The sequence below is a fragment of the Pipistrellus kuhlii genome, unplaced genomic scaffold, assembly GCF_014108245.1.
Source record: "Pipistrellus kuhlii isolate mPipKuh1 unplaced genomic scaffold, mPipKuh1.p scaffold_m20_p_14, whole genome shotgun sequence".
Taxonomy (NCBI): Eukaryota; Metazoa; Chordata; class Mammalia; order Chiroptera; family Vespertilionidae; genus Pipistrellus; species Pipistrellus kuhlii.
Window position 1 is genome coordinate 5,206,937 of NW_023425449.1, and position 60,948 is coordinate 5,267,884.

At 39.3% G+C, this 60,948-nt stretch overlaps 3 protein-coding genes and 1 long non-coding RNA gene across 10 annotated transcripts in view; 2 read left to right on the forward strand and 2 right to left on the reverse strand.

The window, feature by feature from the left end:
- Positions 1-5,013, reverse strand: part of LOC118718676 — a 14,746-nt gene extending 9,733 nt beyond the window's left edge. The window contains exons 1-3 of one of the 2 annotated variants that reach the window (XR_006741538.1): positions 4,965-5,013; positions 3,248-3,409; positions 790-1,911 (exon numbers count right to left, since the gene is read on the reverse strand). This is a non-coding gene — a long non-coding RNA (uncharacterized LOC118718676). Of the gene's footprint in view, positions 1-789; positions 1,912-3,208; positions 3,410-4,964 lie in introns of both variants that reach the window. The other variant, XR_006741539.1, reaches the window with a different exon arrangement.
- Positions 5,014-6,585: 1,572 nt separating this feature from the next.
- PPDPFL (pancreatic progenitor cell differentiation and proliferation factor like) lies at positions 6,586-9,788 on the forward strand. Its single transcript, XM_036437572.2, has 5 exons — positions 6,586-6,746; positions 6,939-7,035; positions 8,401-8,466; positions 8,784-8,883; positions 9,622-9,788. Exons 2-5 carry the CDS (start codon positions 6,981-6,983, stop codon positions 9,632-9,634), a joined length of 234 nt encoding a protein of 77 aa, XP_036293465.1. The 5' UTR covers positions 6,586-6,746; positions 6,939-6,980; the 3' UTR covers positions 9,635-9,788.
- Positions 9,789-14,446: 4,658 nt separating this feature from the next.
- On the reverse strand, positions 14,447-29,303 carry LOC123652332 (neural Wiskott-Aldrich syndrome protein-like). Its single transcript, XM_045581591.1, has 5 exons — positions 29,204-29,303; positions 28,599-28,660; positions 17,124-18,103; positions 16,204-16,380; positions 14,447-14,633 (listed from the first exon to the last, which is right to left on the reverse strand). The coding sequence occupies exons 1-4, from the start codon at positions 29,301-29,303 to the stop codon at positions 16,338-16,340; spliced, it is 1,185 nt and encodes a 394-aa protein (XP_045437547.1). The 3' UTR covers positions 14,447-14,633; positions 16,204-16,337.
- PCMTD1 (protein-L-isoaspartate (D-aspartate) O-methyltransferase domain containing 1) lies at positions 17,500-60,508 on the forward strand. Of its 6 annotated transcripts, none has more exons than XM_036437565.2 (6): positions 17,500-17,631; positions 33,564-33,998; positions 41,797-41,899; positions 53,224-53,395; positions 56,125-56,248; positions 57,449-60,508. In XM_036437565.2, exons 2-6 carry the CDS (start codon positions 33,692-33,694, stop codon positions 57,811-57,813), a joined length of 1,071 nt encoding a protein of 356 aa, XP_036293458.1. In that variant the 5' UTR covers positions 17,500-17,631; positions 33,564-33,691; the 3' UTR covers positions 57,814-60,508. The 6 variants fall into 6 exon arrangements, with proteins under 6 accessions (XP_036293458.1, XP_036293459.1, XP_036293460.1 ...); XM_036437566.2 differs by lacking the exon at positions 17,500-17,631 and adding an exon at positions 27,710-27,881; XM_036437567.1 differs by lacking the exon at positions 17,500-17,631 and adding an exon at positions 28,383-28,479.
- Positions 60,509-60,948: the final 440 nt, after the last annotated feature.

A 60,948-nucleotide genomic window follows, 5' to 3' on the forward strand; every position in this document is an offset into this window, starting at 1 on the left:
CAAAATAAACAACCATTTCATGTTTAGACTGAGGATTTATGGGGGAATGGATCTGATTAAAGAAAAGAAAAACGTTTCGAGGTTTGACCTGACATTTAAAAGCAATCTGAAAAATAAATAAATGAATGAATGAATAAATAAATAAATGCAATCTAAAATTTTTTCAATGAAAATAATTCCACGAATTTTCCTTTGCTTTTACAGGTACTATGGAAGACGTGAAAGACAAAATGCATCCATGTCTCCAAACTTTTTCACAGGTCTCGAAATGGTCATTATATTGATCAATGTCAAAAGTAAGTATCTAACTCAGCAGGCATAAGACTAACAGGCCAGAAACACTCTCATTGATAATGATGAATGCTTAGCTATGTTTAAAATCATAAAACCAAGAGAAATCTGTAGTGAAATCATTTTGGCTCTAGCATATTTATTACTTTCAATGCATTTTTTACCTATCCATCTCAGCATTTAAGAAAGAAAATTTATTTGGTGAAATAATTGTTGGGGATTCCTCATAAGCTCTCCACACTCTGCCCCGCTGGACCTAGAAAATGTAGTATGTCAACTTCATGAGGCGTTTGGCCAGTTACTATGCTAATTTAGATGCTTTGCCAAAAGCAGGAAAACATGAACAGTATAACTTTAAAAATGGCAACTGAGAGACTCCTGAAAGGAGAATCCACTGAGAAATGGTCTTTTCACAGGGAGGGAAACTGTCTTCTCCCCACACTATAAATTAGCATTGTTACTGTTCTTACAGATTTGGCTACCAAAGTGGTTACTCACCTCCATGATGCCTTTCCAGATGGTGCAGAGGTGACCTGCGGGTAAAATCTCAAGAATCAAGACCATTGCTTGTTACTAGTCATCAAACAATGTTTTATATTGTGATTATTGTTTGGAAACTGTTTGAGGGAGGATGTAGGTCAGAGGAGAGAAGATAAAAACTGGAGCTGATTTTTATAGTGTTTGACTCTTTGCAGAGTGGGCAACTGACTCATTTTCTTCATTCAAGAGTAATACAGAAATGAGGAAGGCACTGGGCTTAATTCTTTGCTTCAAAGGGACCAAGAAAGAGAGCAGAAGAGAAAGATGTGTAGGTCAGGTAAACAATGTTAGTAACGGCACATGGTGGTAGTGACAAAGGTCACAAGTTGATGTCTAGACTGTTCAATAAAGCAAAAGGTACATGTCAGAAATGAGGACACTGGAATAGGATGGTGATATAAGCTTTTGCTCCTAGCAATTCATCATCTGGAGATCCATTTTCTTTGGTGGATCCCACAATTTGCACCTCTCATAATGGAAGTCAGAGTGATTTTCATGGTCAGAGTGCAGGCTAGGCTGTGTAACAAGACTAGAACACAATGTCTCAAAAGAGAACTTTATTTCATTCTTATGTAAGAACAGCTGTCCCACCCATGAGCTTTGACCACTTACCTCTGGCAGGAAGTTTGGGCAAGTGGATTGGTCTTTAAATACATGACCTTAAAGATGAACCTCATACTTCACATATTTCACTGGCCCTCGCCAATTCCTAGCTGGAAGGGAGGCTGAGATATGTAGTCTCTGGTTAAATGGACTGTGCTGACTGAATTCAAAAGAAAAGAATAGGTCCCGAAGGACCGTTAGCAACAGTTGCTACAAGGATGTGTCCTCTAACTATGCAGGTACATATAAGATGACCGAGGGTTAGCCAATGAGATCAGTTCCACTGGGTGCTTTGGACTAGGTCATAGCTGACAGCAGCATCTTCCTCGTATTCTACCTGGGTGTGTCCTAAGTAGTAGGTGCCTTCCTGCTTGAGTGTACTTGCTTCCTGCCACATTCTAACAATGGTTCCTCTTGGGTAGCTCCCCAGAAGTGCAACAGCTTTCAGAACAGCATGCATAATATTTCATATATCAGCTGAAATACAGGATTTACTGGGAAAGCTTATGAGCCAGAGTTCAACAAGAGAAGCCACTCTAAACCCCAGACTCCCCTTATTCCCCCAGGAGGCACACAGGGCAGGCTTTCCTGGCGAATGTGCCGTAATACTTCATTCTTAGGATTCTCTCTTCTTATAGGGTGATACGATTTTCTCGGTGGAGAAGTAAACAGACTGCATGTTAGAAGGCAAACGTAGCCCTGGCTGGTGAGCCTCACCCCATGCACTGAGTGGTCCTGGTTCAATTCCTGGTCAGGGCACATGCCTGGGTTATAGGCCTAATCCCTGGTAGGGGGGTGAGCAAGAGGCAGCACAGGTGTTTCTCTCCTTCTCTCTCCAACGTCAATAAAAACTTATTTTTTTAAAAAAGGCAGACTATATTTGGGGTGCCCACTTTTTAGAGGAATTCTCCAGGGAAACCAGTAGCCCAGCTCTTGGAATGTGAGGTTGTAACAATTTTAGCTCCTATGTTACAGGGAAGCTCAGATTGACTGCACTTCCCCCCAGTCACCACTCAATGATTGAGAGATCAGACAACTGCACGTAGGCTCTTGGGATCTCATTGGATGATTCGCTTCTCAGATCTATTGATAGCTCTCTGTGTTTCTGATTGATTTTATGAATCATTTGTCCACTCTTCTCTCTCCTTCCAGAGGAAATTAGTTTCTGTGGTATACAACCACGACAACTGACTAACAGACTATTTGTAACCCAGAGAAATTTAAAACTTAAACAAGCAATTGAATTATATATTTTGGGACTGGATCCCAAGTAAAGTAAGATATTATTGTTCCCATTTTATATATTAGGTGTATAATAGAAGCCCAGAGATAGTCACTATTTATTGGTAATTTTACCTAAAAACAATTATTAAATGGAAGTGGTTTAATGCAGACTGCCATGCCTTTGAAAGCACCTGGTACACATGTTCATTTGCAGTCTTAGTTATTACACGTGACCAATCTGTACTTAACATGATACTTTTACTGGTGTGGATATTACTACATATTTCAAATACCTGACATCTTGTATATATAACTATTAGATCTAGACAGTTTAAGCCTTCCAGGACAGTAAGAAATTGATCTCATACAGCTCAATCGGCGAATCGTCTGACAATACAGGGTCATAATGAATTATCTCAAGCTTAACCATTTTTCTTGCCATGGATTTCCATGCTCTACAAAACAGCAACCTGATGTATATTTACTATTTCCCTCAATGTCAATAAAATTAAGAAGAGTAACCGTATCTTATATGTGGTAAAGAGATCACCTGCCAGAAGGATTGCAGTTGATTTAACTTAGTAATCACTCCTTCAATCTACTGCTCTCTTTGGAAGCTACGGGCATACAGGTAACGAGGTGTCATTTGGGAGCATCTTGCAACTTCTCTGATGAGACACGTGAATGATAGCTCCATCTCCCATGTTGGTTTGAAGCACGACATCACAGCCGAGTATTCACTTTCCTCTTGCTATAATCAAAGAGAAATGTTAGCATAACTCAATTCTAGGACAAAAGACCCTAAAGAGGTGGTTGTAACCGATTCTAACTGTTAGATATTAAAAAAAAAACATGAATCAGAAAAACAATCAGGTAAACATTAGCCTCTTCAACTAATTTGCAAATGTGTAAGCACATTCACTGTTTGTACCAACTGATATGTGTGTGTGATCAATTAGTGGAGGAAGATCTAATTAATACTATGTAAAAGCAATATTTGAAGGAAAAATAACTGAAAATTCTCCAAGTGAAAAAGAAGATGAGCGTGTGGGTGAAATGTACATCCTGAGTTACAGAATTAATAAAGCAAATTTTATACTTAGACAAATCCGGTACAATTGCAGCATAGACTTATTAAAAGACTTAAAGTTGAGTATCTATGGTAATAAAAATGGGTTAAATGCTAATGGATTAAACCCATATATTTAACAAGTGTGTATTTGTATGTAAAATTAGAAAAAATCATACAGATAAGGTACTTGTAAGTACTTTCTAAAATGAAATAGTACAGTGAGTTAAAAATAAAGATATGCAAAAAAGTACCCGTGTTTGTACTTTTAAAAAAAACAAACTTGTGCACCAATATTAATATTAAATCTATTAGTATCTAGGGCAAAAGTGTTAATGCTAATAAAGACCTACAGAGAAGATATTACGATCATTATTTGTATGCATATAGCTTCAAATATAAGATAAAAATTAATAGAATTAGATACTATCACACTAGAAACTGGTGGATTAAGCAGTAACATTATTTAACAAAATTAGGTAACAAGACCTAATGGACCCACTTAATGATTGTATGAAATAAATAAAAGAATATTTATTATTCTCAAATTGGAGGCCTGATGCAGGAAATTCTTGCAAGAGGAGGCCTTCCTTCCCCTGGCTGCCAGCCCCAGCTTGGTTTGGAAGGACATCTGGGAGGATGTCCAGTCTAATGAGCAGATTACGCCTTTATTATAATAGATGTACAGAAAGCCACTGGGGAGGATGTGGCCGTTGTCTGGCCCAGAAGCTGAACCCAGGCCAGAACGGAGGTTGCTTTCTGCAAACCCCTTTAGAGACTGTCTGATCATAACTGGTGATCATCCCGACAGAAATCAACACCACGCTTTTCCTCCTGCTGTGTGCTGGCTCCTGAAATAGGTTATTGTCCTGACCTGGGCAAGCACGTAAAGTACTTTCCGTACCTGATACCATTCACGTACTCATACCCATGACTACCACCCCAATGACCCTTCACACCGTATAATTCTTGGTGCCTGCCACGCGGTGAGGGGATCCATTTCATCTTGTAGCTGCCCAAGACATGCCTCAGATGTAAGCTTTTCTTAAGAAACTCTATTAATTTCCAGGCCAGAGTGACCAGTCTCTTTCTTAAAGAGGTAGATTTTTAGTCTAGGGGCTTTTTAAGAACATCCATTCTTAAAAACTATTTCAGCCGTGATTAGTTTGGCTCAGTGATAGAGTGTCAGCCCGCGGACTCAAGGGTCCCAGGTTCGATTCCGGTCAAGGGCATGTACCTTGGTTGCAGGCACATCCCCAGTGGGAGGTGTGCAGGAGGTGGCTGATCGATGTTTCTTTCTCACTGATGTTTCTGACTCTCTATCCCTCTCCTTTCCTCTGTAAAAAATCAATAAAATATATATTTTTAAAAATACAGAAAACAATGAAATATACAATCAAGAAACAAAAGGACCAAATAGTTCTATAAAAGAATAGGAAAAAAACCCAAAAAAACAAATTAAAAAAACACCTCCTACTAATCAAGTAAAAAAGGGCAGAAGTAAATAATACTGGCAACATAAAGGAGTCATACCAGGTGAAGATGTTGAATGGTATCTTACTTAATAGACAAACATGTAAATGGACCATACCTCCATTACATCCACAGCCAATCATGAGTGAGTATGCAAACTAACAGGACAAAGATGGGGGTTAATTTGCACATGCATTCGTGGAGCGGCCAGGAGAGGTGGAAGCCTGCTATGAGGGGGAGGGGAGTGGTAGAGGGAGCTACAAAAGTGGTGCTCAGGCTGGGAGTGAGGACTTGCAGGCTCCCAGGCAGCCAGGAGCAAAGCCAGGGGCAGGAAGGCCTATTCTTGCATGAATATCGTGCAATGGGCCTCTAGTATTAAATGTTTTAAATAAATTTGAATCTAGCTGACATGGGTAATTTTATAGTAATGCTGCATTATCAGTATTAATTTAAGCTGGTAAAACTGGGCCACCAAATAAACTGAAAGAGCAATTGAGAATCTCCTCAATGTAAAGAGGAGCCATATTTGATCCACAGGTAAACTAAGTCTATAAAATGGCAGAATAGTTTAGATAAGGAATATTTGTAAAATTGGAATAGTACATTAGCTTTTGTATCAACAAGCAATATTGATATAATGTGATAACCATACAATTCCCCCTGAACCCATGATTACCATTTCTTGTATCATCCCCACTAAAATTTTTTAAAAAAATATATTTGATTTTTTACAGAGAGGAAGGGAGAGGAATAGAGAGTTGGAAACATCGATGAGAGAGAAACATCAATCAGATGCCTCCTGCACACCTTCTACTGGGGATGTGCCCACAACCAAGGTACATGCCCTTGACTGGAATCGAACCTGGGACCTCTCAATCCACAGGCTGACGCTCTATCCACTGAGCCAAACCGGTTTCGGCCCCACTAGAATTCCTAACTCATGGTCCGTCAAGTTCTACAGTACATGTCCCTTCCCACGAAGACTTCCGTGTCCCACGTCCTTCACTGTTTTCTGTGATCCTGTGACTCTGCCTTGCATCATGTGTTTGTGGGTATGCCCAATCCCCCAGCTGGCCTGCTGCCTGACTGTTGTGCCCCATTTGGAGGCCAGCAGAGTGCTTCCCCCCAGAATGTGTGATGGTATCTAATGCTGAGAAGATGTGTGACGGTTACCTCCTTCCCTATAGAAGGCAGCAATCATAGCGGTGACCTTCTAGAGGGCAAATGCAAAACAATGTCTGAGCCAAGTCTGTCTGTGCCGCAGGCAGCCCCACTTGGCACATTGGCACGATCGCAGAGCAAACAGGACGAGAGCTTCCCTGCGCTGCCTCTGGCTGGCTGGGTGCCCCTCTGGCCTCTCTTCACCCACAGCTCAGGTTTCATCCTTCTAAATATAAGGGGTCCCCGACACTGCACGGTGTCCCTGGGCCTTGTGGGGCAACGCAGTCTATCATGGATCACTACAAACTGTTTTAAACTATGCATTTTCTGAGAACACTTTAGAATCACACTTATTTTAAAAGAACAACTTGAAGAAAAGAAATAGGTAAGTGACTATAACACGGCTGTGTTCGTATTTTTTCTTTTACCTTTAGGTTAGGTTTATTTCAGACTACAATTATTTATTACGTGGTATTAAATTATGTTGTTTTGCAAAAAAAATATTCATGTGGAAAAAAGAAAAATGAAACTCCATGTTATTGACGTCAACCTCTCTTTCCCTGTCCCTGTTACTCAGACTGCTGTTCACAGACTCTGGTACTTGCTCACGGAAACAACGATGGCGTCGGTACCTTCTGTTGGTTGCCTCCTGGCCAAAAACCAGTATTATCGAAGTAAGTAATATCATCACTAGAGGACCCCTAAAGAGTATGGTACAAAGGGATGTCTGAAGGATATTAGTAACCCTGGTAATTTAAAGTAGAAGGAAGACTGATGTGACAGTGAAGGACATAGGAATAGATTTCATTGGAGACCTCTCCATATCAGTATTACCAAGGAAGGCTCATTTCTTTAACTATGTTATATTGTATTAATAAGGCCTCTAACACATAAATAAATGATCAGTTTACATTTCAAAATAATGTTTAATTTCAATACATTGCCTTTAATAGGATACATTAAAAACCAATAATTTTATAAAAATAAAATATTCATTTTTGTAGAAAAGAAGGGATATCAAAACTATGCTTCATGAATTTTCTAATTTCGACTTTGCTGCTATGGATAATAGGTTAGCATCTATCATGACAGTTTTATCTATCCATCTGTATTTATAGCTCAATAGAAAATTGTAGCTTCTTAAACTCAGAAGTTTCATTAAATAAAATAATGCACTTTAAAACCAACTTATCACCCTGGCTGGTTTGGCTCAGCTGGATAGAGCGTCAGCCTGCTGACTAAGGGGTTCCAGGTTCAATTCCAGTCAAGGACACATGCTTGGGTTGTGGGCTCGATCCCCAGCAGGGGGCGTGCAGGAGGCAACCAATCAATAATTCTATCATCATTGATGTTTCTTTCTCTCTCTTACTCTCTCTTCCTTATTGAAATCAATAAAAATATATTTAAAAAAACAACATCATTTATTGAAAATATGCCAGCAACATGTAAAACCCTCTTATTTCAAGATGCTTCTAACTCTGTGTTGGAAACATCTATTGATTTATCCTTTTCACATCAAGATTAAGTTAGGCTCATTTACTTATTGTTATTATAGTCACAGAAGTTATTTTTATATTCTGGTATTTTAAAAGACTTATGTTTCAAATACAACTATAACACAAGTAAACTTTGTATTTTTTAAAAGTAACTCCTTTATTTTTAAATATGATGGCCTTTGAATGCTATTTAAATATATACACATGTAATATTTTTAATGCAATAAAATAATACTCATTTTTTATTTTATATTTCCTAAAATTTTTAATTTTATAGCACTTAAAACATATTTTAAATTCTATATCTATATCTCTGGAAAGAGAATGTTTACCATTGAAAGAAATATATCATATTAGTAAAAAATGTAATAAGCTTTATTATTCTGGAAGACTTTGCAATTGCTAATTTACTTAATTTTTAAATTCATAAATGTATGAGCTAGAAGTAAATAATTTCAAACCATACTACTTGAAAGTTTAGAAATAAATACGTATTTGTTTGCTTGTTATATATTTGTTCATTCATTATTGTTTCTTTCGTAGAGCCCAGTATTTCTTCAGTTAGCTCTGACTCTGTTAATTTCATAGATGAAGACAAACACCTTCAAGGTATTTAGTTTATTTCTTATCAGCATCACCCTCATTATTTTTGTTTTGAATCTCTCAAAAATGTTGATAAGGTCCTAGCCAGTTTGGCTCAATGGATAGAGTATTGGACTGAGGAGTGAAGGGTCCTGGATTGGATTTCTGTTAAGGGCACACACCCGGGTTGTGGGCTCAATCCCCAGTAGAGGGTGTGCAGGAGGCAGCCATCAATGACTCTTCTTATCACTGATGTTTCTATCTCTCTCCCTCTCCCTTCTTCTCTGTCTGAAAATCAATAAAAATGTTTTTTATAAGGAAGTAATATAAATTTTATTTGACAGGCTTACCTGATATGGCAGAATCCACCTGGTGGCTTAAATCCTTTTTTCATTCTGAACCTGTGCTTTCAACTGAAATAAGAAAAGAACTGTTGGCTAGTGGGTAAGTCTCAGCCTTTTCTTACTAATAGTGAATGAAGCAATGCAGGTAGTAATTCTTAACCAATAAGATAAAATTGTTTCTTGAGGACAATGTAGGCTTTGGTATAAAGCATAATTGTGGGATAGAGAGGGACAATTGCTCCCTATTCTCGTTAATTAACCATAAGTCAGATCATGAGCACTTTCATTCTATCACTAAAGTGTGACTGAAAAGTCATATGTCAATTTTTATTATTATTTAGGAGGGATAGATTGGGAATCAGAGGCAAGGTTCTAAATGATTTTTTATTAATACCATTAGGAAACAAATCACAGTTATTTAGTTGCTGTCTTAAACAACCTAGGTTAGTCCCACTAGGTTTTTATAAGTATTTATTTTGTCTTTTAGACGAAGGCTGATACTAACACTGATGACCAGCCACTAAACTGCATTAAAATAATGACGACATTCATAGATTCTGATATTAAAATTGAAGAGTTTTGATTAATTTTCTAATATAATTTTTAAATAGAATCAATTAAGTATTGATACTTTTTAAAATCAAAGGAAGACAATTTTCAAAAAGATACATTCTTTACTCTATTAAGTGCATTGATTTGAATTATCTAGGTAAGTATTTTACTTACTTTCTACTTTAGTTGGACTATAAAGACAACTTACAGATAAGCATTGCTCAGCTAATCATCTTTGTACTGCAATTTAATGAACATAGTTGTAACAACTGTCTATTTTATACAGCACTACCTGTTGATTCTGACAATCAAAATGCCTACCTGCTGAGCTGCTACAAATGCGAACAACACCCTTCAGCTCTCAAGTTATTCCAGATAACTCTTTTCCATCGTAAAATCCATCTATGTTTCTAAAAATTTAATTATTTTCAATTAAAAAAATTTTAGACTCTTTGTTTGTTGAATTATTTATAATGCCTTAAAACGGAAGCATTGATACCTAATAAAATGGTTTAAAGGTCAATGGATTCGAATGTGTAGAAGAGTTGTAAAAATTTTATTTTTAATCATGAACATTGAAAATAGCAAACTACCCATAAATACATTACCTGTTTGATGCATTGCTATACATCTAACCAACTGTTCATTGTGTGGAATTTAAAATTCATAATTTTAGCAATATTTAACAACACAGAAAATTATGATAGAATGTTAAGTGAAAACTGTAGAATAATCTATATATGGATGATTTTTGTTATGTTAAAAATATATATGCATAAGACTGAAAGGCAATATAACAAAATAGTAATAGTGGCTATTTTGGGAGGTAGGATTATGGGTAGTTTTCATTTCCTTATTCATATATTTCTATAACTCTAATTTTCTAATATTAAAAAAGGTGCACTGGAATAAATTTTCTGAATGTAAATATATCCTATATTAGTTTGAGTATTTCCTACTTTCCTCAATATTGGGTGGATAATACATAAGCAGTTTCAATTTAAAAGTTTCTGTATGCTGCTTACAAATATTTTTCAATGTAAGGTAACAAATGATTAGAAATTAGGGATGATGAACTGACTCTGAGGTAGATAATCATATGGTGTTTCAAGGCAGATGTTGCATTAAACATTCCGTAAAGTATACATGACTGTTTATTATCCAACTGTCTTCTTATCCCATCACATAACCATGATAAACAGCAGACTATTTTCAGCAGTGGGCACTACTGACCACTTACTTCTCCTTCTAAATGGGAAATGCATTCCTTCAATTTGGTGACCATCTATCACTTTGCTGTCAATGAAGGAGACTCATATATCACTTTGGCCCAAGAGCATATCATTGTTTACACATCATTGGTTGTGGGGGGTTTTTCCTGCTTGTTTGCATTTATAAACTTTATACATTTGTAGAGGCCAGTTAAAGTTTTAGACTATATATTTCACTTGGCTTTAGTCTAACATCAAATTACATTAATTGAAGATTGACTAGCACTTATCACAATTATAATCTTACATCTGTTTGTCTAGCCACTTGTTTTCCCCACTGCACCACAAAATACCTGAGGGCAGGGTCTTATCTGTTCTCCACAGTTTATACCCAGATTCAGACACATCAACAAGTATTTGTCAAAGGAAGGACGATGGTTCTTTAGGGAGAACTGGCTCCTCTCTTAAGAAGTGTTACATTTCAGCCAAAACCGGTTTGGCTCAGTGGATAGCATAGGCCTGTTGGACTGAAAGGTCCCATGTTCGATTCCTGTCAAGGGCATGTACCTTGATTGCGAGCACATCCCCAGTGGGGGATGTGCAAGAGGCAGCTGATTGATGATTCTCTCTCATTGATGTTTCTCTCTATTCCTCTTTCTTCCTCTCTCTAAAAAATCAATAATATATATATATATATATATATATATATATATATATATTTTTTTTTTTTTTTAAAGAAGTGTTAACATTTCAGTAAAAAATTAGTAACTACTAAATTAATAAAGAAAATATTTTTCAAATAGTGATAATGCTGTAAAGCAAACAAAAGGTATTCTGCTGAAGAGTGATTGAGATAAGGACAGAGGTTGAGAGAAGGCTGCCTTCCTTGGTGTGGTTAGGAAAGACATCATTGAGAAGGTGACATGGGGACTGAGTCCTAAAAAAAAGGGAAGGAGCCAAATTTGTGAAAAGTACTCGAGGCAGATAAAATAGCCAGTGCCACTGCCATCACGGTTGTCAGGTGACAGCTGCTTTGAAAGAATTTGTCAGTCTGATCCGACTGGAAGGCATTTTAGAGACAAAACAGGCAGGTTTTAGGGAATAAAGAGGGTCCAAGCTCCAAAATGCTTAACATATTTTCACAGAGGATAGAGAAATGTCAACAGATACTGGGAAGAGGGAGACATACAATATTTTCACAGGAGATGGAGGAATGTTGCAAGATAAGGGGGGAGATAAAGAAGAGGGCACCATGTGGATTTTGGACTTCGAAACTGGTATCCTACAAAGGAGTGACCAATTAGGAAAGCACAGGGTCACAAAATGGGGAATGGGTCCAATTAGAAGGAAGCATAGACAAAAAACTTCCAGCCTTTAAAACCTTAGAAAATGGGGCTTAGTTGGTTAACCCCTTGGGAATTCCTCCCTATGTGGGAGTCTGTATTTGCTTCCAATAAATGTCCACCTTTTTACTAACAAGTCCATTTAGTCTGAGAATTTTATTCGTCAAACTTTGTGAGGCAAGAACCTGCAAGGGGGGAGATCTGCTCCCCACACCCCATGTTTCACAATGACTTATGCTTTTTGGACTGCCTTTATCATTTAGCATGACCTTCAAATTAGGCAACAGTGAACACTCTTCCAGAGTGTTTGGCGTGAATCAGGCTCTGTAAATATCTCTTTGAAAAGACACAGAATTTAAATCTCATTTAGCCAGCATTTCTGCTAAGAGGAATCATGTTGATTATTTAGGCTAAGGTTTTTTGTGGTTTTTTTGTGTGTGTTTTTTTGTTTTAGGATTTTTCACTTAACAGTTTCTGCCCTAATAATGGATTGGTTGCCAAGGTTTCTAATATTTTAATATTTTCAGCAAACTATTCATGTTAGTGGGATTTTAAAAAAAATATTCTATTTGAAAACCAGTTGGTTCTAGCCAATTTCTCATAATTACTGTGATCAAGATTATCAACCTATTTAGAGCATGAAGAACCTATAAATACTAGTTGTTACTTCAATGCCTGGTTATATACACAATCATGAATATCATCCTTGAACGAGAACAATGACAGCAAGAAAACATCACTTTATGGATCAAAGGACTGAGAGAGGTTCATTGAGGAATAAATATACAATGAGTATAATTTCCTTAGATGGGACATAATATTATAGAAATTGGAAATACCAAAATGGAGTATTTTCTCCAAAAGAAGCCTATTTTCTATGCAATGTCATATCTACAATTACACATATTTTGGAAAATAAATTATTTTGTCATTTAAACCAAAGCTTAGCATTCATCAGAATTGTCCAGAGGACTTGTTAATTTGGGGTGAAGCCTCACGAGTTTGTACTTCTAGTAAGTTGGATGCCTCTTGTCCCAGAAAAATTTTTTAGAACAATAGGTTTAAACAGAGTCTTTTACACTTTCCTCTGGATAGATATTTTAATGTTATCATAGAGCTCTTGATCCTTAATTTTGACAATACTGTTTAATATGTATAGTAATCATAAGTGGCAACAGAGGAACACAATACAAGGAGATATCTATATATCTCCATATATATAAAAAGCCCATGGCTGTAATGCCCACACAACCAGTCACCAGGAGGCGCACTGCTAGGTCCCACCTCCTGTGGTGGGTCTGGCACAGCGGGTTTGGGGACTCCAATTTCGCGCGCTGGGCTTCTAGTCTTGTAATAAATAAAAAGTGCTAATGGCTTTGGATAAAGGATGTAAGTTAGAAGGTTTCCTTTCACTTCTGTCATCTCTAAGACTGCTTTATATTTTCTCAATTTGTAAATTATATTGATATCACTTTTCTGGAATCTAGGGTCTTAAGCTTTCTCCTTCATTTTCAAATTCCAGTCCTATTCCAGAAAACATTACCTTATTCCTAACAAACTAAGTTTGTTTTTTAAAGTCAATAAGGAAATGCTGGTGTGTTGTTTTTGTTTTTCAAACAGAAAAGTAAGTACAGTGAAACAAATTCTCTTTGAGAAGGAAGTATTTGTTGTTGTTTTTCATGAGGGAGGGCAAGAGGTGATGGTCTTATAACTGTACTGACAATAACATAAGGAAATAAAATTGCTGAACAAAACAGTTCCATATTGATTAGAATTTAGTTCTGAGTTTCCCCTAGACATTGTAGGTCAAATGAAAGATATAAAGAAATTATTTCAGGCCTCACAGACCAGACTTGGTACTATAATCCATAATCAGATAACTAGATAATTTAAAATTAATCTGGGCAATACATGGACACCTCCAATTCTGAGGCTGAAGAAAACGTGCAACAACTCTACCATGCTTCTGGGAAATGTGAACTCCAAGGTTGGTGATAGTTTGTATGCATAATTTGATTTACTTTAATCAGCATGTGTTGAATGTGTTATGTAAATAATAGAACATTTCCACTTTACAAGGCTACTGCCTACACAGTATTCTATATTCCCGAAGCATTCACTTTGGGTATTTTCTGATTAATATTAAAATTAAGGAAATTTGGTAATGAAGAAGTTATTATAGCAAGTTGTATTAGTGCTGCTGCAAGGACTAGACTTGCTGCACCGATGGACCGATAATTACAGGAATAAATTGTCTGTGGGCTATCTAAATGAATCAAAATCTAAAGAAAACTCTAAGCGATTCTAGGTTATGGAATAATTTCCATTCAACAAATGCAAATTAACAACGTGGCAGACACTGTACTACCCTGTTTCCCCGAAAATAAGACAGTGTCTTATATTAATTTTCTCCCAAAGGTGCGCTAGGTCTTATTTTCAGGGGATGTTTTATCTTTCCATGTGCTAGGTCTTATTTTCGGAGGATGTCTTATTTTCGGGGAAACACGGTATGCACTGGAGAGCATCAGTGAACACAAGAAGCATGACCAGACTTTGTGGATTACAAATTAGGAGACACGCACTCACCAGAAGTAAATCATGCATGAAAGATGCTAAATGGAGGCATAATCATAAACGGTCAGAAGGTGGAGATGGGGTGGCCTCATGGGATGTGTCACTGGAAGATACATAGTCGATGGCTTTTTTGCTACTCAACTACTTCCACACAAGAACAGTACTTGGTCCTGTTTATTAACAAAATACTTATTAAAACAGTCTTATTAAAAATGATCTGTGGTCAACTTTAATGCTATAGAGGAAAAAGAGAAAAAAGCCTTAGAACTCTGAAAAATTGCTATAGCAGAATGGAGAAACGAAACACATTAAGAAATGAAGAAAACTGGGGAAAGGCTGCAGCGGTCCAGTTTAGCTGTTTTCCTCGTTTAACCATTTCTACTCATTGTGCTTATGGCAAGATATTTTCAAGGGCTAAAATGTCTGCTTGGAATAGCAGAAAGCTGCTAATTCTTATAATCCTAATAAAATTGTTATATGACCCGGTCACGGTTAGGAATGCCCTGGGACCAAGCAAAGAGACAAAGAATCCACAACCACCAGCTCTAATCCACAAGCTTTTGCAGTGAGCAGCAACTGTCTTGTTTGCAAGTGATTTTGTTATTTCAGCTTTGATGTAGCTTGCATGTGCTTTTAGGAATATATGAATTAAACACTTGCAAATAATCAACTACGGTGAGAATCAGGAACCTGGGCATCAAGAATGTGGTAACCAATTCTAATTTACCTTACACAACCCATGAAGTGCAGCTAGCCTATAATCACTAACACATCTGAAAATCAAAACCCAACAGTATGCAAGTAACGCAACCCTACTAAGCGGCACAAACACATTAGGGAATAGGAGAGCAGAATGCTGACCCCCAAGTTACAGTACTTTACGGGAAGACACCCTGCTTTCTATGCACACTACCACTCACTCTTCAAAGTACGAACAGCCCGTTTACTGACGAGGTTCACTGGCACAGCATTTTCCAGCTCTCCTGACACTGTCTTCATCCCTCTTCTCACCCTTCTGTCCCTCCTCCTCAAAAACTTTTCCTTCTGGTCACTGTCTATGGGATGTTTAAACAAGCTGCGAGAAACTTACTCGGTACACACCACCTTCATGGACCAGAGGTACTCCATTTATTGGGTGAACATACGTTAGCCGGGAGGCCAAAAGGGCCAAGCCAGAACCCGGGCCCAGTGGATACTTAGAAAAGCTGTGAAGCTGAGGCCACGCAGGAAGACGCGCAGCCAATGGGAGACACTTACTCAAGATAAAACTGAGAAAGATCCTTGTCTCTCCTATACAGACAGTCCTTGGGTTACATCAGACTCGACATAACGTTGTTTCGTGATTCCCTCGTCATCTCCCACATATATATATATATAAAAAAGAGTTCCCATCATTTTGAAGTATGTACATGTTTTTTATTATTGATGTTTTGTATTGTTGATGTTTTTTATTATTTACAAGTAAAGGTCAGGAATTATTCTTTCTTTTAAATGTTTTCTACTGTGTCACTTTATTACTGCTGAGTATGGGCTCCATGTGAGTGACGTAGATGCTTTCCCTAACCTGAGGACCTCGTGTATAATGAAAGGGTAATATACAAATTGACCGACCAGCGGAAAGACCGGTCACTATTACGTGCACTGACCACCAGGTGGCAGACGCTCAATGCAAGAGCTGCTCCCTGGTGGTCAGTGCAACTGGGCCTCTAATATTTAGATAAACTGGTAAACATTGCCAACCTGAGAAACATTCCAAGCTGGGAAGAATTTCTGTGAGTTTCTTCGAGCCAAACGGTGGACCACTGCCAGGAAGCACAATCTCAAGGGGTTGAGAGAATGGTCCAAAGGGTATCGCACCTTCCATCATGTACACATCACCATGGAGAGAGATGACCCAGGTGGATTACATCCAAGCCACTGGTGGGAGAGAGCAAAGCGGGAACACCTCTGCGATTGGATAAAAAGCAAAATACCAATAATAGAAACAGCCGAAACAGACTTGGCTCAGTGGACAGAGCTTCGGCCTGCAGACTGAAGGGTCCCGGGTTCGATTCCTGTCAAGGGCATGTACCTTGGTTGTGGGCACATCCCCAGTTGGGGGTGTGCAAGAGGCAGCTGATCAATGATTCTCTCTCATCCATGTTTCTAACTACTCTATCCCTCTCTCTCTTCCTCTCTGTAAAAAGTCAATAAAATATATATATATAAAAGAAACACATCTTTGACACAGGTGAGTACAGGCTAGCTAACAGTCCGCCATGAAGGAGATAAAACGATGAGAGGGTGGATGGTTTCCACGCCGGCGCATCAGTTGTGCCAGAGGACATGGGGAAAAGGGGAGTTATCAGACATCCCAAAGGAAAGTTATTGTGGATGCAAACCTCAGTAAGACGGGCTTAGCTACGGTAACGACGGAGCTTTGTCCGGGAAGAGTCTAGCCCAGGACCTAACTCCCCACAAGAAACAGCTTTTAGTTTAAAAGTTTTCCCTTCGCCATCCTGGGCGGTTCCTTTCGGGCAGCCGGGCCGCCAGGCACGCCTTCCCGGAGCCCGTCAGGCTTGGCCTGTGGCTCCCTCTCCGCTCCAGCCGTCACGGCGCTCACCCGCCCACAGACACCCGGCCGCCCGCCCGCTCCGCACCCGGGCGGCGTGAGGACGGACCTGCCCCACCGCGGGAGGGCGACCTCCTCCGTCCCCGCCGCGCCGCCGCCGCCGCCGCCGCCGCCGCCCCCGCGGACCACTCCGCCGGGAGCTCCGCACTTCCGGAACCCGCGAGGCTGCCCCTGCTCTCGCGAGATCTGTTCCCCGAGACCGCGCTGCCAGCCCCAGACCCCCCTCGCAAGGCCTCGCGTTGTTTGGGGTCTGAGGGGGCGTGGCGAGCGCCGAGGGGGCGTGGCCGGGATGGGGCGTCCCCGGGCCTTGTTGACATCGGCGCCCTCACCGCCGAGTGGCCGTCGGCGGCGCATGCCCAGGTCTCGGGGACGCGGCTCGGGAGTCCCGGGCGGACTGGCTTCCTCCGCGGCAGGTCCGGGCGCCGCCCCTCCGCGCGGCGGCGTTGGCGGCGGGGTTGGCGGCGGCGGCGGCGGGCGGCTGCCGCGGAGCTCGCGGGGTCCTGGTGCCGGAGCCTGCACGCCGCGGCGGCGGGCCGGACCGGCCGCCTCCGCCGCAGGTAACGCCGCTCCTCCCGGGGGCTCGGCCGCGCGGGTCGGCGTGTCCCGGGCGCCCGGTGCCGTGCGCGGCGGCGGCGGCGGAGCCGGGGCGGGGGAGGCGGGGAGGTCGGCGGCCGGGAGGTGCGGGGAGAGTGTCCGGAGGGGATCGGGGTGTCGGAGGGGCTGTGGGGTCCGGGGCGGTGGCCTCTGAGTGACCCGCTTCGGGACACACAGACCCCGGGACTCGGACCCCGCACCCCCGCGGGCCCTCCGCCGGGGCCTTTTCGGATCCGCCCCGTGACTTTCTGTTGTTTTGATTTGGAAGCGAGCGGATCCGGCCCGGGGAGCCGTGGGGGTTGGGGCCGGGACGGGATGTGAGGGCTGGGGCAGGCACTCACCTTTCCTTACTTTCCGTTTTTGTTTTGTCTTTGATTTTTGTTTTTGATTTTGATTGTTGGAGCGTTTGCTGCTGTTTGAAATCTGGTGCCCGTCCTTAGGGTGTTTGAAAGCCGGCGTGGAGAGAAGCCGTAAGGGGAAGAACCGGAGGGGGAGTAGTTATGCGAAATTCAAGATATTTTTAACTTGCAGTAGTATGTTTTTAAAAAATTGAGAAGTCAGATCCATCTTCTTTAAAATGACACAGGAGAATATGTGGGTACAGAGGAGAAAGTAGGGCTTTACCAAGAGTTAGTGTCTATCCTCCCCGCCCCCGATTATTATTGGCATTTTTTTTTTTTAAGTTACAGAAGTACTTCTACGTGCTTTGTAAGAAAAAAGAAAAAGTCAAGCAGCCAGACAATGAAGACATCGCTTCCCTCTCTCCCTGTCTTTACCTCCCTCTTCCCCGGAGTAACCAGACTTCAAGTGCATTGTGGAGCCATTCGGGGGGTTTTCCGTGCATATGATAAATATGTTTTAAAAATAAAACTGGGCACCTATATACTGCGTGGTTCTTAGTAGCCAACAATCCTCGCAGATATTCTGCCATTTTACCACATACTTCATTTTTTTTTACAAGTTGTATAGCTGTGTTTTTCTAATTGCTGCGTTTCCAATTTTTTCCCTAATCTTTAAAGTTTTTATTTTAAAGAAGAAACTGTAAACCAGTAGTTTGAATCGTGACGTGGTACAACTTTCAGAATGTCTAAGGCCAGATGGGGGATATTTACATATTAGGCAAGTTGAGGAGTAGGTTGCCACCGAGCTGAATGGCAGGTGTAGTTTGCATGAGGCTTGAATGACTTACCTTGATTTTGTTTGTTTGGTTTTGTGTGTGTGTGTGTGTGTGTGTGTGTGTGTGTGTGTGTTTTCCAAAGTAAATTTAAGTTTCTCCTACCGTAGTCAGTTGAAAACAAGTTTAATTCCTTCAACATGGACTGGCTCATGGGTGAAGAAGAGGTGAATTGGAAGGCCAGTGGCTCTGAAGTCTTATTTCAGGCAGGTTACAACAAAACAGAAACCTCACAAAAACAGCCGGGGATTAAATATTTTGTTTCTAGGGAGTAAGCCGTAAATGGAAGGATGATAACGACACTGCTTCCCATGACACAGAAAGCTAGGAGCTCCCCTATTACATTTTGTATTTCTCTGTGCAGACGAGCTGGAGATTTTCTTGATGCAATCACTGACTTGGGAGTTGATTAAAAATGTACTGTGTGCATCTTGGTGCTGGCCTTCAGAGAGAACACAGAACTGAGTAGGATGATCACAAAGAACAGGCTGGTTCCAGCCTGAACTCTTAGGCTCCTTGGTGTAGCGTTTTGGTTATTTGGGGAACTGTTTTTAAAAGGAACCAAAAATATCCATGACATTTCAGTTATTGTTGCTGGTAATACGTTCTTATATGTATTTTCCACAAAAGCATAGGCGGTATTTTCCACATTAGATTAAAAAAAAAAACAGGCTCTGAGAGACTAAACTGCTCAAGGTTCCATTGCCTTTTCTTTCTTTTTTTAAAAATATATTTTATTGATTTTTTTACAGAGAGGAAGGGAGAGAGATAGAGAGTTAGAAACATCGATGAGAGCAAGTCATTGATCAGCTGCCTCTTGTACGCCCCCCACCGGGGATGTGCCCACAACCAAGGTACATGCCCTTGACAGGAATCGAACCCGGGACCCTTCAGTCTGCAGGCCGACGCTCTACCCACTGAGCCAAATCGGTTTCGGCTCCATTGCCTGTTCAGTGGTGGTGGCTGCCTTAGACTTAGGCATACTTCAGCCAAGAACCTGTGTTCTCCCTCTGCCAAGCTGCTTCCTGTTCATGAAGATAATGAAGATTACCTTCCAAAGTTTCCTCCTTTTTTTTTTTTTGGTCGTAAATGTTCCTTACAAAACGGACTCATGGATAAGCTAGTAATAATACTCACTGAAAAAAAATAATAATAACCCAAAGGATAGTGTGAAATTCACATGATCTTTTTCGATGAGGTTTCTGGTGGTGTATTTGTAAAATATTAAATTCCTTGAGCTGATGCCATTAACCAAGACGAAGGCAGATTGTGTTACTTTTTTCTTTTTTCTTTTTTAAATATATTTTATTGATTTATTCACAGAGAGGAAGAGAGAGGGATAGAGAGTTAGAAACATCGATGAGAGAAAATCATCGATCAGCTGCCTCTTGCACACCTCCTATTGGAGATGTGCCTGCAACCAAGGTACATGCCCTTGACCGGAATCGAACCCGGGACCTTTCAGTCCGCAGGCCGATGCTCTATCCACTGAGCCAAACCGGTTCCGGCCAGATTGGGTTACTTTTAGTCACTTGGCTTGAGGCCCTGGCAAATTTTGGGTGTGATAGTAATTTGTATCTCGTACAGGTACTTTTGTTCCTTACTAAACATCATCGAGCCGAAACCAGTTTGGCTCAGTGGATAGAGCGTCGGCCTGCGGACTGAAAGGTCCCGGGTTCGATTCCGGTCAAGGGCATGTACCTTGGTTGTGGGCACATTCCCAGTAGGGGATGTGTGGGAGGCAGCTGATCGATGTTTCTCTCTCATGGATGTTTATAACTTTCTATCCCTCTCCCTTGCTCTCTGTAAAAAATCAATGAACTATATTAAAAAATAAAATAAAATAAACATCATGGGGGTTGAGATTGACTACCTTGTGCATACCCCCTACCGAGCCCACAACCTGGGCATGTGCCCTGACCGGGGATTGAATCAGTAACCTCTTGGTTCATGGTTCAAGGGTTAACCACTGGTCCACACTGGCTGAGCTAATCTCAGCCAGTGTGGATAATCTCATTGCATTTAGCCTTTTTTTTTTACGGACCCAATTGCACTCTTGGTAAAGTGTGAACTACTCCGATGAAAAGAAAACAAAGAGGGCCTTACAAATAATGTCTCAAAATGCATCATGACAGACAATAGAGGATGTGTCATAGTATTATGGATTATTGTTCCAGTTTTCCAGCAGGTGTGACAACTGTGTAGTTTAAAGATATATGGCAAATACTGAAGTTTAATAAAGTATGATCGGTGGTAATGTGTACCTGAGAAGAAAAAAATCCACATATAGGAAAATATTTGTTTTGTTATTCTTGGCATTTGCTAAGGATGGTAATTGGATTCACATCTAAATGGCATATCTGCCATCCTTTGTCTCTTGGAAAGCTTACCACTGGGTCTGAGTGGATTTTATATTTGTAGGACACAGAAATGTAAAGAGGTGTCCTTAGAATATTTTAAGATCTATTGACGTGGCTATTGGAGGGCAAGGAAACCAATGCTGTGTAAGTATATTTTCAGAAATTAATGAGAGGTTGTTAAGGCTGATGGGAAGAAATAAAAAGTTTATTTTGGGGACATGTAATCAGGAGTAGCCAAAAGAAGCATCAGGTATGATCTAGAGTGATGTTTTACCAGCTATTGTGATAGTTCATAAAGGACTTGTTTCTTGATGGTTCTCTTTTTAAGGAGAAACTGGTTAAGGTGAAGGAGAAGCTGAAAGACAGGGAGAAAAATCAAAATTGGCTGTCAAAATACACAAAAGGAGAGGATGGTTCTTCAAAAAATGGGTCGTCAATAGAGTCAAATGTGAGGAAGAATGCCAAGGAATATGAGAATTTAAACATCATAGATCTTTGAATTTTGATATACTGAAAAATAAGCTCATTATTACTGTGTTAGCTGAGTCTTGCTGGGGATTGAGTTTAACAATACTCATAAGCTCTGCTCTCACAGTTTCTTCTGTGCTTATGTGGATATGAAAGAATAAAACTGCCTATACTTCAGTGTCATTTTATTCCTTTTAGCAATATCAGGAAGCTCCGACAATATGGTCAGCTAAAATGCTCTCACACAGATTATATGAAAGTCTGCTTCCTAAAGATTCATGTGACTCGGCCAGTGTGCTTAGTGGTTGAGCCTTGACCCATGAACCAAGAGGTTACAGGTTTGATCCCCAGTCAGGGCACATACCCAGGTTGTGGGCCCAGTAGTGGGTATACACCCAGTAGCCAATCAGTGATGTTTATCTGTCATCCATGTTTCTATCCCTCTATCCCACTCCCTTCCTCCCTCTATAAAATCAATAAAACATTTTTTTAAAAGATCCATGTGAAGTTTTGGACTTATTTGAATCTGTCAAAGTTAATAGTTACCACCCAGGGTGGTAATTATGTATTTCTATTATGTCTATTTTTGCATCCTATGTTCTATTATAGTTTAGCCACTTATTAATTCTTGCTTTATTAAATAAAAATAGAATCCTTGCTGTTAGGAATTGGGAATGTTGTATATCTTGGTGATGTGATGGAGGAGACATCTGGGTGGTTTATTTTGGAGTGCTAAATGCAGGATTATACTGGAAGATGCTGGAATCCTAGTTGGCAGTTGAATTGGAAGGGGGTGGGGTGGGTGGGCACTGTGGTTGGTAGTAGCTCATGTGACCTGTTGTCTGCTCTGGGCAGACCTGCACGTGTTTGGAAGTTCTGTGCTGAGAAAGGACCCTGGCTATCTGGAAACTGGTCCCTGGGACTCCGTCCTGTATTAGTGTACTTAACATAGGAAACCTGTGCAGGGGAAAGACTAAGATCCCTTTGTATCTAGAAGGAAACGTCATGGCCTACGAGGTAATACATTTTCTGTGGTTATTTTTGTAATATTGTCTGTTCAAAGACATCATTAAAACTATGAAATAGCTCTGGCTGATGTGGCTCAGCTGGCGGCAGCATCCTCCCATACACCAAAAGGGGGATGGGTTTGCTTCCTCCATAGGGCGAATGTGGGAGGCGACCTGTCAGAGTTTCTCAGCATCAGTGTGTCTGTCTCTCCCCTCCCTCTCCCTCTCTCCCCCTCCCTCTGCCTTTCTGCCTCTCTCCCACCCCTCCCCCTTCCCTTCCTCTCTCTGAAATCAATAAAAAGTAATTTAAAAACAGCAACAAATAAATAAAGCTAAGCAGATTCTTCCTTCAGCAAACTTTCTCCATCTACATCCATTCCTTTTAGTTGCTTGGGTAATGGTTTTTTAACTGTGTGGTGTGACTCCTTTCGTACTTCTATACACGAACAAAAATAATGCACGGTAAGGATGTTAAAAGTCAGAACTCTGTGAGATAAGGAAGAGGTGGTGATGGGATACGGGCAGATAGTGAATGCTCTCGGACTCCTTCAGGCCAGGCGCTGTGAACAAAAGAGTGTTATTGTTTGAAGTGTAACAGCCACTTAGGCTCTATACCTCCTCTAGCAGGTTCTCCTGGCAGAGTCATTTCAGGTTTACCAAGTGGTGCTGTTTTTAGTAGTCTGTATATCTTTGCTTAGTCATTTTTCAGTCAGTCTGTCTATAAGTGGGATTTGAGTGTTTTTTCATAGGCATCAAAAAATAGTTTTTAGATATTTGATAGATATGTCATTTCTTTTTATGCTGGTACCGTATATGTTGCGTGGATCCACATAGTTTAGGTATTTTTTTACACCGGTTTATTTCCACTGACCCATTTCTGAACACCTTTGATTCACCTTTGGTTGCTTATACAGACTAATATTTTTTCTACAAATGATCCTTCTAAGAATAAGTGAGTAAAGTAAAATTATGCTTCTATTGGTATAAATCCTATTGACTTCTGACCAAACTTTTACCTGGGTTGCAGGTTCAGTCCCTAGCCCAGTGGGGCAGATGTGGAAGGCAACCAGTCAATGTCTCTCTCTCACTTGGATGTTTCTCTCTCTCACCCTCCTCCTTCCCTTCCACTCTCTAACAATCAATGGGGAAATAGCCTCCAGTGAGGATTAGCAACATCAACAACAAAAAACACGTACTGTTAGTAAATGCTATTTTACTTTCACAGTTTGACTATAATTTGAAGAGCAATCTAGCTAACGAAATAATTCCTTATATTATTAAAGACCTTTAGTTCTATGAATTCATTTTAGCCAAATTCAATGTAATTTTTAGACATTTGTCTGCAAATACACTAACCATTTAAGAGACTAATTTCCCTCAACAAAGACTATCTATGTGAACTGAAGCTATCCATTGACATTCTCTCCTCAATGTGCCTGTGTCCGATCCTTGCCGGGCCTATGTTGCAGAAGTTCAGTGCAGCCTGGAGGAGGTGCTAAGCTATAATTTAAGAAGCTTTCACAGACATTTTGGTTATTCAATTTGGACTGTTTTCTCCAAATGAGGTTTATTGACTCAAGGAAGCACTAGTGACAAATTAATCCTGTAAACTTAAGGAAAGCCTCCTAGCACTTTAGAGTTTATAGCATTATGATGATAATGATCTGATAACAGTTCACGTTTAAAGACTGTTAAGCTTTCTCTGGCTCATGAGTAAAGATAAGGATAACAATTATTGGTCCTCATAAATGAATGAAACTGTAGTATCATTGTGTACACAGTCATGCATTTCTTAGGTATCGGACTTACAATTCTAGTTCTTATGGTTTCTTTTTTCTGATAATGTGAATATTAGCTATAGTGCATGACATGAGATCTGTGAGTAAGTTTACAATAGCTCTGTGTTATATGAGAAATCTAGAACAAGTGATTTACTCTTTCTTGGTATTTTTTTTTTTCTTCATTTGTATGGGGCAGGAAATATTACCTGACCTGTGTAAATACCAGGGTAATTATGAAATTATATGACTTGATATTAAAACACTTTGAGTAATTAAGACTGATAATATAACTAAATATTTTTAAGATTCAATTATTGATAGATATGTATTTATTGCCATTTTTCTGTTCATATTTTCTTAATATATTTTTATTGATTTCAGAGAGGAAAGGTGAGGGAGAGAGAGAAAGAAACATCAATGATGAGAGAGGATCATTGATTGGCTGCCTCCCTCACAGCCCTCTTGGGAGTCAAGCCCAAAATGTGGACTTGTACCCTGATCAGGAATTGAACCTTGACCTGATTCATAAGTTGACATCCTACCACTGAGCAATACCGGCCAGGCTACTCTTTTTTATCTTTCTTTTTCTTAAGACCCTTTAACATTTCATATAACATGGGATTGGTGGTGATAAACTCCTTCAGCTTTTTCTTGTCCTTTAGTTCTTTATCTGACCTTCAATGCTAAGTGATAGCTTTGCTGGGTAGAGTAATCTTGGTTGTAGGTCCTTACTTTTCAACACTTGGAATAGTTTTTGCCACCCCCTTCTGGCCTGTAAAATTTCTGTTGAGAAATCAGCTGACAATCTTATATGAGCTGGCTTGCATGTAACTAACTGCTTTTCTCTTGCTGCTTTTAAGATTCTCTCTTTGTCTTTACCTTTTTGCATTTTATTTATGATATGTGTCTCTTTGGGTTCATCTTGTTGGGACTCTCACCTTGTTGAAGTTCTCACTACGTTCATTTGACATTTTTTGTAACCAGTATTTTGAACATCTAGTAGATTGCTTGTCTGTATTTTGTTTAGTTCTTTTTTTGGAGTTTTGTTCTGTTCTTTTAGTTGTGACATGTGTCTTTGTCTTCACGTTTTGGCAGCCTCCCTGTGCTTGTTTCTGGGTATTAGGTAGAGCTGCTACATCACCAAGGCTTGGCAGAGTGTCCTAATGTGGTGGCGTCCTCCCCAACCACCCAGCCTGGGCACTTGAGGCAAGGACTCGCTGCACCGGTACTCTGGGCCCCCTGAGTCCGCCCTTTGAGGGTGTCACTTGTGGGGGTGGTTGGCTGGTGGTTTGACACGATTTGAAGTTGTTTACTGGGGATGCTGGTTCTGGGGTCTCCCAGGGGCTGCCGGATAAGACCCATAGAAGGCTTGGTTCTTCCCTGGGCCCCTGGCATAAGCTACAGAGTGGTCTGCAGATAGATGGCTACTACTTGTGCTGGCTGGCGTGGAAGTGCCCAGAGAGGCCACACTGTGAACCAAGGCAGGCTGCCACTATGCCAGGCCTGGGGCCGCTTAGGGAGAGGCCTGGGCACACTGAGGCCAGATGCTCTGTGTTTGAGAGATTTTAGGAAAATCTGAAGTGTGAGCCAAGACACACACTGCACGAAAAAGACACCAAAAACAGCTTGGGTAGGCCTGAGAGTTGGGAGCTGCAGGACAGACGGGATGAGTCAGGTTGATGGAGCCTCAGATACGGCCCCCGCCTGCCAGCTCTGCAGGGGAAAGGCTCATCAAAGGAACAACGGTCTCTGCCAGCACTTCTGTCTTGGAGAAGGCTGCTCTCCAGCTTTCCCCTGATGCTGGACAACTCAGTCCTCCCTGTGTGTCTCTGATGCCCTTTAGGCTGCCGCCTGAACACTGGAGTGAGTCTGCGTGGACCCTTTAGGACAGACTGCCTGGGCCTCCAGCAGCTCCTCTGCCACCTCCTTCCTCAGTCCCCACTCGTTTTTACCACCAGAAGTTATGGGGCTTCTCTTCCTGACCCTGGAACCCTGGTCTGGGGGGGCTAGTGTGAGGCTGGGACCCCGTGCTCCTCAGGGGGGATCTTCACAGCTGAGAAAACCCTTTTGATTTTTTATCCACCACTTGGTGTGTGACCAGCCTGGTCAACATTTCTGTCCCTCCTACCAGTCTCCATGTAGCTTCTTTTCATCCCTAGTGGTAGGACTTCTGTTCAACTGGATTTCAGGCCGCTCTGCAGGATGGGTGTTCTGTGGTTTAGCTGTCATTCTGATGTGGTGTTGGGAGGACTCGGATACTCTTCTTACCCACGCTGCCATTTTGACTGGAGGTCAGTCTTGGCAGCTTTTGGCATGTGAGTAGTGAGCCTTAGTTCAGCCCGTTCTTTCCTTTTCTTTTGTTACTCTATACCCCATGTGTCAAACACAAGGCCCGCGGGCCAAATCCGTCCCGCCAGGCCTTGCAATGTGGCCCGCACCACGCTATCATCACTGCACTCCGCTGCGTTTCCATCACAGTGACAGTTTATGACTGCTCAGTAAACCATTCGGCCCGCGATTTAGGCTGGATTTTAGATTTTGGCCCCTTCTCTGATTGAGTTCGACACCCCTACTCTATACAGATGACATTTAAAAATATATATATATTTTATTGATTTTTTACAGAGAGGAAGAGAGAGGGATAGAGAGTTAGAAACATCGATGAGAGAGAATCCTCGATCAGCTGCCTCTTGCACACCCCCTACTGGGGATGTGCCCGCAACCAACGTACATGCCCTTGACCGGAATCGAACCCGAGACCTTTCAGTCCGCAGGCCGACGCTCTATCCACTGAGCCAAACCGGTTTCGGCTATACAGATGACACTTGAACAAGACAGATTTGAAGTGAATGGTCAACTTACATGTGGTGTGTGTGTGTGTGTTTTTTTTCCTGTAAATACATACAGTATTGTCAATGTACTGTCTCTTCCTTATGATTTTTTAATAACACTTTTCTCAGGCTTAACTTATAAGAATACTGTATAAAATACATATAGCATACAATGTATGTGTTGATGGTTATTGGTAAGGCGTCTGGTCAACTGTAAACTATCGGTAGTTAATCTGGGGGAAGTGAAAAGTTACATGTGGATTTTTGACTGTGGGAGCCAGTAGGGTGGGGGCCAGCCCCCTCTCCTCTGGGTGGTTCAGATGTCACCTGTATTCATGTTTCACCATATCTGTTTGTCATCATCCAGGAAACATGTCCCCCTCTTAGTTGCCTGGTTCTCCCCGGCTCCCATGCCAGGGCTGATGGAGGATGAGGAAGAAAGACCCTGTGGCCGTGCCCTCACACAGTGCGTTCTCCTGGGGCCACCAGTCCCTTTCGCCCAAAGCTGGTGAGCTCTGCCCTCACCTCTAAGGAGAAAGGAGCAGCCAGGAGCAGGGGGCTGCCTGCCGCTGGTTGCTAGGAGGGAAGGCAAGTCAGTCAGCATTGGCTCTGTTCTGCTCCGGGACATCTGTCTGCCATCTGCTTGCTTCCCACCTCCTCTGACTGGTCTTTAACCTTCCACACAACCTCCCGAAGCTGCTGGAAAGACAGTGTCAGATTGAACTAGGTTTTGGGTAGTTCTTTCCTAAAACAAACACACTAAATCCACACCTCTGATTTCCAGAGAATAGCAAGCAATTTTTGGAACACTTCACATCATTTCAAATGAGCTCATGTGAATACGCCTTTTGTTTGTCACTCCATTCCAAACACACGTAAGAGAGAGAATGGCAAGCCATGAAATTGTGTTCTGTGAGTAAACATGACAACTTCCTTCTCAGACATAATAGCAACTGCTTCAGCCTTTGCCCTTTATTCTGACCCCTTTTCTTGTTCTGGCTTTCCCTTTTCTTGTTTTCCTCAGATTCGCTGTTTTGCTTTTATTGCTTAATGCAGGACTTCACACCCCTCACAGTTTTTTCTTTTCTGTTAGGAAAATGGCAGGAGTGTGGCAGGAAAAAAAAAAATTGGCAGAAATAACAAATGCCAACAAGGCGTTTCCTAGATAACAAACTCAGCCGTATTCAAATGTGCGTTTGATGCTGAAATCAGAGGGAAAGCAGAGCCACAGGGAGCCCATGGGATCAGAACTTAGCTCTTCACGTCACAGGGTTGGAAATGGCAGCCGGAGAGCTGCCCAGGGCCACACAGCGAAGTTATCAGCGGGAGCAAGGCTAGACCTTGGTCCGTTGGCTTGTTTTCGGTACTTTTCTGTAACGGAGATAGCATTATCGCAGAATTCACAAATAGCAAACACTTCCATGACCTAATGCTGTGATGGTTTTTAAAAGAATTGCTTGCTTTAGTTTCATAGAAAATGAAATCATTTTCACAATTGTTGAATTGTCAAAATGTTCACTCTAGATTTTAACTTGCAAACTCTTCGTAAATATTGATTATATATCAATTCAAACTCCCTTTGTACAGCATCTGGGGACTGGTTACACTATCCTGGTGTGCCGCTGTGGTAGGATATCAGACCTCTGGATTTTGGAAGAATTTTTGATGGCATGAAGTAATGCATATAAGTGGAGGACTGAAATAATGTATATAGTACTAGAGGCCCGGTGCACGGAATTCGTGCAAGAGCAGGCCTCTCTTCCCCTTCCCCTGGCCGATGGCAGGCTTCCCTCTGGCACCTGAACCCCAGCTTCCCTCCAGCCGCCCCAGAAACCCGGGACCGGGCTTTCCTCTGGCCGCTGGCTGTCTCCTAGAGGAAGTCCAAGTTCAGTGTGCATGAGGCCGTGAACTTACCTGGCTCCTCCACTTCGTTCTTCAGCCTCGCAACCACTGCTTTCTGTCTGTGCTTCACCTCGCAGTCCTGTTTGTAGTGTCTTGAATGGGCATATGTCATCTTGCCTCCGTGTCTCTGTATGTCCTTCTGTGCTTACCAAGGCTTCATTTTCTCTAGAAAAGTCTTTCAGTCCTTTCATTCCCACTCCCGCCTCCCACATGTTTGGGCTAGGTACCCCTTAACAGCCTTATACAATTCTACCGTGGCTCCACTCATCCTGTTTTATAATTATTCATGTTAACTGTTCTCCAGATGTGGCCTAGGGCCCCGGAGGCCTCCTAAAATAATAGAGGTCAAGGACTGGGTTTTCTACTGTAACTTCTGAAAACAGCTAATGTTGTGCAAACCATTAGGGCTTGTGAGGAGTGCAGCCCTGGGACTTACTCTCAACACAACAGCAGTTTAGCAGCTAGAACAGAGGCAATCTTAGTGAAAATTTTAGCACAGCTAAACCTTTCCTGGGATTTGCACTTATGCACAGCTGTAAACCCTTGGGCTCATCTTTTTCATATGAGATTTAAGATTTAGGCTCGGGAATAGTTTGCCTATGGGTATCATTTTCATCAAAATTTTAAAATCTGAACCTGGATATAGCCTTTATTAGTCTGTTTTAATTCAGGGAAAATGTCTTAGCTTTTTTTTTCCCGTCTGCATTTATAGCTCCTCCAGATTACTTGTACTGTACCTGCATCTAACTGCCATATCTATTTATCATCTATCTATACCTACATGCACACATACATACATAATTCCCAGGCTAAGGTATCTCTTTAATAGTGGTAGCTTGTTCTTTCCTATCACTTCCAACACATGAAGCCACCACAACTTCCTCATTATCTCCACCACATTACCCTATATACAAAATACATGAGCAAATCTGTGTTAAAGAAACATGCCTTGTAGCTGATTGTGCCTCCTATGCCAGGAAGCCCTTCCCGACCAACCACCTCCCTCCTGCCTATCCTTGCAGCTTTCTGTTCAGATCTGTTTTTCCTGCGAGGCTAGCCAGAAAGAAGTCCAGGAGAACTGGTTTCACAGTTTGGCACTGCTCCTTGTTGACAAGGTGGTTTTCTTTTCCAGCCCTCTGAGTACCTGGCCTCAGGTCTATTGTAACAGGTCTGAAACCCAGAGTACACTGCACTTTCTGCAGTGGAAATGTAATTCTCTCCTTCGTTAACATCTGTGACTGGCCACGCTCTGCTGCCCATAGTAGATGTTCTTAAGTTAGAGTAGACTCATGGATCTCTTAACTCAGTGTCGTTCTGAAATTATATGCAAAACTTTTGATTTATCTTTTAATAGAGAGAGGGGATGTAATATAATCAGACTTTAGAAAGGGTCCAGCGCTTCCCCCCAAAAAAACCCCAAAAAACAAAACAACAGCAACAACAAAAACCCAACTGGCCTCTAGGAGCAAGTTCTTAAGGTGCTGAATAGTACCCAAATGCTTATAATTTCCAAAAAAATACATCTGCTCTCTTGCTTTAAATACCAATTTCTTTCTCAACTCATCACTTTGTTAATCCTTTAAAAGTATTACATGAATCACGCCTTTAGGAAGCATCCTTGACTCCTGGAGTCAGTTTCTGCTTTGGGTTTCTCTGGGCTCCTGAGGCGGTGGTCACACGCAGTGTAGCGTAGCGCTCCCTACCTCTACAGGTGGCTCCTCACTTGAAAACGGGCATGTGAGCCTTCCTTATAGGCTTAGTACAGTGTCTGCCAGCCAATGGTGGTAGTTCTTGTTTGCTTGATTCCTCCTCTTGCCTTTCTCACCCAGTATGCGAGCTTCTGTATTGTAAAGTCAGTGTTTTTTGTCTTGCTGTGATAATTTTGGATAGATCAGAGTTCAGGAATTCAGTGGAACCTGAGAAAGACCTGGTCATTCTTCAGTCCTAGAACCAAGCAAGAGGGATAGCTTTTCAGACTAATAAATTATGGCCCTGGCCAGTGTGGCTCAATTGGTTGGCGCATCATCTCATGTCCTAAGGGTCGAGGGTTCGATTCCCGGGGTCAGGGCACAAGCCCAGGTTGCAGGTTTAACCCTCGGTTGTGGCGTGTGCAGAAGCAGTCAATGGATGTTTCTCACATCAATGTTTCTCTGTTTTCCTCCCTCGCCCTTCATCTCTTTCTAGAATCATATCCCAGGGGAGAATTTAAAAAAAAACAAAACAAAACAAAAAAAAAAACGAGTAAAATTATGGCATTTCCAGTACAGCCATTTGTTTAATGTTTTTGGTTAGTCAGAATTATAAAATCCTTATAAAATCCTCAGGCATGCGCCGCACTGGAGACTGGCAGGAATCAATCTGTTTAGCCTTTTTTCCTTTAATCTCAGGAAGACATTCATTCTCTGAGTAGCAGATGAAAAAGCTAATGTTTAGAGGCCCCGTCTTTAAAAAAACACACACAAAAAACCCTTAAATGCCAGACTGGCACTCAGTGAGTTGATATGCTTGAGTTACAAAAGGACCTCTTAAAGGACCCGCAGATTGGCACCTCCGATGGCACCGTATGCCACGAAATAACACTCCTGCAGGAGAATGGTGCCGTAAGCCCTTGTGCTTTTAAAGGGATTTCTTTCTTTGATTATGAGGGCATTGAAGTCATCCAAGTTTGTGTGAGTTAGAATAAGTTCAATAGGAATGTGATGCCAATTCACGGTGTTCCCTCGCAGAAAGTTTAAGGGGTCCTAAGAAAAGAGAAGGGGGACACAGACAGACATGGCAGGCTCTGTAAGGAGGCCGCCCCAGGAGGGCTGGAGCACCTGGTGGCTGGGTCTGAGGATCCCGAGAAGTTCGAGACCCGATTGCTTTTCTTCTCTCAAGTCGAGAGTCAGGGTTGGCTTGGCCAGAGTTGGCTGACATGACTTGTTTTTGGCCATGGGTATTTCATTTCTCACTGCCCTCTCTCCTGAGTTACTAATTCAGAAATTGATATATGAATTTAGTTATTAACTATAATTTAACGAAACTTAAGTTGTATATTCAGTAACATGTATTGACATTTTTATTCCATTGAGATGCAATTATGTTTCATTCAGAGATACTGAGTTTGACTTATTAAAAAAGTTCTTTGTGTATGTATGTACCGTGTTTCCCCAAAAATAAGACATCCTCTGAAAATAAGACCTACTTACGGGTTTCCTTCTGAGTGAAATATAAGGCCCCCCCTAGGCTCTGTCTCAGAATGCTATTGCTAAACATGGGAGATTTGGCCCACTGATTCTGAAAGAAATGGAGTCACAAAAAACTCACCAGGAAATTCAGGAATTGGATTGTTATGATGATGTTCCAGAAGACGATGACATGATTATCATTGAATAAATGAGTAAATTCTTGATACTGTAGGTTTCACAGTTTGTCTGGTTTGTGTTGACAGCTACTGTACTACCGTACCGTATACAGGTAATAAATTTCCTTTATTTTCATTTAACAATAAATGTGTACCGTATTCTTCTTTATGGAAAAATAAGACATCCCCTGAAAATAAGACCTAGCGCATCTTTGGGAGCAAAAATTAATATAAGACACTGTCTTATTTTCGAGGAAACGATAAAATGTGTGTTCTAGTGCTTAAACTATTAAGGTTGTTAATAAAATTTATTGTCTTATTTATCATGACAACATTTACCAGACAAAACACTTTTTTATACACATACATACTTTAAAAATGTAGGTCTGTTTATACAGTTTGTAAGTAGCTGTTTGGGTACAATATTCTTTGTGTTGTCATTATTAATTTATGTGGTACATTTGGGAATTGTTAGCAAATTTCTAAGTTTAGGATTTTAAATTAATCCATGCATATTAGATTAGACTGCAGTCCTCTGAAGGAGGCTGCAGGGGCTGGTGAGTAAAAGCGTGGTTTCTGGAGTCTGAAAGACCTGGGACTGTGCCCAGCAGGGTCTCCCATACTGAGCAGCACTGTCTGGTATGGCAGCTACTGGCCACACATAGCTATTAAGCACATCACATGTGGTATGACTGACTGAACTTAAATTGCATTTAACTTTAATTAATTTAGGTCTAGGTAGCCACATGTGACTGGTGGCTACCATATTGGGTCTCATAGTATGAGGAGACTTAACTTTGCTGTGTTCCAAACTCCCCACCTGTTCAGATGAGGCCATACTTAAAACTACCTTTTGTAGATGTTGTAAGAACAAGTACATGAATGTACTTAAGGAGCTTTACACTGTACCTGGAATAGAATATGTCCTTGAGAAATGGTAGTTAGTTATAATAATGATATATTTAATAAACTGGACTGACTTTCCGTTTGAGCATTAATTTAAACCTGTCTATTTTTATTCCCTTTCAGGATTAACTTACTTTTGGAAATCAAGTGCAATAATAAGAGGAAAACAAACTGTACCGCACATTATTTGAAGCCATTTCTGCTATAATTTTATTACATTTTGAAATTTATGGTTTGACTTGAATGCTGTCATGGGAGGAGCGGTGAGCGCCGGGGAAGATAACGATGACTTAATCGATAACTTGAAAGAAGCTCAGTATATCCGCACGGAAAGAGTGGAGCAGGCCTTCCGAGCCATTGACCGCGGCGATTACTACCTGGAAGGCTACAGGGACAACGCTTACAAAGACCTGGCCTGGAAGCACGGGAACATACACCTGTCGGCGCCGTGCATTTACTCTGAAGTCATGGAAGCACTGAAACTTCAGCCAGGATTGTCTTTCCTTAACCTGGGGAGTGGAACCGGCTATCTAAGTACAATGGTGGGCTTAATTTTAGGTAATTTATTTTTGTAAAATTCTTCTTTCAAAAGTAAGCTAAGTGTGTATGACTGTGTGTGTTTGTCAGGGTCTGTAACTTCGTTAGTGTACAGTATATGTTTGAATGTTTATGCTCCAAGTAGCTGACTTCCTTCAATGGGAGCACAAAGTAATAGTAAACTTTGCTTAGTCCCGGCGTGGACACTCACGTTAGCTTCTGCATCCAGTCCTAGACTTCAAGAGCTCTCAGAATTGTTTTCCAACCCCCAGTCATTGTCTGTACTTAAAACGGAACAGTTGGTAGGCAGGAGTCTGAGGAGTATAAAGTAACTTATTTCAGGTAAAGTGTTCTGACTGCGGGCATCGAGTTTGATAGTTATCATTTTCAAGGGCATGGTGCCAGGTTTTTGTTAAAGACACAGGAGTATGTGGGATCCAGAGGATGTGGCACTGGCAGACAGAGCAGAGGATGGGAAATACACCGCAGAAGAGAGAAGTACCTGTCATTAAGGATTCAGCCTGCCTTCAGTAACTGCCTGTGCTGCCAGGTGTTGTTTCTGGTGTGAGTACCCAGCAGCGATCAAAAGGGACAGATAGCTCTGTCTGGGAGAAGTGTATCGGGTGCTTACTACGAGGGCTAATAGATTTCCGTGTCTATTGGAGAGTTAAACTGAAGCACAGAAGTTACATATCTTGCCTAAAGTCACATCGCTAGGAGGTGGCAGATGGAAAATATGGAACTGGGTGGAAATCGCGTGGCTAGAGGAAAATCTATTAGGACATTATGGTGTTGGATGGAGAACGAACACCCATGAGTTTTACTAAGCCACCTAGTATTTCCTGAGAGCTGCTGTGAGGCAAGAATTAGGCGGAGCATGAAGGCCCATAACACAGCCTCTTGCCCTTGAATTCACAGGCTTGGGGGGAGAGAAGGGGAGAGGAGAGACAAAACCAGCACTTCTCATCCAATGGGCTATGTGCTGTAGTTGAAGTGTATTATTGTATGCCCAAATATTAGGGATAAGACTGGTTTACCATTTGCTCTAAAGGGATGGGGAATCATTGCAAGATTTTAACTAGAGAATCTCTGATTACACTGTAGCAGGGGTAGGGAACACCCGGCCCATGGGCCCTTAAGGCCCTTGAAATCATTTGGTCTGGCCCTGCCAAGGCATCAGGGGTGAGATAATTAAGTGTTTGACCCAAATATAGCAGGCTAATTTTTAAGTTGAAAATTTTGTAATATGATGTTATAAATATCCAAATGGCCCGTGGTGGAAAAAGTTTCCCCACCCCTGCTAGGGTAACCAGGTTCCAGTCCTTGTTGATCCCTGCAAGCATCATCATCAACCATGTTCTTTTTTCCCCCCAAAGTATCCCCGTTTGAACAATAAATTATGTGGTCACATATGACATTTAAGGCATTCTTAGTCCTGAAATTTTCCTTTCCTACACACTGGCTCACTCTTTAATTTCTTAATCATGGAACCGGCAATCTATTTAATTTTTTTAAAAATAGAGCATTTTCCTCCCACAATTGATCTTTTGATAAGTAATAATTCCTCAAAAGTGTAGCAAATAATTAAGTTTTACCGAGAAAGAAATTTAGCAGCTCCCATGAGACAGGAGTTCCTCTGCAGGTTGGAACGCCAGGCATCTCGCTCTTGTATCTGGTGCCTCTTTGGCAAAGGGACCTCTGGGCTTTGAGACAGTCTCCAAATCAAAGCAAGTGAGTGGGGAGAGCAGGTAGGTTTCTTTTCAAAAGTTGCCTTTGAATCAGCGCATTTCTTGGCCAGCTCTGGCAACTTTAGGCTGGAGTCCAGGCCTCACGCCATGTCTTGCCAGCCTCAGAGTAGCTGTTACCCTGTCTTCCACTTCTCCAACCCTGTAGACCGGTTTCTGCTGAAGGAGGTCGGTCTAGCCAGAGGCCTGGCTGGGGAGAAAGGGGAGGGACTAGTAACCCTGCCAGCAGTGAGGTGGCTCTCAAACTCCCTTTCTTAGTCCCGGTCTCCCAAGAGATTAGATACCTGTGACCAGGTGCATTTGTAGGGTAACCTCACACTTCATTGTATCTGGAATGCCTTTCAGTCCATACCACAGAGCAGTGTGGGGAAGCAGACCCCGGTGTAAATGAGCCACAACGCACTAGGTGTTTTCCTCCTGTTACAAGTCTCCAGGGAGCCAAGAGTCTTTAGTTACATGTATGACTACAGTTACTAGATAATCTAAGCCTTACTGTGTGTGATCCTGCACAGTTAAGACCAAGATACAGCTTCTCTCCTTTGGATGGGAAATAGTTTATTTTATTTTTTTTAATATATTTTATTGATTTTGTACAGAGAGGAAGGGAGAGAGACAGAGAGCTAAAAACATCGATGAGAGAGAGTCATCAATCAGCTGCCTCCTGCACACCCCCCACCGGGGATATACCCGCAACCAAGGTACATGCCCTTGACCGGAATCGAACCCGGGACCCTTCAGTCCCCAAGCCGATGCTCTATCCATTGAGCCAAACCGATCTCGGCGGGAAATAGTTTATTTTGCAAGAAAGATAAAATAAAAAACATCTTAAAGAAGGAAAGGGAGAAAGAATAGAGTCTGTAAAACTATGATTCCAGCTAATAAATATTAGATCTGTCCAACTTCTGAGGAAGTTTTATTTTTTTTTAAACCGTCTCCCTTTTTTGGTTTGTATTTTGAGAGCATTTGAGTCAAGGAAGGGAGGACTCATCCCTAAAAGTCACTCAGAACTAGACCCACAAAAGGGTGCCGTGTGCTCCCGTAATTGTGTGAGTGCGGTGAACCGGAGGTGGCTGTGTTGCTTCACAGTGACCTTGTTAACAGAGTCCTCTCCTTATTAAGTAACTGTAACACCCTGGCTCTCAGCCACGCTGCTCTCCCAGTCACAAGACGCGATGACAGGTGCACTGCAGAGGGAGAGCAGGGCATCTGTGCTGTGATGATGCAGATGGGAAAGATACTCCTGAGGAGTTTCCATGAGCATCCAGAAACACACCTGTAAAGGACAGGCTATCATCTTCAGAGAGCTTTTGTTACTGCGTGTGGGAAAGGAAGGTTTATCTTAAGGAAATTTCTTGTGATTGGAGTTCGTTTAAAGCAGTTATTCATAAATTCATATTTGCCCCAGTCCTAGAGAATGGATCATCTCATTTTGACAGCTTGTTGAGTTTCAAGTCGAAGATAAATTCTTCTTGTTTCCACTCTCTTCTCATTAAGAGTCTGCCTAGCCCTAACCGGTTTGGCTCAGTGTATGGAGTGCTGGGGTCCATCGGACTCAAGGGTCCCGGGTTCGATTCGGTCAAGGGCATGTACCTTGGTTGTGGGCACATACCCAGTGGGGAGTTTGCAGGAGGCAGCTGATCGATGTTTCTCGTCGATGTTTCTGACTATCTCTCTCCTTTCCTCTCTGTAAAAAAATCAATAAAATACGTATATATAGAACTAGGAATTTCACAAAGATTCTTGTTTTTAATTGATTCTCTCAGTACTATCTGATCATACCTAGGGAATCCCCTTGCAAAATAGGATACAAGAAAAGAACCTTGCCAAGTCCTCTGCTTTCCCAGAGTTGAGTTAAATATCAGAACTGTGATGGCAAATTATTCTGATAATCTTTCTGATTCGGGTAGGTATGCTTCTTCTTTATTTTGATCTATTTTGCTTAGGGATTCGCTATAATATCAAGGTTCATCCAGCTTAATGATTTTCTTAATCTCTTTCCCTAGTTGCCGAGTTAGTAATAGGAATGAGTGTGGAGAGACTGCCTGAATCTTTCCAACACTGAATATTTCACTGCCTCTGCACTATCATACTAGTCCTAAAGGTGAAACACTTAATAAGCTTTGTGCTTAACAGGAAACTTATTGCCAACATATGTAAATACCAACAACTGCTGTATTGTCCAAAAGAGCTAATTAGTTAAGCTATATGTTGCCATCATGTTTGATCTCTCTACTTTTTCTCTTTATATCAGGGCAGAGATCTCAAATACTCGCGTTTTTGCTTTCACTTTAGCCCCACTCAATTCAGTGAGCTTTAGTAAAATTTGCAGAATTGTGCAAGCATTACTATAATCCAGTTTGATTGATATTTCAACTTTTTTTTTTTTGTTAATCCTCACCTGAGGATATTTTTTCATTGATTTTTAGGGAGAGTGGAAGAGTAAGGGAAAGACGAGAGAGAAACATCAATGTGAGAGAAACACATCGATTGGTTGCATCCTGCACGAGCCCTGACTAGGGCTCTGGGTGGGAAGGAGCTTGCAACAAAGGTATGTGCCCTTGGCCAGAATTGAACCCAGGACCCTTTGGTCCACAGGCCAACGTCTATCTACTGAGCCAAACTGCTAGGACAGTATTTCAACATTTTAGACATTTAGTTTATATAGGGGTTTGAGTCCATCTCTGGTCCTTTAACACTTTCAGATTTTGTGTAATAATTTCTAAGATTCAAGTGTAATAAAGATAGCACTTTATACTATATACTAGTATAAAAGCCTAAGCGACTGTTATGACCAAATAACTGGTTGACTGGTTACTATGATGTGCACTGACCACCAGGGTGCAGATGTTCAACATAGGAGCTGCCCCCGGGTGGTCAGTGTGTTCCCACAGTCAACCTCTTGTGGTCCCTTCCCCCTGGCTGGCCAGCCCCAATCGAGCCCCAATCCCCAGCCCGATTGGCCCAATCTGGACTGGGTGAGACAGGCCCAGATGGGCCCTGATCGCTGGCCAGTTGAGGCACCGCACCTGTGCACGAATTTGTGCATCGGCCTCTAGCTCTAATATGAAATCAGGGTTGAGAACCATATGTAGGTTATGGTTTGGCTTCCACAACTAACAAGTTCAGTATACAAGGAGAAGGGCACACATGTTAAGTCTTAACGATGCGTACCCATCTTGTACTGTATAGCATATGAAGCACTTTTACATAATTTACATGCTTTTCTCAGGGCCCATTTTATACTGTGTGGGAAAGACTTCAAATGCTAAGTGACTGATCTCAGATTATGCAGCTGTTAAGTGGCGGAACCAAGGTTGGACACTAGACATCTGCCCTTAAATTCACTTTCTCACCACCCACAGTGTTCAGATTTGAGTCCTCCATGGCAGTGGTGGATCTTGAATTAGTTCATCTTTAGAGCTCTGCTAGTTTCATGTTAGGAAGTACTTTTTGCTTGTAGCCGCGTTCTGCAAATTAGCTTGACAATTCTAAAGGTACTGATGACTGCATCCCAGTGTCGAACACAGCTCTCAGATTTCTTCTTATATAGACGTCTTCCTAGTGAAGACATCTGCCATGCACATCACACTCATACAGTCTTTCGGGGTACTTAGAGTAGGGGGAACCAGGGCATTTTGGGTGGTATGGGGTCAGCATAGATGTAAATAAGGAATGTTGATGGACACTTCATACCTATACCTAATAATTATTGACCTTCATGTATAAGCCTTGATTATTGGCTAACTGGTAGGTGATAAATGAGTTAGATTAGATCCAACCACTATAAAAGAAAAACAGTCACTAGATTTTATTATATTGGTATTTTATTATATTGGTTATTACTCTTAATAAACAGGCTATTGCCAGCCTTAAAAATCATTTCTAACATATAAGATACCTAGATTTTTCTAATAAGTATATTGTCATAATAAACTTTGACTTCTGTAATGTTTCTATTTTCTCTTTAGTATTTAGCCATTAAAGATATAGTGGTCACCTGTTACAAGTCTTATTTTTTAAAATATGTCTTACAAAAATTAAGCATTTATTATTTCTTAGGAAAATATCTCACATTGACAAATACAGAATAACATTGGAATTTATTGAATACAAAGTCAAGTTTATGCTTCATCTGTTAGATAATGTTAGAAAATGTTAACACTTTTTTTGGATATGGCTTCATTGTTTTCTATTGACAGCTTGTACCTTTCTATTAGAATTATTTTATGTTTACTTTAAAATCTTTTACCTTTTTTCTCTTTGACTCGTGCTTTTTAAAAAATATTTTTTAATTGATTTCAGAGAGGAAGGGAGAGGGAGAGAGAAATAGAAATATCAATAGTGAGAGAGAATCATTGATCGGCTGCCTCCTGCACACCCCCTACTGTGGATGGAGCCTGAAACCCAGCTATGCATCCTGACCAGGACTCGAACCCTGACCAGGTTCATGGGTTGATGCTCAACCAGTGAGCCATACTGGCCAGGCAGAATCAGTTTTGTTTTTTTAAATAATCTAATGCAATATGATAAAAATATAGTAGGTTAGCCGAAACCGGTTTGGCTCAGTGGTAGAGCATACGTCTGCGGACTGAAAGGTCCCAGGTTCGATTCTGATCAGGGGTATGTACGTTGGTTGTGGGCACATCCCCGGCAGCTGGGGTCAATGTTTCTCTCTCATCGACGTTTCTAGCTCTCTCTATCTCTCTCTTCCTCTCTGTAAAAAATCAATAAAATATATTTAAATAAAAAAATATATATAGTAGGTTAAAGCATTATCTTGATCTGATTTGGGTTCTAAGATAGCTTATGAACATTTTGGTTTAATTTTTATAGTTTAGGTAGTTTCTAGATCACAAACCACTTTTTAGGGCCTTCTAAACATTCAAGCATGATAATTGGTGACTGATTTTTTATTGTTATTTTAACATTTTAGTATATATTGTATTTTTAATGACAGTCAGTAGGGTGCACATCCAGTTAAGTAGTTCCTATGATAGATATAAGGTACAGTACACACGTCTATATAAGATAGAAAAAATAAATAGCACATACACAAATACAAGATTACACTTTCTCCTAGGAGACCAATCTCTAAACTAATATAATGAATGTAGAGTAGAAAACCTGATTGGCTCAATTTCAGAAGTTTGAAAATAGCTGGTTTAATCAGATGGATTTGGGGACTGTGGATCAGGCAGCATGCGCAGTAACAGTGGCCTGTGAGATGTGAATCCAGTTAAGTCATGTTGTCAGTAAGCTGGTAACCAGGGGCGGGAAGGGAGCCATCCCCAAATCTTCAGCGGCTGAGAAAGCCCTCCCACTTTCCTAATTCCTGGAATGTTACTCATCCTTGGCTTTCCTTAAAAAGATATACCAAGTCAGAAATGGGAAGTGGGGCACAGGAGAGGAAAATCTGCTCTGTAGAGAGTTGACTTTGATGGTCACATTCTGCTAGCCCAGTGGTTGGCAAACTCATTAGTCACAGAGCCAAGTATCAACAGTACGACGATTGAAATGTCTTTGGAGAGCCACATTTTTTAAACTTAAACTTCTCCTAACGCCACTTCTTCAAAATAGACTGGCCCAGGCCGTGGTATTTTGTGGAAGAGCCACACTCAAGGGGCCAAAGAGCCGCATGTGGCTCACGAGCCACGGTTTGCTGACCACTGTACTAGACAATGAGAGCTCCAGAAGACAGAATGTGGTCTTGGCCCTTGAAGTTAGCAGTCACTGGGTAGTGGTTGGATCCTGGGAGATATGTTTATAGTATCTAATAGCCCGTGGTTTTGAGATTTTAGAATCACTACATTTTTAACCATTGATGAACTTTAAACTTCGTATAGTATCTGACTTTGTCAGTATTATCTTGACAGATAAGCATTATTTTGTTGTTGTTGTTTTAATTAAGACAGTATAAATTCGGAGATTGTCATGTAGCTTTTTAAATCTGTGGCTAACAGATATTCACATATTTCAAGCCCGCTTTTAAGTGTTCCTGTGACAAATGAGCAGAAATTAAGCTCTGTAATGACTTATCATTTATTTTTTAAGTAAAAATGCTGCTACGATTGCAGGTCCTTTTGGAATAAATCATGGGATTGAGCTTCATTCAGATGTGGTGGAATATGCCAAGGAAAAACTGGAGAGCTTCATCAAAAATAGTGATAGCTTTGATAAGTAAGTATTTACATCTGTAGTTTTGGTTTTAAAGCACTTATAAATAGATATGTAACATGTCTGTTCCTCAATAGTATTTATTGACCCTAAATTGTTCCCATTGAAGGCAGCAAACGTCAATGTGGTATAAAATGAGAAAAAAATTAACATAAAAATTATTCTGTGATATAACTTTCATTCCTTGTAAATCTATAGTAAGTTATAAATAAATAACTTATTTTTTAATATGATGCATCTGTCACTTATTAATAAGCTAACTATCATTCATTAAACATAATGCAAGCCCCATTTCTAAAGATTCAGAGATGCTTGGATTAGAATACTTCTCTGGAACTAGTTTTATACTTTTGGGATAGTAATTTAGTAGTTCTGCCCTCTTTCATTGTCACACAAGGATGACACCTGTTAGCATACAAGGGACTTAAAAATATTCCATTACTTGGTAATATATCTAGAGGGAACTACGATAGAAACACATTGATCTATCTTGTGATAGGGTAGTGTTTGAGAGATTTGTTTATAAAACCATTATTTGGAGCTCATACTTTCCCTTTGAAGAAACACTGGTCTTTCCTTCTTCAGCTGACAGGGAAGTCTGTTGGGTGCGTAATATTTCTAACATTCAGTGATGATAATTCCATGGACCGAGGGCTTCTTATGCTGAAGTACCAACTCTGAAATTATGTAAAATTTGGAGGGCATTTATTTTTCCCAACCAGTCATATTTTCAGAGAACATTTAAAAGGATAGAAATCACAAACTTGCAACTTAGTCCTTTTATACAACCAAGTTTTAATGCAAAACCATTCAGAGTTCCAACTCGCCTTGTTGGGAGTAGGCCTGACCATGACCCTGGAGGTGAGAAACTTGGTGAAGTCTGAATCAGAGCTGAGAGCTCTTTCCTAGCGTGTAGGCTTGGGAACAGTGCCAAAAAGGAAGCCAAGAAGGCCCTGTGCATGTCTGCTGGGAGTGTATTTTTCTTCCTTGTCCCTTTCTCTGCCCCTCTTCCTGCTTACCCTGGCCCTTGTCTTTCATTCCCCTTTGCCATTGCCACTTTTGAAGAGGCACTGATTTTTGTTGAAGAACAGAAAACTGATATTCTTCAGTAAAATCCTCAGTGTTGTCGAGGGAAGGGGAGGGTTTGTGTCTACTTAGATGTGGTTGTAACTGTTATCCAAGACCACAGTCAGGCAAGCTTGGGAGAATTTGAAAGTGCTCAGAGTTTATCTTGTTCTATAATTCATTCAGTGGCTTTAAGCAAGCCACTTGAATTTTCTGCATCAATTTGCTGAATGCCATCCTTTAAATTATTTATACTCGCCTTTATAAATGAACATTTAATTCATATTTTGAATTATTTTTCAAGTGCTTACCGTGTTGGTTCATATTCTGTTTCCGAGAATAACATATTGTTAGCAACAAAATAGTTTTTTTTAGCCCAAGTAATTTTATTGTATAAGAAATTGATGTTCAATTTTAGCATCCTGTTGTATTTCTGTCTTATGAATAGATTAGTAGCATGTTAAGTGCTTAAAATGTGGATATTTTAAGTAGTTCCTATTAAAATTTATATCATTTATTGAAACATATCATTTATTAGAACTTACTTTAAACTTACTGAACTTTTATTGATGTATGATTTTTTTTGTTTTGATACTGAAACTGTATATACCTTAGGTCGGACCTTTTGAATACATTTGAACTTAAAAAATATAAAAGTAATGTTAGTAAAAGTAAATGTTTAAGGTCTATTATAAGGTCGTTGTGTGATAGTAGTACATTTATTTTATGTATCAATATATCGATATAATGACACAGATAATGCAATTATTAAACAAGAGGAACAAACTTCAGGAAGTATCTTGAATCACTGAAGCATCTCTGTACAAGTATTTTTGGAGCTCAGCTGTCAAGTGGGTGTGCTTCTAGGAAACAGTAAAATGTCATTATTTAAAGCATTTTTGTGTTGATGTAATTTAAATAGCAAATAATCTGTAACACAGATAAGTTTGATGATTATATATATTGAAGAGTCTCAATTTTTAAAATTTTTCTAAAACTGTATTCGTGTGTGTGTGTGTGTGTGTGTGTGTGTGTGTGTATTATATATTTGGCTAATATGCAAAGTGCTCCCTGGGGAGTTTGCCCGAGACACCGGGAGTTCGATTGCTAGCTATGACATGCACTGACCACCAGGGCTGGTACGAAATGAAGGAAGTTCCTGGCTGGCAGCCAGCAGCTGGGGAAGGGAGGCCCTGGCTGGCAGCTGGAAGGCCCCGATAGGCCCTGATCTCTGGCCAGGCCTAGGGATCCTATCTGTGCACAAATTTCGTGCCCAGGGCCTCTAGTGTAATTATATTGTAAAATGATCAAATTTCCTTGGCTGTATTTCATATTATTGCAGTATGTAAATTTGTTATATATAAAATGATGAGTCATAAAATGTGAAATGACTGATCTAAATGTCTCTTTTTAATTTCTAAATGTCTAGTTCTTTTAATTGAAATAACCAGTAAGATTTTATAGTTGTTACTGAAGTGTTACAACTAATTTTTAAAACTGATTCTTATAGTAATTAACTGGTCTGAAAAAAATAGTTCCAGAAATATCTATTCTAGAACTGGTTTTCAGAGAGCATTCTGAAATATTAGTTAAGCATTTTAGATTATAAAATTATCTTGCCTATAAAGAGCAGTAGGACCCTAACCAGCTTGACTCAGGGGATAGAGCGTCAACCTGTAGAATGAAGGGTCCCAGGTTTGATTCCGGTCAAGGGCATGTACCTTGGTTGCAGGCACATCCTCAGTGGGGTGTGTGCAGGAGGCAGCTCATCGATGTTTCTCTCTCATCTATGTTTGTAGCTCTCTATCCTTTCCCCTTCCTCTCTGTAAAATCAATAAAATATATATATATTTTTTAAAGCAAAAAGAGCAATGGGTACTGGGAAAATATTTCATTTTGCATAAGACAGTAAGTGGTTGGAAATTAAATAATCAAGAGTTGCTGAGTCATTCATTGGCTTTTTTTATATCACTTGATTTCAGGGACAGAAATTATAAAGTAGTTTTCTTTTAGTGTTTGATGATTTCCGTCTAATTTTTCTTGATGTTTATGGATAATACTTATTTTAAATTTAAAAAAGTTGTTACACAAAGTGCTTTTAAAAATCTGATTTCTAAGCAGTTTCATATATTTATTTGTATCATTAAAATACATATTTTAATTTAAATAATATAAGGTAACTCGAGAAATTGATTGCTATTTATACATTCCTTAGTACACATGATTCAATTATATGTAACATGGAGAATAGCCATCTCAAACATAATAGTCTTCCAATCTTGTTTACCCTGGTTTGGATCAGTTCCTTTTTTGAAAGTATTGTCATGTCATGATTTAAACCAACTATTTAAAGTTTTCTTACATATGTCGTTTGGAATCCATAGTGAACTTTCAAATATAGTAGGTGAGGGGGGAAAATTGATGAGCTGCTCAACATTACAGTATATAATGTCAGATGACCTTTTGAAAGATACAAATGTGTGTTTTTGTGTGTGCTATTTTATAAAACAAGCTAGGTTTCTTATTCTTCACAGTAGTATTCCTTCTTTTAAAAACTTTTAACATTATGATGCATGTACTGTCAAACTTGTTTCCTATGCTTTAGACCTGTAGCAGCAGATGAAATAACTTGGAGAAACTACTCTGAATTTACTGTACTTGGAGATGGGAGAAATGGGGGTGCGTTCTTGTATGGTTTATTCCTTTGCTCTACCTAACAGTATTCCTTTGCAATACTGTTCTAAAACTGACATTTGATTCCAAGGATCCTCTAAAACATTGGCAGAATTTTTCAGTAAAGGACCAGGTAAATGTAAATATTTTGGGGTTTCCTGGGTTAAATGGTCTCTGTTGCAACTGATCAACGCTGCTATCATGGAGCAAAAGCAGCCAGAGACACTTCGTGAACAAATGGGCACAGGGTGTTCTCCGTGTGCCTTGTGCCCTTGAGTTGGCTCCAGCCCCCGGTGACCTTCTGAATGAGTGATGGCCACAATGCCCTGTGGCACACCGATCCTGCAGATTTCCTCCTGTGGCTTATGGTACAGTCAGTCCATCTCAGATTCAGTCTGCTGCCTGTTATTTTCTCAGATTATTGTCTTTCCCAAAGCACCTGCCTTCTCGTGACATGCATGCAGTACGACAGCTTGTCATTTTGCCTCCATGTTTCAGGCTTGATTTGCTCTGAGACCTCCCTGTTCATCTTTGGGGTGGTCCAGGGTATCTCGTACAGACTTCATGTATAAAAACAAGCAGCCGGCAGGATTTGGACTGCTACCCATAGTTTGTGATCCCCATTCTACTCTTCATACAAACTTTCTAGAACATTTTATTTAGCCCTCTGTGATCTAGACAAGTCTTTGGGTCTAGCCCTTAGTTGTCTGGCTTTCATGAGAGAAGGAGAAGATTGGGAAAGGTCCGATGATATGAATCAGTTTTGTGCATGCGCAGTAAGCAAAATCATCTCTCCAGGTGTGGTTAATTGGAAGAGTAAGTCAATTAAAGGAGCCTGAGCAGTAAACCTTTACCCTAGAAATACTTTGCAAGTGAGTTAGGAATTGGTATAGCATTTATTTATAGCCTCACATATATTCATATAATATGTAAACATGTATATGTAGTTCACTGGCTTCAGAGAGTGCATGCTTTGGGATGTGCCATTTCCCTATAAGACAGTAGTTCCTATGTTGTGAATTACTATTGGGGGCAGAGATGAGCAGAAGAGGCAATGTGTGCCTCAAATTTGGTTGAGGCGTAAGTTTTAAATTAATGTCAGAGCTAGTATAGTATTTTATTATGGGAAATGTAATTGATATATGGCAGTGTGTGTCATAATTTTCAGTGATAGGGATTTATTTTCCCTGTGCTCTGATTTGCTTTGGAAAATTAGAGACTTCTATATTTTGCCAACTTTATCACTAGAGTAGTCCTGATTAGTCTTGAAGAGAATTATAATATACTTGAAGTGGTTTCACTATCTAGAAATACATATTAATAGTATTTCAAAATATTTCTCAGATATTTGAAGATTTTTATGTGCCAATGTCCAGATAATAGTTTCATTATTATTACAGGTTGTAAACAAAAATTTTAATCATGACAAGCATTCATATGGTGAGACAGAGATTCTTAAAAATAGTCCTTATGGCTGTTAGTGATATATTTTAACAGAAGTTAAATGGCATGGGGAAAAGTTTAATGGCTTCAAATACATTATTAGGAGAAAAATAATGTTGAAATACATGAAGATTTACTTTTGTATGAGGTACTTGTCATATTTCCTATAAAATCTTCAGAGATTTTTATTTTTATTTTCCTAAGCCTTCAGTCGATGAAAAATGATTGTATTTACCTTTAATACTTTGCTTTACATAATGCTTAAATTATTCTGAGGTGATTTTGATGCATTTGGAAGGGAAACATTGAAAAGCTAAAATCATTAGTCTAAATTTATTTTTTAATTCAGTAGCTTCATTTTTTATTGTAAGAGGTTCTGAATGGTTTAACAGCATGTGGAGATCAAAAGATTAACATATCCCTGAGTTTCCTTCACAATGGAAAGCTCTGCTGTTTCATCTTACTGAATGAAATGGTTATAGCCCTTACAACGCAAAATGTATACTTGGACAAAGTGTTTTATAAAAGAGAAGTCTCTAGGATTTGTTTGGCAGCTTGTTTTGGATGAGGTCTGAGAACAAGGTAGGATTTTCCCCCCGTGGCCTTGAAATCCTTGATTCCATTGAAAAAGAGTCTGAAATTTCAATGACAGCATCCTGTGGCACATATAAACTAGGTGTGCAAATTGTCAGCCCCACTCAACAGTGTATTGAAGGGGAATGTTGTTTTTTCTACTCTCAGTCAGCTCCTAGACCTAGACTATCCGTCTAAGAGGGAAGCTGCAGGGCAAGGCTAGGTCACCCCGATCTCCCAGCAGCTTATCAAAAGAATTATATGGGCACGTTGGCAAGGTCCCTGCTGTGAACGGAATCATCTGTCATCTCAAGAGGAAGATATTCCAACATGCACCTGTACAGAAAACCACCGCCAAGGTAAGTGATTAGCATCCTGGTGTTATTTTGAGCAATTGTTCATGTTGTAAACCAACATATATGTGTTCTCTGTTTTCTTACAAATGATTTTTATTGTACAAATTAGTAAGAGTATGTCAGATATGTTTTCCTCTCTGCATAAGAGAGTAAAAAACAGTAATTAATATTTAAATCAATAAATAAGTCTAAAGTAAGTGAATTTGTAGTTGTTAACATACATTTCAGAATTATTTTTTATACAGATAACATTGTTGGAGATATAATTTAGTGTAATTTAGGAGTGTAAGTCATTTTTATCTGGGGAATTGTTTTGGAAATGTTCTTCGAAGAATAAAAATGATTGCTGCTTTTCATTTCAATAACATAAAATTTTAATGAAGTTTCCTAAATCAAACATAAAAACTAGGGAAAGAATGCATGAACCATACTTTTATGAGTAAAATTATAACCAAATAGAAATATTTTGATAGACCTCTTGCCATTTTTTTTCTTTCTTTTTTTTTAAGGTTTCATTTAGTGTGTAATTACTGTGAAAAGATTGAATTTGAATTTTCTCTCTTTTTTTTAGCTTAGCTTTTATATATAAATCTATAAATAGTATAGTACTCTTTTCTAATGAACTGAAAACTTCTAGTTAGTTTATTGCTATAGTCTTCCAGATTATATGGAAAATGTATTGGTGATTTAAATGTCCTTTACCTGTAGAGGCCAATGGAATCTTAAGGTAAGATGTAGCTTTCAGAAGATAGTAAGAGCCTAAGGAAGAAAATGTTTTCTTTATTTTTCTTCTCTACATTGGAAGAATTAATAGGATTTGCAATTTACTCAATAACATGCCATCATTTACGTCTGAAAGTAATAATTTATTCTTTACATATATGATACGAATATGTGCTATGGATATGAGCATATTTATAAACCTTTGCCTGAAAATTTTTCATCATAGACTTTGGAAAAAATATTATTAGCTCAATTAGTGTGACTTCATTTACATGAAATGCTATTATCAAAGTCATAATTTTAGTATCAGAATACAAAATATCTTAAGTATTAGCCTCAAGTATATACCTAGTCAGAAATATACAACTCATCTATAAGTTTTTTTTATTAGGAAAGATGATCAATAGTTTATTAATATATGAAAAAATATGTAAATATAGGCAATTTGAAAGTTGTTTTCTTTATTATAATAATATGAAGGGTTCTGGTATTTAGTGGAAAAGGTCATAGTTGTAAGTATAATAAATAATCCCCAAATAGGATACTCTGGCAGACATTTTCTTTATAATTATTAAATTGGTAGTTATAACCTTTTTGTAATGTGTTTGGTATGTGAATTCACTATTATGTTCTAGATTTTTTAATATAATAAAAATATTATGCTTTTCTCCCCAATTTTACTTTGTCCTTCAAGTTTTAATATTTTATATCTAGAAATAGTTCAATCCTTTTGAAATATTGGCTCAAGTTCAACTAAACTTTCAAATTTAAGTATTCTCGTAAAGGAAATTAATATAAATATGTCACATAAAAGTGTAAAGACCCCATATGCATGTTAGAAGTATATGTTCCATTTGCACTAAAGGAAATTATTTATAAATTTAGAGATCTGTTTTTTCTCCAATGATCCTTTGTAATACTTTCTACATTGAAGCAAATATACTTGTTCTCATCTGATTACAAGGGGAAAGCATCAAATTGTCTCCTAGGATAAGGGTGGCTTATTTAAGATCTTAAGAAAGGCTCCTAAAAAGTGCTTTTCAGTTATATAGAACAGCTGACTTATTCATAGAAGGAAAGAGTTTATTTTATTATTTGAGTTTTGCTTTTTAAATTTTTTTGGCATTTTTGGAAAAAACACACATGCATTCTGAAGCATTTAAGCTACAGTTATTTATAGTAACAAATTTAGTAAAAGAACTATCATATTGACAGAGAGAGTGCCATAGGCACTTATTTTTTTACCTTTTTTTAAATTTTTTTAATTTATTTTTTAAAATCTGGGCAAGTTTCTCTTCTAGTCCTGAGTTTTTTGTGATTAGTACATTTAATTTGTCAACTTGGGGTTCATATTCAAAGTTGGTGGGTAGAAAGTTGACAAAATATTTACCGTATTTTTCGGACCATAAGACGCTCCGGACCATAAGACGCACCAGTTTTTAGAGAAGGGAAATGAAGAAAAAAAGATTCTGAAACAAATAGTGTCCTAAAATATTTCATGTGCATTAAAACCCAACATCACAGTCATAAACACATGTAATCAACTCTGTAAAGTAAACAGCAGCATTTAGAACCATTTTAGAGCCGGGCAAGCACACAGAGACCACACAGAGCCGGGCAAGTAAAAAAACTTTTTTTTTAAAGTATATGTGTAGGCTATGTTTGGACCATAAGACGCAGGGACTTTTTCCCCCCACTTCTGGGGGGGAAAAAGTGCGTCTTATGGTCCGAAAAATACGGTATGTTTCTTATATGGTTTGCTTAGTAAATGTTGTAAGTACTGGAATAGGTCATGAGATACAATTAATTCAGAAGAAATATTCAAAGACAGCAGAAACACCAGGAGAATATTTCAAAGGCATGATTGTGTTAAGGAGAAAGTCTTTGATGCTTCTCTATTTGTACGTGATAAGTAGGACAGTTGCTGAAATTTATGTGGTTATTGAAATATATCTGTCGTATAAATACACACCTGAATATAAGATATATATTGATATATTTTACTTTTTCTGTATTGAATCTTTGAAATCTCAGGTTAATTTTATTCTTGCACCTCAGTATGGACTAGCCAGCCACACTCTAGGGCTCAGTATCCACATGGTGCTAGTGGCTACTCTTGTGGGTATTGTGTCTAGATTGTCCTGTCTCATTTTTAACATCATGGCTTCTCATTTCACAGGGAATCTTTCTGTACTTCCCCAGGCCTGTTGGTTTCCTCTCATCCTCAGTCCTGTAGAACCATATTTCTTTGCTTTCAGAGCACTTACCATCGTTGTAAATTAATCTTTAGTCAGACAGTTTGATGCCTGTCTCTTCCACAAATACAGGAATGGATGTTTCCATTGTATTTCCAGTCTTTATACAAGCTCAATAAGTAGAATTTGACATAATGAATTTTGTTGATTACTATCAGGTAACTATAAGAGTCACAAATTTAATTTTAGACCAAGCACTAAAATCTTGCTAATTAATTTTGCTGGGATGATAATGTATAAAATATCACTAATATGAGAAATGGTTTTAATTATAAGTTGTTCACGTGTAAGGATATTTTTCTAGATGATAGCTCACATTTTTTAAATAGTAGGAAGCTTTTAAAACAGACTTAATGGTAAAACTTAATGGTAAAAGACTCAAATTTTTATTTAAGTCTTATGGTCATATTCATGTTGAAAATTGACTGACTTAAATTATTATAAAAGTAAATATTTAAAATGAAGATTTTAGATAAATTTCATGAAAATAGTCTAACTTTTTAAGAATGCTTACTATGAGTCTGATAAAATAATTAAACCACCTGATCCACAATACTTAATTACTTGAAAGCCAACAAATAATATACAAATTATATTTTGGCCATATTTTAGATAATCATAGGTTGTAACATAGTCTTGAATATAAAAGAGAAAGTAAACATGGTCCCTATTGTAGCTAAATTTACACTGTTGTGTGTGCTATGCAAGTGGAAAACGAGGTACTCTTGAAGAGTTGGATAAGATTTCATTGCAAAGCTAATATTTGAACTGTATCTCGAAGGGATTGTAGGCATTTATCAAAGGAACAGCACAGATACAGTGTTTCAAAAACACTTTATAATAGTTCCTCTAAGCAGTTAGAAGCAAATAATTCAACATAGTCCGTGTGGGTAGGGCAGAGCCCGGAAATGATTCTGAAGGACAGCTTGACAGTGGCGTCACACAGAGCCCACATGGCATCCTCAGGAGCTTGAGCCTCTCCCGCCTGCCCTGCAGGCGGCAAAACAGTGGAAGAGGGACTTTAAAAGTGTGAGCAGTGAGGGGGCGGTTACAGCAAAAGAAATAATGGGGCATAGACTGCCTTAGTGCGGGATGTGGAGAAAAGACTATAGAGTACACACCCCCCTCCCAACTCTCAACCCTCCCTGCCCCACTCCCACCCTACTCCACCGAGAGGACCGGGTGTCATTCTGGCAAACGCTTCAACTGTCGGGGATCCTAATGTGTCTGTATTTTAATGAAAACTTACCGTGTAGTAAGTCCGTTAATTACCAAAGGGCAGGATACGCTTACAGGGTATAAAAGATTGTGATTCAAGCAGTGTCATTTTCCACTGCATGCTGAAACTTTTCATGTAAATCACTTCTTCCTTAAACGATAGCCTGATTTTTGCTGTGTGGTCATAGTAACTTTAATTTACTTCAGAGTGAAAGGATATTTCATTAATTAACCTTAAAAATGATTACTTGTTTTTAGTGCATTGAGGTTGTAATTATGTTGTTATGTTAGAGACCATTTTCAGGATTGTCAGAACTTAAGGCATAAAGTAGAATTCTAAATAGGAACGTCTGTAAAGTCACAACTCTCTGTGCCATGAACCAACACTGTAACAAGGAGCAGGCGGTCAGGATAAAATGCCTTCGCTCTGAAACCATTTCTCATGGGGCCAAAGCAGCATTAAGGAACATCACTGTTCATTCTGCTCTCTGTCCCAGTCCTGTAACACAGTTCTGCTAAAATGTATTAGGAAAATCGCCCTGATCTTAGTGGTTGCAAGATTACATGGTCACACTGGTATCTTCCTGACAAAGCTTTGCTGTTAATTGTAACAAACTGTCACGCACACCGCACCAGCCCTTCCATTCCCAGTGTCCACTCAGGTTGTTTTTAAAGGGCAGTGGAAAGTAAAGCCTTTTTTTCTCTCTCTTTCTTTATCATGTGTGTGGTGTCACAGGATTGGTGTCGTGATGGGCTTTTCATTATATCCATTTTTTTTTAAGCCTTAAGTGAGGTTTCAGTGGCAAAAATTTAGGTTAATGTTTTTAAAATATCTATATTACATGGATAATAACATTTAATCAGTGTTAAACTTCATAAGTATGATATTTAAATCAAATTTCATGTTTTATCCTTTGAATTAATTTTGGCAACTTCACTACTTCAAAGAACTGGATTATGTTACATTTTTTACCTAATATTTTGTGTAAATGAATTAAAATGTATTTGTTTTTCCGTGCAGATTTGAGTTCTGTGAACCTGCATTTGTGGTTGGCAATTGCCTCCAGATAGCATCTGACAGTCATCAGTATGATCGGATTTATTGTGGAGCTGGAGTCCAGAAAGACCATGAGAACTACATGAAAATATTACTGAAAGTTGGAGGCATCCTAGTCATGCCTATAGAAGATCAGGTAACCTCACCATCCTCTTGCTTAATGGCATACAAAACAAACGCATTAGTTTAGGATGGGAAGTGTCTAACACCAGTAAAGGTACAGTGTAATTTTTAAAGAAGAAATAGTCTTCATAGATCTATATATATTAAAAAATTTGAAACGGACCAATTATCTAACCAAAGGAGGTATAGACAAGCTGTCTCCACCACTATTAGAAAAGAGACTTGGTCTTTCACCCACGCTTAGCTACGATCTTCATGTTACAATAATGCCCCCTTATCCTTGATTTCACTGTCTGTTGTCTCAGTTACCTGTGGTCAGCCATGGTCTGAAAAACATTAAATGGAAGTTTCCAGAAATAAATAACTCCTAAGTTTCAAAGTGTGCCACATTCTGAGAAGCATGATGAAATCTTGAGCCTTCTCACTCTGTCATGCCTGGACGTGACTCATCCTTAGTCTATCATATCAAAGAAATCCTATTTGGGGGTTGTTTGGACTGCTTAACTCCACTTTAGTCACTTAGCAGCATCTCAGTTATCACAGCGACTGTGGAGGTAATGCAGAACCTGTATTCCACTTATTTTACTTAACAATGGCCCCAGAGTGCAAGAGCAGAGATGCTGTCAATTTGTGTATGTCAGAGAGAAGCCATAAAGTGCTTCCTTTAAGGGTCAAGGTGAAGGCTCTTGACTATTATTAATAAGGCATTGTATTACAATAGCTCACCTTATCCCAACACGAATGGTGAGCACAGTAACATCAGGTATTTTGAAAGGAAGACCACGTTTACGTAACTTTCATTATAGTATCTAATAAAAGTATTATATAATATGCTAATTAGACTGGTCAGCCGAGGGACCTTCCTGACGTCCTTCTGGATGAAGCTGGGGCTGTGAGAGCCAAGCCCCTTGCACGAATTTCGTGCATCGGGCTTCTAGTGTTGTTATAATTCTGTTTGTTGTTTTTTTTGGAGCGTTTATTTTACTGATTTCAGAGAGAGGGAGGGAGAGAGAGAGAGAGAAATAGAAACATCGATGATGAGAATCATTTATAGGCTACCTCCTGCACATCCCCTGCCAGGGATCTTGCCCGAAACCTGGGCATGTGTCCTGCCCAACCTAGAGACCTGGAATGGAACTGCGACTTCCTGGTTCATGGGTTGGCGCTCAACCATTGCGCCACACCGGCCCAACTGATTCTGATTTATTATTAGCTATTCTTAATCTGTTACTGTGATTAATTTATAAATTAAATTTATCATAGGTATGTATATATAAGAAACAAATAGTCTGCATAGGGTTTAATACTACCCGTGGTTTCAAGTGCCCACTGGGAGTCTTGAAACATACCCCTGTGGGTAAGCGGGTGCTGCTGCACCTCTCAAGCTGCTCCCTCCTCCATCTTCCCGACCTAGAGGTGTTCAGTGGAATGTGATGCTCTCCACCAGCTGTTCCGTTTTCAACATTTTAAAAATTCCTTTAACATCTAAAGAAAGAAATTCTATTTGGGGGTTGTTTGGACTGCTTAACTCCACGAAAGAAACAAGTAAATTTTTAAATCTTCATTTGGTACTTCATAGACTCATTTGAACATATTTCTCAGCTATTTGCCTGCCTATGGTTTGTAATTCTTAGGTATAACAAATGTATGAAATACTAATTTATTCAGGAAATGTGTGGATCTTTCCAAAGCAAATTACAGTACTTTAAAAATTTATAAAAATGCATTTCAAAAACTATCTTTAATATTCATATTAACCAGAATCTGAGATGTTTAATACACCGTGTGATTTGTATGGGAGACGATAGATGGTCTGAGATGACTGGGACTGGCGTGATGTTCTGGAGTTTGTATAGCTTGGGAGTCCCTTCTCATCACAACATTTTATTTGCATCTCAGTGAAGTTCACCGTTATTATGCACTGTGTACATTGTTGGTTATTAAAAAGACAGAGTACAAAAATAATCATTGAAAAATGTTTTGGAAAAATGTTACTTGACTGTTTCTAGAGTTGAGACCCCCAGATGAACAATCTTTTTCTGTTTTCCTTTACAGTTACAAATTCGGACATTTAAAATATGGCTTCCCATTGGTGTTTTGTTAAATATTTATTATACACTATTATACTGATGTAAAACATAATAATGATTTTTATCATATAAATTGAAGATACTAGCTTGATCAAGCTATGTCCTGGGCTAATCATTTTTCCCCCAAGGACTGATGATGGGTGTTTACTGAGTAGGTATAACTTTTAAACCCTTTATGAGTAATTACATTTATTAGTGAAATATCAAATTGAGATTAGAATTAGGATATATATTTTATTACCATTATGGAAGATCATGAAGTTGACTCATTGGTATAGTATTCAAAACATGTTTTTTAAAATATAATTTTTTATTTAGCTAAACATGTGTGAGACATATTTTGAGAACCAGTGGCAGGTACGGATTGGAATTATACCGCTAGAAGCCATCAGACACCAGATGTAACATGCAGTGACACTTCGGCCATATTGGGATATTCCATTTGCATTGAAATGCCTGTCTTCAACAGACAACATTTATGATTCCTTCTTTATCCTTTTACAGTAAATATTTAAAAGTTATTTGGTTGCATTCGTATATAGGTAATTGTATAGCCATGATTGGCAGTTATTTTGTTAAAACAGAATGGTGACTGTAAGGAAATCACATTTCCAGAATTAAGCTATTCTATTTCTTTTCCCCCCTCTAATAGTTAACACAAATTATGCGAACTGGACAAAATACTTGGGAAAGTAAAAATATTCTTGCTGTTTCATTTGCTCCACTTGTGCAGCCAAGTAAGAATGATAATGGCAAGCCCGATTCTGTGGGACTCCGTAAGTAACTGGTCCTTTGCAACTGAATTGTGACTTCCACTCCAAGGCCCGGGATTTAATAGACTCTCTCATTATGAAGAATTAAGTAGATATGCAGTAATATATTCATTGGATTTATTCACTTTTCTGTTTAATAAAGCCCTATCTTGCTCCAGACACTATTAGCTGCCTTCGTGGAAACATGAAAAGAAGGGGCAAGTGAAACAAAAATGAATTTATTAATTATAGTTGTGAGGTTATTATAATTTATTAACTTGGTGGCGTTTTCCATACAGAGGGACAGCAAACACAAACGCCTTTATTTAGGCTGAAAGGAGCTTGGTCATTCCAAGACCAGAAATAAATTTTAAGGTAGTTGAAGCTCACTGGCCATGCTCACAACCTTTCTCATGCTGTGACCCTTTAATAAAGTTCCTCATGTGGTGGTGACCCCCAACCATAAAATTAGTTTCGTTGCTACTTCATAACTGTAATTTTGCTGCTGTTATGAATCGTAATGTAAATATCTATGTATAGTTTGACTCAAATCCTTTTTCTAAGAAGAATATATGTTAACGGGTATATTTAAAAAAATAATTGATAATGCTTTCAGAATTACAAAAGGTTGAACATATTTTAGTAACAGACACTAATATAACCCTCTGCATCTCTCTTTTTATCTGACAGTTTTTCTAGTTTAGTTTCCTTTCGAAGAGTTTTGGTTATAAATGTGGTTTTATAGTAACATTGGATTTATTATGAACAGCATGGATGGTGATATGCTTTAAATGAGCGATTTTTTTTCTCCCTCAATTTTAAGGATGTCAACACAAATAGGTCTAGGTAGTTAATAAGACTGTCATTGGTTGGATTGATTGACATTTGTAATTGTGAATGTAAAGTAGGAATTTGATGGAAGAGGATAAAATGGGGGAAGAGTCTACATTTAAAAAAATGTTCATCATACCTTTGATCAGGGATCGAACCCGCAATCTTTTGATGTATGTGTATGGAGCCACCCTCCACCCCACTGAGCCACCCGGTGAGGGCTGTTCTCAGTTCTTAGAGTGGTGCTTGGCAGTTGGTAAACATGTGGAAATCTGTTAGTTGGAAGTCAGAGTTTTTATACTTACTGTTTCCTAGCATTCACCAAGAAATACATTTGTTTCTGTGATGAATAGTATCTAATGCTCTTTTTGTGTGTGTGCTGTTTTTTTATAGCCCCCTGCGCTGTCAGGAACCTACAGGACTTGGCTCGTATTTATATCCGACGCACACTTAGAAATTTCATCAATGACGAGATGCAGGCCAAGGGGATTCCTCAGAGGGCTCCCCCCAAAAGGAAAAGAAAGAGAGTTAAACAGAGGATCAACACGTACGTGTTTGTGGGTAATCAGCTTATCCCTCAGCCTCTAGACAGCGAAGAGGACGAAAAAATGGAGGAAGACAAAGAAGAGGAAGAGAAAGATGACGGGGACGCCATGAAGCCGGAGGAGCCCCCTCAGAATCTGCTGAGAGAGAAAATCATGAAGCTCCCCCTCCCCGAATCTTTAAAAGCTTACTTGACATATTTCAGAGAGAAATAACTTAAGCCACGAAGAAAGAATGCCTACTGATAATTCCTTTAGTCTTGAACACGTAGCATTTGTTAGAAGTTAAAGGAGAGAGAAATCTCTTCTCTAAGCAAATTATGGAGGGGTGGGGGGAGTGTAACGTTTCTGTCTTACTAATGATGTATTCAGTGATTAAAAATAATCCCTTTTATAAAATATATTTTTCTTTAAATCTTGGGGAAATTGCTGTTTTAATCCAGTAACTTTCAAGAGTGGGATGCAGCAATAGTCAAGACTTTGTGTACTGTAAATCTGTTTCCGATTCCCACAGATTCGTAGTGGTGAGGGGTGGACTTCATTTTATATAAGGTTACATAATGGTTCAGCAAATACAACCTTATTTGAACTGCAGTTTGCCTTTCCTCTATGGAAACTCAGATGCTTTGTAGACCCACTTACCTTCCTGTTTTTTGCAATCCCTATTGCTGAGTTACTGTAGACGCATTCCGGGCAATATATGAGTGCAATAACAATACAGACATTGAGTCATTTAGCTTTAAAAAAAAGCTTCACGGAATTCAACAGCACTGCTCCTTTTGCTTTTGAATCTATTGCCAAAAGACACGGGAAAATACCTGCTTCTCTCATAGAGATTTAAAGAGCATACATCAAGTAAACATTAAAGTAAAACGTATATGCTTAATACTCATAATTTGTATGGACCCTTTACGTTTTCAGTATTTAAAAATGATGAGGTTATATTACTCTGGAGTTTTAGAAGATAGTATATTTAGGATTTTTTTCTTTTCTTTCTATAGGCCACTGGGTAAAGTATTTGGTTTAAAAAAAAAAAATCCATTGTTCTGTATGACTATGGATAGCGCAGTGAGTGAATGAAGAGCATGAGTGACGGCCACTTCTGGATCCTGCTCGGTGGCAGCGCCTGAGCAGAGTCGGTCATAGCAGGTGCACTTTAGCAAATGGAACTTCTAGTTCATCTGAGTACTTCTCTTTGGCTGAGCTAGTCTGCGTTTGCTTTGAAATTCATTTTCATAGTATAAGGAATAGTCACAGAAATTGTATATAGATGCCTTTTGCTTTGAAAATCTAGTTCCAAGTCATAGCGTAATCTTTGGGACCTACATTGTGCACATTTAATTTCTTCCCATATCTGTTATTTCTTTTGGTAAAATTATAATGGTTTTCATTTTTTCGCTGAATGTCACATACACTATCATTTGACAGTTATAGCTTTTCGGTGATAACACAAGTAGTAAATGCCATTTTTTTAGTGACTTTTCATCATACTAGGGCCTGAAATCAGTCATCCTCCTTAAGGTATACCATATAGCCTATTTAGACATGAGTGTCACAAGGATTATGTATTATTTAAAAGAAAAAGTCTGAGAGTATCACTTATTACCACCAGCATCACTGTTAAAATAGTTGATCAAATATGCTGAAGGAAGCCCAGTCAGTGTGCAGTGGAAGGATTATCACCTCTGTGAATATTCAATTAGGAATACCCAGATGCTTTTAAAAAAAAATCTCAGTTCTGGAAATTCCACATGTCTAAAACCACGTGTTTAAAATATCCTAAGCATAAACGATCCTAAATAAATGAGAACATTTTAGTTAGATAATTCCATGGGCGGTGTTTGTGTTCCACAGTGACAGAGGCTAGAGGGTTGGGTGGGGCATCTCCACGAGTTTTTTCAGATGACGGCTGAACCGTTACTTTTAAATGCCTCAGGCCACTTCTGTCAAGGAAATCGTTTTATACAATGGTCATCTATTTAATTTTGAATTAAATATTAGTTTTAGAAGTTTAATCTTGAGTTCCTGTTACATATTTTTACCCAGCACCTCTCCACACACATTTGTTGTTTTCAGAGCTAATTCAGATAGGCAAACGTGATGATTTTGTTCAGATGGTTTCACTGTAAGGAGAGAGTTTTTATCTAGGCTGATTTTGAAGATTGGCTTTTTCATCACATTTTTTAGTCTGTTGACCTTGGCAAAGTGTACACCAGATTTTCATGATTGCATATTTTTGTCATTCAAATGTATCCTTTTTGTTTTTACATGCATTCATTTTACAGTTGTGACTTTACTATTGACTTTAAAGAAAGAAATAGAAATAAAAACTGATAATGCAACTGAAAGCCCTTTTATGTATCAATGGGAATATAGTAGAGTGATTAACAATATGTTGGGTTTGTGTTTATTTTTCAATGCATTCATGTTTACTTGAATATAGGTGATTATGCTTTATAAGTGGAGAAGTAGCAAGTAAAAGATGAAGTAAAGTTAATTGAAAATGATGAGTATATCATGTGGTTTTTTATAGCCAGATAAAACAATAGAAATAAGCTAACCCAGTAAATTATTCTGCAAGAGAGAGTAGGGGAGGTAGCATGATTTTCCTAAATCAGACAGCTAGTTGGAGATGGCTCAAAATAGCATCCAGCATCTGATAAATTCCAAGGAATTTGTCAATTGGCACCATAACTACTAAGGAGTAATTTAAGTCTATACTGCTTATTGGTCTATATATTTGGTTCCAGTATTAATAAAGGAAAATGGCACATGTAGTGGTTAAAATAAAATATAAAAAATGTGTGTTGGTTTCTAGCTGTCTGTGGGCATAAAAGTGGAGCAAAACCTGTTAAATTGTGGGAAGACTTGGAAAATTATTTTAAATAAACAATGGCATATAATGAAACCATTTTTCAGTGGCCTGGCTTTTTTTCCCCTTCTTTAATTTAGGAAAACTCAATACCCCATGGGTGTATGCTGCCTTACAATTACCGTGGTCTGTATTTGGACATCTAACTTTCCTTTGTCTGTTGCCACCTCTGGAAAGTATAGGGCACTTGAAAAACTAGTAGCTCTGAAGGGTGTTTATAAAATGTGTGTGAAGTACAAGGAATACTTCAGTGTACATGTAAATACAGCAAGTCCTCACAATGTCATTGGTAGGTTCTTGGGAACTGGTCTCAAGGTAAACAGTGTACAATGGAACCAATTTTATCCTAGGCTAATCGATAAAACTTAAGTTTCTTCTATTTTTTATCACAAAAACATCACCACACTTCTAAACAGACCTCAAATCACATTTTTTGTTAAACATTGAGATTACACATCCATTTAAGAAAGATGAGTAAA

Excerpts from the sequence above, each read along its gene's own strand:
- PPDPFL (XM_036437572.2), top strand. The coding sequence starts at position 6,981 with ATGGCGTCGGTACCTTCTGTTGGTTGCCTCCTGGCCAAAAACCAGTAT. Across the intron at positions 7,036-8,400 it reads CAAAAACCAGTATTATCGAA|AGCCCAGTATTTCTTCAGTT; the intron begins GTAAGTAATATC and ends TTTCTTTCGTAG. Across the intron at positions 8,467-8,783 it reads TGAAGACAAACACCTTCAAG|GCTTACCTGATATGGCAGAA; the intron begins GTATTTAGTTTA and ends TTTATTTGACAG.
- LOC123652332 (XM_045581591.1), bottom strand. The coding sequence starts at position 29,303 with ATGACATATGCCCATTCAAGACACTACAAACAGGACTGCGAGGTGAAG. Across the intron at positions 28,661-29,203 it reads GAACGAAGTGGAGGAGCCAG|AAAAGTACCGAAAACAAGCC; the intron begins GTAAGTTCACGG and ends TCTCCGTTACAG. Across the intron at positions 16,381-17,123 it reads GCCCTCCCGCGGTGGGGCAG|TGGCTTGGATGTAATCCACC; the intron begins GTCCGTCCTCAC and ends CTCTCCCACCAG.
- PCMTD1 (XM_036437565.2), top strand. The coding sequence starts at position 33,692 with ATGGGAGGAGCGGTGAGCGCCGGGGAAGATAACGATGACTTAATCGAT. Across the intron at positions 33,999-41,796 it reads AATGGTGGGCTTAATTTTAG|GTCCTTTTGGAATAAATCAT; the intron begins GTAATTTATTTT and ends CTACGATTGCAG. Across the intron at positions 53,396-56,124 it reads TCATGCCTATAGAAGATCAG|TTAACACAAATTATGCGAAC; the intron begins GTAACCTCACCA and ends CCCCTCTAATAG.